At 39.1% G+C, this 72,089-nt stretch overlaps 4 protein-coding genes across 4 annotated transcripts; 1 reads left to right on the top strand and 3 right to left on the bottom strand.

Annotated features, from left to right (window-relative positions):
- The first annotated feature begins 33,691 nt into the window (after positions 1-33,691).
- On the top strand, positions 33,692-34,490 carry LOC127074733 (uncharacterized). The gene has a single exon (XM_051016082.1). The coding sequence runs from the start codon at positions 33,778-33,780 to the stop codon at positions 34,246-34,248; it is 471 nt and encodes a 156-aa protein (XP_050872039.1). The 5' UTR covers positions 33,692-33,777; the 3' UTR covers positions 34,249-34,490.
- Positions 34,491-34,511: 21 nt separating this feature from the next.
- On the bottom strand, positions 34,512-36,484 carry LOC127074724 (annexin D8). Its single transcript, XM_051016071.1, has 6 exons — positions 36,369-36,484; positions 35,975-36,120; positions 35,612-35,830; positions 35,313-35,525; positions 35,107-35,196; positions 34,512-35,007 (listed from the first exon to the last, which is right to left on the bottom strand). The coding sequence occupies exons 1-6, from the start codon at positions 36,439-36,441 to the stop codon at positions 34,807-34,809; spliced, it is 942 nt and encodes a 313-aa protein (XP_050872028.1). The 5' UTR covers positions 36,442-36,484; the 3' UTR covers positions 34,512-34,806.
- A 5,763-nt stretch (positions 36,485-42,247) lies between these two features.
- LOC127110797 (uncharacterized) lies at positions 42,248-47,848 on the bottom strand. Its single transcript, XM_051046163.1, has 2 exons — positions 43,778-47,848; positions 42,248-42,910 (listed from the first exon to the last, which is right to left on the bottom strand). The coding sequence occupies exons 1-2, from the start codon at positions 47,846-47,848 to the stop codon at positions 42,248-42,250; spliced, it is 4,734 nt and encodes a 1,577-aa protein (XP_050902120.1).
- A 16,687-nt stretch (positions 47,849-64,535) lies between these two features.
- On the bottom strand, positions 64,536-67,074 carry LOC127074717 (uncharacterized). Its single transcript, XM_051016059.1, has 6 exons — positions 66,764-67,074; positions 66,497-66,649; positions 65,839-65,932; positions 65,668-65,750; positions 65,370-65,523; positions 64,536-65,260 (listed from the first exon to the last, which is right to left on the bottom strand). The coding sequence occupies exons 1-6, from the start codon at positions 66,944-66,946 to the stop codon at positions 65,025-65,027; spliced, it is 903 nt and encodes a 300-aa protein (XP_050872016.1). The 5' UTR covers positions 66,947-67,074; the 3' UTR covers positions 64,536-65,024.
- Between the last annotated feature and the right edge of the window lie 5,015 nt (positions 67,075-72,089).

Here is a 72,089-nt window from a genome sequence, read left to right as displayed (position 1 = left end):
CTCGACCAACTAGAAAATCTTCCAACAGGATTTTCTAAATCAAATGGTGAGGGTCATTTGTTTTGAGTAAAATAGTGGAAGAATATTTAATTAAAGGCCTAATTAAATATGTTATTTTACTGATACTTATATTTTCATATTTTTCATGTAGATTACCATGACAACAAACACCTCTAACATTTTGCGATCAATCCTTGATAAGGAAAAAAAATTGGGACAAATTATCTGGATTGGCACCGAAATCTGAGGATTGTCCTCAAGCATGATAAAAAGTTGTATGTCTTGGAGAAACTTGTTCCTGAAGAGGAACCTCCTAGTTCTGCACCTAAGGCAGAAAGAGATACTTATAAGAAGCATGTCGATGATGCCAATGAATTTGCTTGCCTCATGCTAACTACCATGAACTCGGAGTTGCAAAAGCAACATGAGAACATGGTAGCATTCGATATGATTAGACACCTAAAGATGTGAAATTTTGGTATCAGATATGAGATGTCGAAGGTAATGTCACGACACTAATATCTGAGTAAAACAAATAGGATAAAGATAAAGAATAGTAATGCAAGAGACACAAGCAATTGTTAACCCAGTTTGGTGCAACTCACCTACGTCTGGGGGCTACCAAGCCAGGAAGGAAATCCACTAAATAGAATCAGTTCAAAGACTCTCAGTACACTCCACAAGTTACAGTCTTTTTCACCTAATCTCTACCCGTATGATTTCTACCTAAGAACTCTTAGATATGAGATCCCACTCACTCCCCCTCAATCACACCAGTGATATTAAACAACAATTACTTATGAAAAGAAGACACTCTTCAAAGACACACACTTGATCTTACTTAGCAGCTTCAATCAAGTAGACAAACACTTGATCTTGCTTAACAGCTTCAATCAAGTAGACACACACTCATGCTTACAAGCTTAGAGTGACAAATTACAACTCACAAATCAGGCCAATTCAATCATCTATGGATGAATTGAATGACTTACAAGTCACACGACTACACAAGAGACAAACCCTTATTCTCTCTCAATATTTCGCTTTGTATTGGTTGTGTATCAAATCAGGTTTTTCCATGTCCTATTTAGAGAAGCATTCAGCTGGGCTTGAACATCTTGAAAAACCCTAAAACTATTTTCCAATTAAATCTTCTCATGATAGTTGGTTAGATCTCTTTGGAAAATAAGTAAATCTGGTTGTAATTAATGATTGAATGCGTTTGCAAATCAGATCTTCAATCCTACATAGATTGCCATTAAATGCGCAATCACATAACACATAACATTCACACTGAATGTTCTGTGTACAGATGTCATGACATCGGGTCTGACATCCTGAAACAATCCTGCATAATTCCATTTTAAATATCCAGCAGGTACATAATATCAGATGTCATGACATCGTGTATGACATCCTGAAACAATCCTGCATAATTATGTTTTTAAACTCCAGCAGGTACAAGATATCTTATGTTAAGACATCACATGCAACATCTTGTGAACACTCTTTGTTTTACCAAAATTGCTGCCAACACTTAGAACCAACAAGATGCTCTATCAAGAGAAGGCAAGGCATGAAAGGTTTGAAGTTCCAAAATCCCTTTTCAAGGCAAGTTAGCTGAGGGAACCCATATAGGTCCCCACGTGCTCAAGATGATTGGGTACGTGGAGAACCTTGACAGGTTGGTTTTCCCCTCGGAAAGGAACTTGTGACTGATTTGGTCTTGCAATCGTTGCCAGAGAGCTTCAGTCAATTTTTCCTTAATTTCAACATGAATGATATGGACAAAACTCCTCCTGAACTACTAGGCATGTTAAGAAATGCTGAGCAAAATCTGAAGTCAAAAGGAAAGTCCATTCTAATGATCGAAAATGGAAAGAAACAGAACAAAAGGCCCACCAAGCAGGGTGGTAAAGGAAAAGGCAAGGAAGTTGCCAAACCCAAACCCACTGCTCCTGCTTGAAAGCCTAGTGGAGGCATAGCAAAGGATGACACTTGCTTCCAATGCGGTAAGACCGGACACTGGAAGAGAAATTGCCCAAAGTACCTGGAAGATAAGAAGAATTGAGTAAAGACTTCAACTTCAGGTATTTTTGTTATTGAAATTAATCTATCTACTTCTGCATCATGGGTATTAGATACTAGACGCGGTTCTCACATTTGTACCAATGTGCAAGGGCTAAAAAGGAGTAGAGATTTGGAAAAAGGTGAAGTTGACCTACGAGTTGGCAATTGAGCAAAGGTTGCTGCTTTAGCCGTAGGAACTTATTTATTGACTTTACCTAGTGGTTTAATAATTCAGTTAGAGAACTGTTATTATGTACTTGCAATTAGCAGGAATATTATTTTTGTTTCTTGTTTGGACAAGTTTGGTTTTTCATTCATAATAAAGAACAATTGTTGCTCCATTTATTTGAATGATATATTCTATGCTAATGCACAAATGTACAATGGATTATATGTACTTGATCTTGAAATGCCTATTTATAACATTAATACTAAAATGATCAAACCTAATGAGTTAAATCTGACTTACCTTTGGCATTGTCGATTAGGCCACATAAATGAGAAACACATTTCAAAACTCCATAAAGATGGACTCTTGGACTCTTTTGATTATGAATCATATGAGACATGTAGATCTTGTTTAATTAGAAATATGACAAAGTCTCCATTCACAGGAAAAGGTGAAAGACCTAATGATCTTTTAGCCCTCATACATACTGATGTATGTGGACCACTAAACATACTAGCCAGAGGAGGTTTTCAGTACTTCATCATATTTTACTGATGATTTCAGTAGATATGGTTATGTATATTTAATGAAACACAAATCAGATTCCTTTGAAAAGTTCAAGGAATTCAAGAATGAAGTACAAAACCAAGTAAGTAAGAATATTAAAACTCTTCAATCAGATCGAGGTGGTGAATATTTAAGACTAGAGTTTAATGACCATCTGAAAAAGTGTGGGATTCTATCCCAACTTACTCCTCCTAGAACACCCTAATGGAACGGTATATCTGAGAGAAGAAATCGAACCTTATTAGACATGGTCTGATCCATGATGAGTCACGTCGATCTTCCAAACTCCTTTTAGGGGCATGCACTATTGACCGCAGATTACACATTTAATCGTGTTCCATCCAAAAAGGTTGAGAAGACACCATAAGAGATATGGAGTGGTAAGAAACCACATATGTATTATATGAATATTTGGGGAAGTTTATGTGAAACGACAAATTTCAACTAAGATTGAGCCTAAATCGGACAAATGCTTATTTGTGGGATATCCTAAAGAAACAAGAGGGAATTACTTCTACAATCCTTCTGAGGGAAAAGTGTTTGTCGCTCGAACTAGAGTCTTCCTAGAAACAGATTTTATTTCCAAAGGAATCAGTGGTAGGAAAGTAGAGCTTGAAGAAATTCAAGAATTACAAAGCATTGATACACCTATGGAGGAATTAGAGCAGGAAACACAAGTAGTTGTGGAAGAGCAACCTACTCAAGTAGAACAAGACCAACGTAGGTCAAGCAGGATACGTCACCTACCTGAGACATATGGATATCTCATAACTAATCAAGGTGGTGTATTACTCATGGATCAAGATGAGTTTGTGACCTACCAAGAGGCCATAACTGGTCCTAAGTCTGATAGGTGGCTAGAAGCCATGAAATCTAAAATGGATTCCATGTACACAAACCAGGTTTGGACCTTGGTAGAGCCTCTTGTAGGAGTTAACCCTATAGGATGCAAGTGGGTCTTCAAAAAGAAGACTGACATGGATGGTAAGGTACATACCTATACGACAAGACTGATTGCAAAAGGATATAAACAAATTCATGTGGTTGACTATGATGAAACCTTTTCACCAGTTTCTATGCTTAAATTTGTTTGGTTTTTACTTGCTATCGATGCATATCATGATTATGAAATATGACAAATGGATGTCAAAACTGCTTTCCTTAATGGGAATCTTCTTGAGGATGTGTACATGATACAACCTAAAGGATTTGACATACTAGAAGAAGCCCAAAAGATATGCAAGTTACAGAGATCAATCTATAGATTTAAGCAAGCTTCCAGAAGCTGGAATCTTCATTTTGATAAAACAGTAAAACAATATGGATTCATCAAGAATGAAGATGAGCCTTGTGTCTAAAAGAAGGTTAGTAAAAGCATGATCTTCTTCTTGGTATTATATGTAGATGACATATTACTCATTGGAAACGATGTCCCTACCCTGCAACAAGTAAAGACTTGGTTTGGGAAATGCTTTTCTATGAAGAACCTAGGTGAAGTAGCCTAAATATTAGGAATAAGGATCTATAGAGATAGATCACAAAAACTTCTTAGCCTAAGTCAGAGTACATACATAGACAAAGTGTTGAGACGCTTTTAATATGCATGATTCCAAGAAAGGATTCATACTTATGCAACATGGTCTGCGTCTATCAAAAACACAATCCCCTTCAACTAAGGAAGAAAGGGATCGCATGAATAAGATTCCATATGCATTTTCAATAGGATCTATCATGTATGCCATGTTATGTTCCTAACCAGATGTCTCGTATGCTTTAAGTGCAACGAGTAGGTACCAATCTGATCCCAGTGATGCTCATTGGGTAGCTGACAAGAATATCCTTAAGTATTTAAGAAGGACTGAGGACTCATTCTTGATATATGGAGGTCAGGAAGAGCTTGTTTTAATTGGATACACCGATGCTAGCTTTCAGACAGATAAAGATGACTTTAGATCGCAATATGGTTATGTGTTATGCTTAAACGGTGGCATTGTGAGCTGGAAAAGTTCAAAGCAAGATACAATTGTTGATTCTATAATCGAGGTCGAGTATATTGCTGCCTCAAGTGCAGCAAAGGAAGTTGTTTGGATCAAAAAGTTTATCAGTGAACTTGGCATAGTTCCTAGCATTGTGGATCCCATTGATCTCTATTGTGATAACAATGGTGCTATCGCACAAGCTAAGGAGCCTAGATCTCACCAACGATCCAAACACATACTTAGGTGTTATCACCTCATTCGAGAGATAATAGATAGACAAGATGTGAAAATATACAGAGTACCTACACTTGACAATATTGTTGACCCACTGACAAACCCTCTTGCGTAGCTGAAGCATGATGGTCATACTAGATTTATGGGTATTAGGGGTATGCTTGATTGGCTCTAGTGCTAGTGGGAGATTGTTGATGTAAGCCCTAGAGGCCAATACTTTTGTTTAATCAAGTCCCTAGAATAGATTTTTCTTTATTATGTTTGTTTAATAAAGTCCCTAGAATAGCTAGTTCGTTTAATGTATCAAGTGTTACTTGATCATGAGATCCCATTAAACATAAGGACATTATTCTTAAAGTATTCATAATCGAGCTTTATTTTGAAGTGGGATAATATTAAAGCATTAAGACTATTATGTATATAAAGTGATGATCATATCTCATGAATCATGGATAAGGAGTTATCAAGTCTTAAACATAGGTATGAATATTAGGAGTAATATTTATACTGGATTGACCCGCCATGAGAATACTACATAAAATATTATGCAAAGTGTCATAAGTTATTCTCATGGTGATAGTGGTGTATACCATCCTTCGACCTGAAATCACTATGGACCCTAGATGTGAAGTCGAGTGTTTTATTGCTGATCAAACATTGTCTGTAACTGGATGACCATAAAGACAGTTAATTGGTACTCCACGAAGCATGTTGAGGGACATGAGTGACCTTGATGGAATTTTCCCATCCTGCATAACAGGATAAATGTATAAGGGCCCAATATTGAACTGGACAAGGATGACATGGTTTATGCCTTGTGTTCAATATAGACATAAGGGTAACAAAGATAATTGTACACACAAGTACTATCACAAAAAATAATTTGTCAGATCACATGACATTTTCGTGTCTTGGATAGCAGTGATGTGTTGCTAGATACTGCTAACTATAATAACTTAAAAGTAATGCACTGTAATATCAATTTGAGAATGTAATTAAATAAACTTCTTAAATATTATATTAAAAAGTAAAAAATATATTTATTTTAGAAACCTATATTTTATTTTATTTTCAAATATGACCGTTATTGTAGGATTGATTGGATAGTTTTTTTTTTAAATTATCTATTTGTCATTTTGTTGCTCATCCTTAATATTGATCGACTATAGTTGAAAAAATGTTTACCAATGTTAAGAAAGTGGGAGTCAAACTTGTTGAAATTTAATGATGCTTGATTAGTAGTGACAACAACTTTGTCTAATTTCAAAATGTTTAACAACGTTATCATGTACTACGTGTTGGCCCTCTTCAAAAGTATTATCAATCACTTGAAAATTGAAAGGGGTCAAATTCACTTAGGAGACACCAATCCTCTCCTAACATGTTGGAGGGGAAAAAGAAGAGATTATGGAGATTCGGATGCTGAAATGTCATGTCTACATTTTAATAAAAGATTGTCTGCATTTTAATAAGTTCGAGTATGGCCACAATCTTTTATCAACCACTTGTATTATCCGGGAAAGTGTGTATTGGTTAATAAACTTTGATTTTCTCTAACAAAATAAGATGAAGTTCAACAATATATATATATATATATATATATATATATATATATATATATATATATATATATATATATATATATATATATATAATATATATATATATATATATATATATATGTTTGGTCCTATTGAGGAGATCCGGATTTGCAGGTCAAAAGCATGGCATTTGGATTGCTTATTAGATGATTGGGGCAATATAAATAGCAGTGAAGTTCAATTAAAAGCGACCAAGTTTAATTAAACTATTCAACAAGTACAAATAGTAAAGTGGGATAAGTCGAATCAAACTATAGTAAAAGTTTATTTGAATTAAAATCATTTCAGTTTAGTCAGGATGTCCTTAATCGAACCAAAATCATTGGTTTGATATACCATTTAAATTTTTTGAACCGTACTGAATCATTAAAAGACATTTGTTTTTCAAATCGAATCATTTATTAAAGAATTGAACCATTACATTATTTTTCGAATTTTTTGAAAAAAAATTATAATTTATTTTTAATATTTTTTATTTTCAGTGCGGCTCGATTTTAGTTTCGATTCGGTTCGATTATATCTTCGATACGGTTCTAGAACTGTTTTGTAAAATATGGTTTGATTCCCTAATCAAACTTAACAAAACTTAAAATATTCGATTATTTTAACGTTCTATTCGGCTCGACAATTCAATTTAATTTATGGTTATTTTGAACAGCTCTAAACACATGCATGATTCAAAAAACATGTTAGTATTTTTAAACAGTGTTACGTTGACAGCGGGATAAATATATCAAGGAACTATACGAATTGTTATGCGGAAGAAAAAATTGTGTCTTTAAATAATATTTTTAATTTTAATATTTTATTATGATTTCTGTTTGAATTCCTTCAAGTAGGCTGTGACTCGTTAGCATTTAGATCCATTAAGAATGCTTTGGTGTTTAAAATATAAAATGTGACATTAATCAATTTGAAAACTCATAATATTATTTTAATTTTATTATTTTTATTTCTTTACTTTTTTTGATTCAACCCTAATTTTATTAGTGGCAATAAAACCTTTTATCATTGATGCTTTCATCGTATCCTCAATGTCTCATAAACCTTTAAAACTTCACCCCAAAAGATTTTTGATAAATTTCTTCAAGTAAAAGACTATCATCTTGATGAGCTTATCATCTACAACCACTAACCTTGAAACAACTATGGAATCCAACAACCAAACCATCTATATACAGTCGGATCATTTAAAAACCAACTACGAAGCCATTTTCATGCAATTGAGTCAATTGGACTACAACAATGATGAGTGTATGGCAGCTAAATTTACAGCACTTTGATTCCTCATGACTCAATAGATTTATGTCATGGTAACATCTTCATCATAGAACATAATTTCTCCAGGAATATCTTCCTCACCCTTAACCCTTATAGCTTTGAAGACATTGTCACTACAACCACTTAGTCCCCTATCACTACATTATGCTCACTCAACTTTCACAACTTTCTTAACCGCCACTCTTCACCGTTACCGTCTCAACAAACTCATATATTTCCATTTTTTACAAAATCATAATACTCCACGCCCTTTTTTTTTACGGAACCGATCCATTATGGTGGTTATTTCAAACAAAACAATTATCCACAACTGCTTTTTATATGAAAAAGGATGTTCTAGGATGATATAAATAAATATTTTAAAACTATTGATTAACTTATTGGAACTCTTTCTCTATAGCCCTCAAATTATCCCTTGACGAAAATCCCCAAGTCCAATTATTAAACTTAGACAACATGAAATTGTTTATGAATATAATCAATTTTTAAAAGTTGCGGAATCGTGTATTAGGATTTCCACCGGATACAATTTTAAATTGTTTTATTTATGGTCTTAGCCCTAAAATTTGAAATGAGTTTTCAATCCAAGGTGCATACTCAATTTCAAAAGATGTAAGATTATCCAAACTAATGGAAGCCAAGATCAAGGATGTTGAACCAAAATTGTCCAATCTTAAACATCCCACTCAATTCTCCTCTAAGATTAACCAACTTTTGATGGGCATTGTGAGTTTTTGGCTATGACTTTTGGTCTTGCTAAAGCTCCTAGTATTTTTCAATCCTCTAAGAATGATTTTTTCCACCCATATATATTTACCGTTGATATTGATCTAGTGTCACCTCCTACTGCTGATCCAAACGCATTTGGAGTAGTCCCAGTTAATTTGTCATTACTGTCTATGTATCTAGATCATGCTGCCAGACATATCTGAGACAGAGAGGTAACATTAGTTAGATTCAGTATTTTGCTTATGTTAATTTTAATTGACAAATTTCTGACATTGATTATTTTTGACAAATTTTAAGACCATGAGACGCGACAATTTGACGAGATAGTGATATACTCTGAATGGTTGGCCTGCGGATCGCGTCTCACTGCTCCTCATCTTCCCAAACGCGTCATGTTGAAGTTCGGCTACACTCAGACCATACTTAGACATCCTACTGTCTTTTCTCTTCCTGCCTTGACACATAGACAGATAAAGGATATGGTTAATGATTATAAGAGTCATCTGGTACCGGAGGATGCACGAGCTACCATAGCTGAGAGAGACTGGAGCTACGTTGAAGGGTATATCAGATGGTTCTTTAGGGGGTCACATCCGTACATGGTGCATGCCGCTCCAGAGAACCGCTGAGACCAAATCCTCTAGAAATACTAGAGGAAGAGCAGACACAACTAGATCATGATGAGGATGTCTTTCTTAGATGTCATCGTATTATGGATATTGTGTAGGTTGACATTGACCGAGGTATCTTCCCTTATGGGTCTGATGTGAGGTCAGTCCTATATGTCATCATTACGGAGGCACAAGGGGCATTGATGTATCGGAGACAACGTCGGGGTTGGGGGATTGACGGTCGAGGAGGTAGACGAGGAAGATGAGGTAGAGGAGGTAGAGGTAAGGTAGTCAGACATACATAGTAATGTCTTAGTATATAGTAGTAATAATATGGTCTGTATTTTATTTTGACAGTCTTACTACTTTATTGATCTCGATTGTATGACATTTTTTATATTTATTGGTATTTTGTTTATGTATGGCATTTTGGACTATCTGGATTTATGTACGTAGAATTTTGGTTTTCGACTGTATGGAGTGGCTTAAATCTTCATTTGAATACAGATAAATAAAATATAACATGAAAGACTAAGTTCTGAGGCGTTACGAATAAGGATGGTGATGGACAGGGTTTGAGCAGGGTATTATAGTATTCATCCCCATATCGCAGATGGAAAAAATCTATGTACTCGAGCCTATACCCGCTTGGGCACCAACTTTAACACCCGCACATGTGTCATGTGGGTATGTAAGTACTCGTGCCCAAACCTGTTACCTGTATTTCTAATAAAAGTAAATAAATCTATTATAACGTAATATATCATTTTAAGTTTGTAAGAACATTAAAAAGCTTTTAAAAAATATTTTGTCGAATTATGAAATAAACAAACATATATATTAAATATTTAATTGTTTAATATTGAAGTAGTTTTTAAAATTGATAGAAATAAATTTTTATAAAATAAAATAAATTAAAATATATAAATATACATAGTGTGTCGGTATGAGGCGAGTTGGGTACTAAGGTGCCCATACTCACACTCACCCACTTATTTTAGTGGGTAATTACCCGAGCTCATATCCGTACCCATTTTTGCGGGTTTTTATCCTACCCCTTATGAGTATTTTTGTGGGTGCCCACTAGAGATGGGTCAAATTGTCATCCCTAGTTACAGAGATGTATCTCTGAAATATTCACGGAGATGCATTTTCGGTCCAATTCAAGTGTATAATGATTTCTAAGTGGGATGTATTAAATGTTTCAAATTGTTACGGAGATGCATCTTCGAAATATTTCAACGTTCATTTAGAATTTGGTGCGTTTAGATATACATCTCCAGAAACTATGGGCATTTAAATTTTTTTGCGTGGTGGTTAAGAAACATAAAGGGTGCATTAAGAAATCCTCTTAATTAAAGTCTGAGTATCTGAAACTTGATTGTGTGGATAAAAGTGTGGGCTTTAACCCTTGGTCCATAATGGGTAGGGACTAGGGTTATATATCATGTGGCTAGGTCCCCATGTAATCCCAAAATCAGAAAAAATAATTGACGGTTCCATAACTTGTCCCATTGAGAGTTGTGAACAAGAGTGTGAGGTACAGAGAAAGATCTGGTCACTCATCCTTTCAGGATTCTGAATCAGGGTGACAAGAACGACAACCCTTATTCTCAAATCATGTCTTCAACATGTAAGTGTTAATGTTCTAATTTCATATAATTGATCAGTGGATTTTTCCACTTACATTTGGTATCAGAGCTTAGTCATATGAGTTTGGACTTAATTATTTGTCGTTAATATGTGATTATGAATTAAGGATTCAAATTATTTTGATCCAATCCTAAACAATTGATGAAATCAATTTCAACCAATCCTAAACAATTGTTGAAATCAATTTCAACGTGATGTTCAAATTAATTTTTACAAACCAATTAATTTTATTTATATAAAAACCTTAATTAACATTACAAGTTGCGATACATTTGTTAAGGTGTCGTAAATATTGGTTTGATTTGTGAAATGAATTGTTTGTAATGCGATATTGTACATATTGGTTTGTTTTTTATTTGTGAAATTCAATGTTTTAAAAATCGGACCGAATCGGTCGGTCCAACCGATTAGACCGGGAATCGGAGATGAATCTGGTTTGGTCAATCTTTCAAAATCGTTAGTGGGTCAAAATCGGAGTAAAACCGGAAAAACCAGATTGAATCGTCCAAAATCATTCGAACCGGAGTCGGTTTTGTAAAACCGCCCGGTTAAAAAAAAACATCAAATTAACCATTTTTTAAATTTCTTTTAAAAAAATTTAATATTTCAATATCAAAACTTAACGTACATTTTCCAATCACAAAAAAAGAATTCGATGTTCTTTTTTACAACCATACAAATTTCTAAATTTTGTCACTCAATTATAGTTTTTCTTTCAACCACATTTCATCATCATCACGTTGTCTCTTTTAAATAGAGTGATATCCAACATAATATTGATTGTCGTTCAAGTCAATATTATTTGTTGTTGTCAATTAAAACTTGTTTGTCGTAGTTCAACTCAAATTCATTTTTTTTGTTTAATAAAGTATAATGTATTATTTATTTTTAGTATTCTATCTTATTTAATTTATGTATTCTTAATTATTTGAAATTTATTTTAGTTATTATATTATGTTATTTTACTATTGATTTGAATTAGTTTAACTTATTTTATTGTAATTTTTTAATTTGCTCAAATTATTTTGAAATGAAGTATAGAACTATGTTATGTTATTATATATATAATTTAATTGATATACACTGACAGTGTAAAAGGATTTTACACCGTCAGTTAATCATATATGTTGGATATTAAAACAAGTTTGACTTTTATTTTAAAATCTATAAAATAATATAAACGGGTGATAGTGATGAATCGACAGTGTAAAATTTTTTACACTGACAGTGTGTAATAATTAATCTCTCATATATATTATCGATATTGTTGTATTAACTTTATAATAGATTTTTAAAATATTTATTTTATTAAGTTGTGAACGTATGATTATGTGAGATATTTAGAAAATTTAATTTCATATTATTAATGTATTTAATAAACGGTTCGACCGTATATTTAATTAGTTGAACCAATTAAACCTTAAAAATCGCAAATTTCACCGGTTCGATCTCCGATCTGATTTTTAAAAAATAAGTGAAATTGATTGTTAGTAATGCGATACTATACATATCGATTTATTAGATTTGTGAAATCATTTTTTTTATAATATACCTCTGTTGCGGTACAGTACATATTAATTTATTAATTATTTAACAAACCGCCTAGCAATTAAGTGACTACTATAAACCACCTAGCAATTAAGTGTTATTATAATCCACCCAAAATTGCTAGCTAACAAATGTTAGATATACCTTTGTATAACAAAAAAATCACTATAATATATATATATATATATATATATATATATATATATATATATATATATATATATATATATATATATATATATATATATATATATATATATATATATATATATATATATGTGTGTGATTCATTGATAATACTAACTCTTATAATATATTAATAAACCTATGTTTATTATATGGTTCATGGATCACTTAAAATTAATCACATAATTATATTGAATAAATAGTACTATTTTAGAAATTTTATTAAATCAATATTAATTTGTATGATTTTGTGATGCATTGAATCTGTCAAATATTTTGAGATACTATATAATATCCCTTCTATTTTAAGTTGACATTGTTGAAAGACAAATATTTATTGGAAATACTATATTGTAAAGAAATTTGATTCATATGCAAGAACTTCTATAAATTATTGTGTGTGATTATCACCAAAGAGAGATCGTTCTTTTTAATTTATAAAAGCCTCCTTGTAGTTGAGGAATGATTTTCAGTCATTACTATGATTGACTTTCAAAAGGAGGACAATTGTATGTAAAGATTGTAGTTAATTAAAGATGTAACTATTGAAGATGATTTGGTCTAAGAGATTTATTTATCCAAACGAGATAAATTTCTAAACCTAATGTATGCACAAAGAGTAATTATTCTTAAAATTTGTCGATGAAGTTGTTGGAACTGCTTTAGTTTAGAGAATTTATCTACCCAAAGGAGATAGATTTTCGAACATAATATATGCTTAATGAGTAACTCATATGAGGTTATGGTCTTGGTTTTACCCTGGGTTTGTGCATTCCATCCAAAGGGGATTGTGTGATAATGATGGTCTCTTCGTGATAACTTATCCTCATCAAAGATATATCCTACCTTTATTATTTGTTCTAATGCATTCATGTTTTGTCTCAACAGTGACCTTCTCTATAGACAATTGTTCTGCTTCTATTGAGATCCTGAACGGGTCTAATTTTTAAAAATGGAAGAAAAACTTAGTTTTCATTAGGGATTGTTGATCTTGACATGGCAGTGCGTGAAACCAAATATGTGATCAGTGATCAGAGTACACCTGAAGAGAAATATAAATTAGCTAAGTGGAAGAGGAGTGACCGACTTAGCTTGTGTGTTATTAAGAGGATCATTTCTAAACATTTGATAAGTTGATTTCCTGAGAAAAAGAATGTTAAAGAATATCTTACTGCTATTGGAGAGAGGTTTCAGGTATCTGATAATGTTGAATCTAGATGTTTAATGAAACAACTCACAAACATGAAATATGATAACAATGAGGGTGTTGGGGAGTTCATTCTTAGAATGGTTCATGTGCAAATCAAATTTAAAACCCATAACATTAACCTGAATGAGAACTTCATTGTGTCTCATGCCTTAAATTGCCTACCTGCTGAGTTCGCTCAAATCAAAACGCCCTATAATATATTTGGTGATAAGTGGACCATCAATAACCTTTTTATCAAGTGAGTAGCTGAAAAAGAAAAACTCAAGAAGGAAATAAGTGATTTATCCCTTTTGACTATTCATGTTAAACCCCATTCTGGTAAGAATTCTTGGAAAAATAAGAAAAATACTCACAGTGCTTCTCATAGACATCCCGAGTTTAGGAAACCAGGTAATGGTCAACACATAACATAGGAGGTCCTAAGCCAGATGCTTTTAAGAAATCCTCTTGGTACTTTTGGTGTAAGGAAAAAGGGCATATGAAAATCGATTTCTATGCTTTTAAAGCTTGGTTAGACAACAAGAACAAATATGGAGGTAATCATTTAGCTTTTGTCTGTCTTAACTCTAACTTAGTTTATGTTCCCAATAATTTTTGGTGGGTTGATAGTGGTTCTACAACCCATATTGGTGTGCCCTTATAGGGGTTCGGAAACTAACAGAGACCAAACTTGAGGGAAAGCAAGCTCAGTGTAGGAAATGATCTTGAAGTCAATGTGGAGCTAGTGTGTGATGTCTTCTTAGTTCTAGGAACTGGTTTTGAACTTGTTTTGAAAGATACATTTTATGTGACTTCTTTTAGGAGGGATTTGATTTTAGTATCTTGTTTGGATAGACTTGGATTTCAGTTTACCTTTCACGATGGAAAAATAAATTTGATGTTAAATTCTCAAGTTGTTGGTAATGGTGTCTTGTTGGATGGTTTATATAAGTTGTCTTTGGATTGTGATGATATTTCCTCATCCTTGAATATTGAGAGCTTCATTGCTAAAAGGTCTAAAATTAGAGAAAAATCCTTCTTGTTATGGCACATGCGTTTAGGCCATGTCTCTAAATAAAGAGTTGAAAGGTTAATTAGAGATGATATTTTACCTTCCTTAGATTTCAATGATTTGGGGACTTGTGTGGATTATATTAGAGGAAAAATTACTAAGACCAATAAGAAATGTTAAACTAGAAGTTCATACCATTTGGAAATTATTCATACAAATATTAGCGGCCCCCTTTCTCCTATTATATATGGTAATAAATCTTTTTTCAATTTCATTGATGATTTTTCCCCGTTTGACTATCTTTATTTGATTAAGGAAAAATCACAAGCACTTGAAAAGTTTAAAACCTTTAAAACTAAAGTTGAAAAGCAACTAGAAAGGGTGACAAATGTGGTACATTCTGACCGTGATGGAGAGTATTATGGTAGATGTGATTCTATTAGGCAACACATGGGGTCTTTTGCAAAATACTTACAGGGTTGTGGAATTATTCCATAATACACCATGCCTAATACTCCTGAACAAAATGGTGTAGCCAAAAGGCAAAACTGTACTCTTAAGGATATGATGAGAAGCGTGATGAGTAGGTATAACTTACCGAAATTTTTATGGGATGTTTGGGGTTACCCCGTAGAGGTTAAAATATATAATTCCTTTTAGACAAAGCTTAACCCCAAAACTAGTCATTATTTTTTCATTGGATATCCAAATCGAGCTAAAGGATACATATTCTTTTGTCTTAGTAGAGATAATAAAATTCTGGAGTCCATGCATGAAAAATTCCTTGAGCTTGATATTGCTGAGTCTGTCATTCCATCTGATAATATTGATTATGTTATGCCTAACATTGTTACTTTGTCGCTGCCTAATTTTGATAACACTAGCTCATCCACTACTCATGTAAGTTTTGCTCCAAATGAAAATGTGGTAGAACCACTTATTGAAAAATGTATTTGATCCTCCTGTTGTGGCTAAGGTTGCACAACCGGCTAAGCCAGTTCAACAAACTCATGTTAGAAGGTCAGTAAGACAAAATCGACCTATTATCCCTGATGATTTGGTATTGTTATTGATCCTTAAAATTATCTAAAAGCCATTACTTGTTCTCAATCTAGCATGTGGACAGATGCAATGCATGATGAAATGAAATCCATGGTAAATAATGTTGTTTGGTAACTGATGGAGTTACCAAGAAACTGTAAGGATGTTGGATGCAAGTGGATATTCAAAACAAAGAAGGACTCAAAAGGTAAAATTGATAGGTTCAAGGCAAGAGTTATGACTAAGGGCTTCACACAAAAAGAGGGGGTTGATTTTAATGAAACTTTTATCTTGTTTCCACTAAAAAGTCTTTTAGAATCGTTATGGCCCTTATAGCACATGTTGACTTGGAAATGCATCATATGGATGTTAAGATTGCTTTTTTGAATGGTGATATTAATAAGGAGGTGTACATGCAGCCACCTGAGGGTTTTGTGACAAGTGGTAATGAGCATTTGGTTTGTAAATTAAGAAAAACTATTTATGGTTTGAAACAGGCTTCCAGACAATGGTACTTGAAATTTGATTAGGTGGTGACTTCATTGGGTTTTGAAGAAAATAAAGTTGATCAGTGCATTTATCTTAAGGTCAGTGGGAGCAAATTCATCTTTCTTGTGATGTATGTTGATGATATTTTGCTTCCCAGTAGTGATCTTGGTCTACTTCATGAGACCAAACTTATGCTAACTAAGTTCTTTAATATGAAAGGACTCGGTGAATCATCCTTTATGCTAGGAATTGAAATACACATAGATAGGTCACATGGTGTACTTGACTTATCCCAGATGGCTTATATCGATAGAGTCTTAGAGAGGTGTAATATGCAGAGTCGTAAGCTAGGGGATGTTCCAGTTACTAAAGGAGATAAATTCAGTAAAGATCAATGTCCTAAAAATGAGATTAAGCGGGCAGAGGTTAAGGGAAAACCCTTTTGACAGTGCATTGGGCAACTTAATGTATGCTCGCGTATGCACTAGGCATGACATTACTTGCATAGTTGGCATCTTGGGACGATACCAGTCTAATGCTGGGAATGATCATTGGATTACTGCTAAGAAATTGATGAGATATTTGCATATAACTAAAGAGTATATGCTTGTTTTTAGAAGAGGTGACAACTTGAAAATAGTTGGGTATACTGACTTTGATCTTGTTGGATGTGTTGATGATAGGAAATCTTCTTCTTGTTACATTTTTATGTTGGCAGGAGGTGTGATATCCTGGAAGAGTAAAATGAAAACTCTGGTCGCCTCTTATACTATGCCGGAAAATTTTATTGCTTGTTATGCTACTTCCACTCATGTTGTTTGGTTGAGAAATTTTGTAAGTGAACTTCATATTATTAATTCCATTTCCAGACCACTAAAACTTTATTATGATAACAATACATATGTATTCTACTCTAAGAATAATAAAACTTATAGCGGTTCTAAGCATTTGGAATTGAAGTATTTAACAGTTAGAGATCTTGTAAAGAAAAATGACATTATTATTGAGTACATTGGTGCCTTTTTCATGCTTCTTGATCCCTTAACCAAGGGACTTAGTCCCATTGTGTTCAAAAACCATGTTGAGAACATGAACATTGTGAGTTCTTTTGATGTACTTGGTTAGTAGGAGTTTGTTCTTTATGTCATTTTCTTATCACATTGTATTTTATTTGGACACTTTAAGTGTTGGGTTGTCAAGTATTTTTTTATTTTGAGCAATTGGTAATGCAATAAATATTATCATTATTATTTCACATTATTTATTTATATGTCAATTGGGAATCAATGTCATTGGAACCATAGTGTTTGTGGTCGACACTAGTTTAGAGTTCGATGTATGATTATAATTTTTAGTTTGACATCTTCGGGACCACTATACCGGTGGTCGATGTCATATTGGAGTCACTGTATGACTTTGAGCTTGGCGTTGTCAGGACCATTGTATCGGTGGTCGACGCCACATTGGAGATGGGACATTATGGTTTGTAAAACCATGCAATTTCTTTGACTTTAATGCATTTTAGAGAAATTGTTAAGGACTGACAAAAAAAATAACACTTTGGCTGTTGAATCACAATGACATGCTATTCTCTTGCCACATTCCACATTGATGACTAGTTGAGGGAGTTCGTAGTACTTGTAATCATGGAAGGTTATATGTCGATGAAGAATATAATAATCGCCATGATTCGATATTGTTTGGCTTTTTTTCTGGCGGAGTCATATTCAGATATTGCACCTAAAATCATGCATTTTCTTAAAATCTGGTCACATTTTAAGAAATTAGCCATTAATTTGAGAGTTGTTTTCAAATATATATTTTTTAAAAATTAAAACCACATAATCGATTTTACCCAAGTGGGAGAATGTTAGATTTATCTGATATTTTATGGGTTGCAATCAATTATTATTTTGAATTGTGAAAACGGGTTAATCATGATTCTGATGAGGGTGCATAAGTAGGCTCCTTTATTATTTAAGTGGTCCTTTTAATTAAAGTCTGAGTATCTGAAACCTGATTGGTGTGTGTAAAAATGTGGGCTTTAACCATTGACTCATAATGGACAGTGACTGGAGTTATATATTTTGTGGCTAGGTTTCCTCTATAATCATGGAATCAGAAAAAGAACTGACAGTTTCATAACTTTCTTCATTGAGAGTTAAGAACGAGAGTGAGATGCAGAGGAAGATCCAATCACGTATCCTTTCAGAATTCTAAATCAAGGTGACAAGAATGACAATCCTTATTCTCAAATCATGTCTTCAACAAATAAGTGATATTACATGAAGCGATATTATAACAAAGACAAGGAATGTCAATCAGTAATATCCAAGTATCTTTCGGATCCGCTCATGCCATCAAAAATTTCATATTAAAGATGAACTTTTATATTCCAATGAAATAATCTAATTATCAAATGAGAGAGAGAGAGGTGAGATCGACTAGTCTCCATGAATAACACTCCACGCCCATTGTCGATCATTATAATGTTCAACCCACTATAGCAAAGATAACGACTTCATGAAAACCCTCAAATAAATACCCTCAATTGTACCCCGTACCCCTACAATTGTACCCACACCCCTACATTTAAATTTTTTTCACCAAAATATCCTCAAATAAATAGGGTATATTTTTCATTTCTAATTTTTTTTACCATTTTCGTTCAAGAGTTCCGGAGAAGAGAAATTTTTCGCTTTTTGGCATTGTAAACCGAAACACTCAGAGTAAGTCTTCCGATTCATGAAATGTATACCGAAACACTTCTCTAAAGAGTTCCGGTTTGTTGGCTTTATGGGCACTCAACAGGAAGTCTTTTAGAAAGTCTTCCGATTTGGATTGTTGTATACCGGAAGTCTTTCTTAAAGACTTCCGGTTTGGATGATCTAAACCGAAACTCTTTAAGAAAGTGTTCCGGAAGTCATCTTGTTTTTTTACTAACCGGAACTCTTCTTTGAAGTGTTCCGGTACGTTTTTTTTATTTATTTAAAAATTTTAATTATTTTTTTAAACTTTTTTTTGCAATGGTTCGAAGACGAGGTGCAGATGGTAGGATTCCAATCCGCACGTTAGACCGGGGTGCATCTTCATCTGCAGCTGAGCCGGCTGGATATCCATGAGGGCCGTACGATACGTCTCTTTTGGTGAAGTACGAGCATCATGTTGCTCGACATTTATGGTTCGGTGAGGTAAGTAAACAGGCTATATTTGAAAATGAATAATAGTTGAATGTTTTATATTTTGTTTTCTAATATGTGTTTTAATTGTTTTTAGGAAAGAGGTCCAAAGAAAGAGTTGAAGGTTGCTGGACATGGACTGAAGTTGACTTCTAGGGTTCCATTGGCTCTTCCACCACAGATGGAGAGTTGGGTATCTAGATCCGGTTTATCTTCACTGCAGAGAACCAGTCTGAACAAGATAGACACAAATCTTGTCTCTGCATTTGTGGAAAGATGGCATCTAGAGACATCTTCATTTCACATGCCATTTGGTGAAATGAGCATTACTTTAGATGATGTCTCATGTCTACTTCACTTGCCCATCAGGGGTATCTTCTGGAGTCCTCAGGATGTGACTGAAGAGGTAGCTGTTGAACTTGCTGTTGACTACCTAGGAGTGTCACAGGGTCAGGCACAGTCACATGTTCGTAGCTGCAGGGGGTCGTATTACAAGTTGGAGTGGTTATACGATTTATTCGTACATCATATAGCTGCTTCCAGCTGGACATATGCGACCAGAGCATATCTATTGATGTTGGTGGGTTCCACCATATTTGCTGATAAGACCTTTACACTTGTAGAGGCACGATACCTCCTCCTGTTTACGGACTTGGATAGATGTTCAGGATATAGTTGGGGAGCAGTTGCACTAGTTACCCTCTACAGATATCTTGGAGATGCGTCCATGTACAATTGCAACAGCTCGGTGGATATCCTACTCTCCTACAGGTATATAATTTAATTTTGTTTATTAAGTGTTGGATTCATTTTATAAAATATGTTAACTTAATTTATTTTATTTATTATGTTTGTATTTTGTAATAGTGCTAGATTCACGAATACTTTCCAACAGTTGGAAAAAGAGGGGAGAATTGGAAACCTGCTGATAACTGTGGTCTTCCCCGAGCGATGAGATGGTCATATAGGCAAGGAGTCCTGAAGGTTGATGATTTATGACCTATTTTTAATGAGCTGACACCTGTCGACGTCATATGGCGTCCATTTGAGGATCATAGAGCATGGCGTCTATTTGATGAGATATGTCTTTACAGGGGCTGTTTGAAGTGGGGTGAAACAGTTGTTCCATACATGCCTGACAGATGTTTATGTCAGTTTGGGTATAGGAAGTATGTTCCATCCCCACCTCTGGATTGTATGATGGCGACGGATATTGATGTTGATTGGATCAGTTACCATCAGAGTGTTATCGCTGTGATCGGTCCATCTACAGTGGCCACCACTCCATCTGAGGTAGAAGATGGTTATCTGGAGTGGTATTATTGTGTTTCCCATCCACGGTTGGTCCCTCCCCATCGTGACGATCCTAGAGATGTACCAGATCCTGTATATGACGCAGGGCCATCTGATCCTGATTGGGCTTGTGTATCTACATTGATTCATCGCTATCTGAGACAGGTTAATGCCGAAGAGGATGATCCACAGTTTGCTGATTTATTTGAAGCTTTGCATATTTCTCGTTCACATTGATTTATGTATTAAGTTTTATAACTGAATATAATAGACATAATATAAAATTCATGTTTTGATTACATATTTATGTTTGGACACAATAAAGTCATTGTTGGGTATGCTAGTTCACATACCCTACTCTTTAATGCCCTTTTCCTAATAACATCTAATGACCTAAATCGTCTCCACAACTCATCCATTGCAGAAGTCATATCCACCTCTTATCCATCATCTTCACCTACCTCTAACTCAACTTCCATAGTTAGTTTCCTCCAATGAACATGAACAACATCAATGAGTATCGGTATACCACCTAGTGTGTATCTTCCTAACTCACAAGCACAAGGTAACCCATAAGATGTTCTAAGAGTACAACCACATATTTTCCTGTTAGTTCCAACATAATCAACTCTCAATAACTCTTCAGCAATACGTCTCAAAGCAGCTCGAGATACGGAACCACGCAAATAACCATAAAAGGGACTTACGTGCGCGTGCTCAACTTCGTAAAAACTCTTTTGAAAAGAAGCTCTAATGTTTCCCAATTGTAACCTCAAGTTGTTATTCATGGCTTCCCAACATTTGACCATGTCATCTATACTGTTTCCTAACATCTACTTTAACTTCCAATGAGCAGATTCAACCCTAAAAATATTGAAAATAACACATAAAAAATACATAGAAATAATATCAGATATAAAAATAACACATACAAAATTATAAGACGTACCGATTAGTCGTTGTGTTACCCAAATGTAGCACTCGATTAATCCACGCTCCAACAAATCTATGCCTATGTGGAGTCAACCATGTGTCTTTCACATAATTAATAAATTCACTATAATCAACACATGCTTGCTCAAGTTGATGCAACCGTTGACCATACTCAACCTCATCACTAGCCCAAACAACTTCCATCCATAATGTGTCTATCGTCTTTTGCAGGTCATTCACCACATGTTGTTTGCATTTGGCACCAACGTTTTTGTTAATGTGAAATCTACATAGCAAATTAATCGACCTGGGAAACACAATTTCAATTGCTTTCATCAAAGCAAGATCTCTATCTGTCAAAATCACTTGTGGGCACATGTCTTTCTTCACAAACAACTCTTTTAATTTCTCCAATACCCATAAAAAATTCTCTGTTTGCTCAGACTCCATATACGCAAATCCAACAGCAAAAGTCAACTCGGTCGATGTCATGCCAACAATTTCAAACAAAGGTTGTCTATATTTGTTTGTCTTGTAGGTGCTATCCATAACTAACACAATCGGAAAAATATTCAACAACTTCACTGAATCAGGATGTGCCCAAAATATCTCTCTCACCACTTCCGAGTCATCCTTTTTTCTACTCCAATAGACATAGCCTGCATCCTCAATAAGCTTAAACAAATGTTGTATCTCACTCCTAGGACCTCTTATCTCTTTTTGTATCACACTCTTATGCTTGTATACTTGCGTAATCCGAGTGACATTCTCAGGATATCGGTCTTGCAAGGAAAGCAATATGTGTCTAGGTGGTACATGTCTCTTTGCCAAATCAGCGACATGTTGCTTCTCATATGTGGTCAACCTACCAATAAACGAATGACCTTCTAATCTATCAGGTAAACCATGATTATATAACCCACATTTTACATCAATCTTCCAACCAGATCCATTTTTCGCCGGAGTCGACCTGATTTTAAATGGGCATCCACATTTCTTGGACGCACTTTGGGTACCACTATCACTAATCTTGTGTTTCCCACCTTTATCACAACCAAATATTATTTTGTTACTTCTCCCTCTCTTCCCGGTTTCAGTATCTGAACGACTGATAATAACAGTTACTTTATTATCGATTCCAACCTCTTTAATCCATCTGATAATCTCTTCTTGTGTACCAAATCTTTCCGTCGTCATAAACGCATCAGTAGTATCTATACATATTTGGGGAAGATTTTCCTTTCCTGTAAAATAAAAAACAAATTAAAAAAAATTATAAAAAAAAATAAATAAAAAAAAAGCGAACCGGAAGACTTCATGAAAGACTTCCGAAACACATATAATACAAACCAGAACACTTCTCCAAAGAGTTCCGGTATGTGTAAATTTGTTCACCGGAACTCTTTCAAGAAGTGTTCCGATTTTGTAAATTTTTTTTGATTGAACCTGAACTCTTTCATGAAGTCTTCCGGTTCATTGTTTTGTGTGTTCCGGAAGTCATTCTTGAAGTCTTCCGGTTTGGAAAAAATACATACCGGAAGTCTTTTTGCAGGAGTTTCGATGCGAGGGGTGTGAAAGTGTAATTTCTGAAATTTTCAACTGAATGGTGAAAATGAAATGATAAATTGGTTAAAACCGATTAAGGATAAAATGGAAATTTTTAAAATTTTGTAGGGGTATGAGGCTAACTGTAGGGGTACAAGGTAAAATTTTCCGACTTCATTTCTCTTACTGAAAATTTACAAAGATGATAAAGACATGATCCACTTCTGCACAAATTTTCAGCTAAAGAAATATCGGGCCAAGGGGCAGGCCAGCTAAGGGCCTTAAATTCTTTTTACCAATCAGTGTACATTAATGCTTCATTATCTTTATGTTTCTTTCTTATAAAATAGCAATAAACAAATTGAATATAACTATTGCTATGTGCATGTGACTTTTAATATATCATTACATATTTTACTTAAATACTCCCTTTCTAACGGTTTACAAGAAAGAAAGAAAAAACATATACGTATTTGTCTTGTTGCAAATTATATAAAAAAAACATCAATTTAATTTTATTTAAGTATTTTAATCTCAAAATGCATTTTTTCAATATAAAATTAAATGTAAATTATATTTAATGTATTTTCTCTCTCATTTTTTATATAAATAACTAATTAAAATTATTTTTACACATTTCCATACAACAAATTTTGAAAAAGACACAAAAAAAATTAAATTTTCTTAATAAATATGAAAATTTGTATTAATATGCTGCCGTAACTTAAAATTTTTAACAGCATAAAAAAAAGAAAAAAACTGAGCCATTTAATAAACAATCTTGTTTTTGTCCCTATTTCGTAAAAAAAAGAAATTTACTATCATTTATTCATCATCATTAAGAGTATATATTATTAATTTTATAAAAATTAAATATATTTAATGAATAATACTCACTTGACTCAAAATAATAAATTAAGAGATAAATATAATAAAGTTTATGGAAAAAAAATACATTTAAGAAAGAGCGCACCCTCTTTTCCTATTCATCATTGATACTAGTTACCCTCCTTAATAGTAGGATTTTTTTTTGTCTACTCTATTATTATTTTTTCTAAGAAACTTTTTTAATATATTAAAGGGAGTACCGTAAAAAATGGAGGTTCCTTTTTTAAGTCTAGCCTAATGGAGGAAAGTGAAAGAATGTCATTAGCTGGAGAGGAAAGTGAATTGAATTCTAAAAAAGAACAACAACAAATGGAGGGACATAACTAAAATTTGATGAGTGACAATGCTGACACTCTAATAAGAAAATATTATTCATGACAAACCATATAATAAGAATGTTATCAAAAGTATCATTGCCCAAACATATAAAACACATCATTATCTTTGAAGATTATCAGGTTAGGTTTTTCTTTTTCTTAAGAGAAGAAGCATGCCACATATCTTTCAAAAAAAGAAATCTATCAAAAGAGTAATTGTTTCATAATTTCTTCTTAACATTAATTAATTAAAACATTGAACTCTAAAAAGGATCCATTTTAAAATAATTGTCTTTTTAACATATAAATCCAAAAATAGTTAGCATTTTATAATATTATATTAATTATTATTTCATTTTTTCAAATATTTGGTAATATCTGTAGGAGTTTCATTAGATTCTTTTAAAAATATATATATGATATTAGACTCTTTTTATAGTTTTTTAATTGATTTTTATCAGTGAGATTTAGTGTGGATTGTAGAAAACTTTCCGCAGGAAATCCATTACGTATATATGCATTTTAGGCATTTTTACTGAATTTTTTAAAAATCATAACTTAATTTTATGCAATTTTTTATAACATTTTTTAAATATTTGATAGAAATATATATTAAAATTTTTTAAAATTCTAATATTAGACATTTTGTTAATAATTTTTTAATTATTTGATTTTTACCGGAAAAATTTGTCATAGACCATAAAAACATTTCTACAAGAATATGTCAAACTTAATAACATATATTTTCGATTGAAAACTATTATCATATAGATAAATTTTAGATCAATAAAAAATTATTTGATATGTTAAAGAGAATGATAACAACTAACGAGTTTTCGTGAAGTTTTCTAAGACGTTCATTTTTATATATCTTTTTAACATTTTAAACGATTTTTTATTGATATTAAATTTTATAGATATAATAGATATGATAATAATTTTCAATCCAACAGTGAATTTTATTATACGAATATGCAGTAAAAAGTTATCGGAGGTGTTACATTATTAAGTTTAACACTTTAATGTCTTTTGAATTTTCAATCCAAAGGTGAATTTTATTATACGAATATGCAGTAAAGAATTATCGGAGGTGATATATATATATATATATATATATATATATATATATATATATATATATATATATATATATATATATGTGTGTATTTTAAATATTTTTATCAAATTTGTAAACGGTCGGTATCATTTTTATGCATTTTTAATGCAATATTTAAAAAATTGGTAAAAACACAGTAGATTTTTAGTATTAGTTTTGAATTTATTTTTGAGTAAAATTTTTGTAAAAAATTAAAAAAGGTAAAAATTGAGAGATATTTTTTATATTATTAAAATACGTGAAGTGTCGAATATAATTTTGGGGCGCTAGGTAGGTTCTTCTGACTTTGTAAGGTTTTAGATGTTGATGAGTAATAAACAAAAGATGATTTGTCTTGCCAAACCCCACTCATATCTGACATCCCTTAAAATGTTTAGTTTTTACTATATTACTCATGCATATTAAAAATTATTTTACTGTTCATTTGCAACATTTCGAATTTTTTCAAAAGCTCTCATTCTTATCGGATTTTTTTAATCAATTACCGAATTTTACAAATATACAATTTTTCCGGCATTTTAAGTTTTTTTATCGATCTTTTCGTAAAAACATGCATTTTTATCAGGCTTTTTGAAATGTGTGATAAAAACTCAAATTTCTTAGGCATTTTATAAGAATTTTTGTAATGACCGGTAAAAACTCATGTTTCTCATGCATTTTTACCGGATATTTTAAAAATGCCAAAAAAAAAGCATGCATTTTTAACTTTTATTTTGAAAATTTCGGTAAAATTGTATCCATGCATACCAAATCTTTTTTTAAACAATACCGCTAGAAATAAATCTTGAGTTGGTGACCGAAGTTTTCAAAAAGTCTAGAAAATCCATGTTGATTTTGGGGTTTTTTAAGAATCGGGTAGTTAATATTTATGTGTTTTTTGCAGTGAGGACCAGAGGATCAGACGAGACTATTGCTTTTAGGCAACATGATAGAGCTGCAACGAGGGCTCGTGCGAGGTCTAATGACGTCGTGTATTCGTATATCCGAACGGGAAGAGTAGCTTTGACCAGTTCTAACAAAAGGCAGGTGGTAGAGCAAGCTCACACACCTCGCAATATCCGACGTAGAAAAGCTAGAATTGATGGAGGGGACAAAAATCTTGCTGATGAGCATGAGGTTACAATTGTTGACAATGTCCAGACAATAGGTGAGGATGACAGGAAAATGGCGGTCAGGATAGAGGTGACCCATCATACTGAAACAAAGGCCTTGGTTGATATGGAGGTGACTTCTCAAACTGATACAAAGGTGACTGCTCAAGCGGATACAAAGGCTATTACTCATCTCTGTTCCATCTCCCTCTACCAAATATTTTCCTCACTAATCATCTCCTTAACCAAGAGCTTGTATGTATTACTGCTATACGAGACATGGGGTTTACTAGGACGCAGGTGATAAATGAGTTTAAGTTTAATAAGGATGCTCATTTTTGCCTATCTTGGCTCCATGATAGGTATTCGGAGCAACTGCATCAGTCTAAGTATGAGGCAACCGCTAGGTATACATGCTACATCTTGTAGGATGTACCATTTTATCAGATAAGTCTCGTGTATATATTGATGCAGGGCACATTTCTCTATTTAGTAACCTTGACCATCTCACTTGGACATGGGTGTGTGTGCATTGATTGTGCTATATTATGCACTAAGAGATGTAACTGTCTTTGAGACGAGGCAACTTTCTCGTTATATGAGCCTATTTCAGGTATAAAACCTTCACCGGTTCTTATTAACTTAGTTCTAATTTATGACATGTGTTGATATGACTATATTCTTGTGCAATGTTGGATATACAAGTGTTTCTCGTTCATTTGTGACATACGGGTTACTTCTACCACTGCTGGATCTGCACGGGCCAAGAGATGGAAGGCCATACATGCACACCCAGGAGGTTTTCTGGAGTACATGAAGAAGATTTATGTGCTTACTATAGACGATATCATCTAGACACCATACACGGACCATAAAGTGCATCGGAAGTTTGATGAGACTTCCCTTTTCTTTTACCTGCGATATGAGACCTTAGTTGATATACACTTACGTGAGAGGTGTTTGCACTAGTTTAGGTATGTCTAGGACGTCCCACGACCAGTCCATGTTGTGCGAGCTAAGGGCATTGATTGATGGTTTATGGGTAACATTGGCAGCTCTACCCATGCCATTACAAATCATGCAATAGAGGCATAGTTCCCTGGGCAGTGTGTGGATTGTTACTTAGAGTGGTACCTTACTGTACCACAACCTTGCATCATCCCACAAGTTAAGCATGCAGATGATGTTGGACCTTCTTATGCTAGGGGGCCTTCTAATGGCGTGTAATCGCCTCCACCACCTCCACCAGATGTGGATGACTAGTAGAGTTTGTAGATGATAGCAGTCACTTTGGATAACATCATGTGTTTGATAAACCCAGTGGTGAGATTTATGCTTTGGCATCACGGACATCACACATAGCCTGTGGGAGACTAATGTAGATTTTATTATTTTTGTATTATTTGTATTATTACTCAGACGTTTGAACTGTAAAATTTATTAGATAACACTTTATCATTGCGGGATTAACATAACTTAACACTTGACAATTAACATAACTTAACACATGAAAATTAACATAACTTAACACATGCAATTAAATAACTTAATAAAAACAATAATAAATAATAAATCTTAGACACTACTAGATGATTCAGGATATTTCAACATCTTGATTATATCGTTCACATATCTAGAAATTGTCGCATCAAACTCAATTGGTCCCTTTGTTTGCCTACAGTGATATATTCTCCATATAACCTTAAAGTCTTCATCAGTCTTCAGCTCAATGTTGTTGTATTTAACATTTCATTCAATATCAATTCATGGTGCACAAAACTCTATCTTAACCACATTTTTGTTATCGGTGTGGGGTAACAGATTATCCAATAAGGATCTCAAATCAGTGATACTGGTGGTGTCCTCAGGCACCCAAAAATCAACAGGAGGTTTCACACGGTTGAAGAACACAACTACCATAAACGAATATTAAGACATTCTGAGATATTTTTTTAACAATATATGATCTCTATTTATACAACTTTGAATTTATTATGGACCAATCACAACTGTCGATGCAATCACAACTTTACAAAACTATAGGCAAAATCTCAACCATTAAAGTTTAACCTACCCGACTTTTGTAGCCCATCTAAAAGTCTAGCACATGCATGAGCTTTATAAAAAAACCCAGTGATTTTACACTATTGAATTTTTCAATATTTTGGAAAAAAATCCGGTCCTCCTTTGAAGTTTTTTAAATTTTAGTCCCCCATTTTAAAAATTAGCTTTTTGTTCCCTAAACTTTACTTCCCTTGAGATTTCCATGGTGCCCCTCCACTTTTGAACACTTAGCATGCTAATTATGACATGGCAATGCCACTGTGGATCCATGTATTTTTTTTTTGAATATTTTAATGACATTTACTTATATTTTATTTTACAAAATATTTTTAATTTATGTAAATCATTTTATTTTAATTTTAAACAATATAAAGTCAACATATTGTAAACTAGATGACACAATTTATTTTTGAACCATAATTCCCTTTTGCTTTCTCTCTCTAAAGAAGAACACAAACTTTAACTCCTTTTTGAACACCGATTCAAACATCAAACATGATGCTCATAGTTGCAACATTTTGTACCCAGGGTTCGCGAATATGACTAATGGACAAGTGAAATTCTGTTTAAGGTATGTTTTCTTGTCCCCTTTTGAGTGTTACCATGTCCCAGTTATTTTATTTTTTTGTTGTTGTATGTTTATTTGTGGTCCACTATCCATTTCATTCATGTGAACTTGTTGTGGTCCCATATCTGTTTTCTTGTTTACGTGTATTATTCTAATGTTGTGGTCCACCATGTTTGTTTAATGTTTTGTTGTAGTCCCACTGAATGTTAACTTATTCCATATGTATTCAATTAATTTCCAGGTCAAGTCAAACTAATAAAGTTAGGTTAAGAATACACCACATGGGGAGGTTAGTTTCTAAACCTATTAAGTGGTATGTTGGTGGAGAGGTAACTGAGATGAATTGGCAGTGAGATTTGGATGTCATGTCATACATGGATGTGTAGAGACTGATTAAAAGTGAGAGTTATGTAGACATAAAGTGTTTGTGGTATTGGAACCGTGTCTTCAGCTTTTCACATGGTCTTAGGCCATTGAATAATGATAAGGATGTGTTGCAGTTTGCCAAAGATGTTGCAAGACACGAGGTGATAGATGTATATGTGGAGCACAAAGTATTTAACCCTCTTGTGATTGTTGGTGACAGTTCGTCATTGCATACATTTAGTCGAAGAATCAGAGCAAAACAAGTGAAAGTCGAGCGAATTTGAGTAAGAATGACCAAAGAATGAAGGAAAAATAGCTAAGTATCCAAATTGTGGACTTAGTAAAAATTTGAGTGAAAAATGAGCAAAAAAGAGTGAAGCTTCGGAAATTATCACATCCACCTTCGCGCAGAATCACGCACACGATAGGGCATTAAAAGCTGAATCGTGCGTGCGATGCAGGGTATCTTGCATGCGATGGTTACTTTTCCGGGCCTTTTTCTGACGCTTTCTGGTCCATTCTGATGCCTTCAAAAGAGGTTTTTCTAGCACATTTACAAGAGTTGAACTTTTGGGAGATTGAAGCACGAATTAGAGAGCAACTGGTGATTTTTTTAGCATTTGAAGCCATTGGAGGACATCTCTTCAAGGGACTTCTTATGTTATCATTGTTTATCAATTGTGGTATTTTTAATTACAATATGAATAACTAAATTCTTCTAGGTTAGGTTGTGTTATGATGAACATGTTTCTCAATTGTTGGATTCTATGTTGATTTGGACACTGTATGAACCTATTGATCTATAATTTTATTCAATTGCTTCTTATTCATAATGTTTTTTTTTATGTGAGATGATCTTTTAATTTGATTTTGGACACATAGTAAATAATTGTCATTAGTCTATGAGTTGGACCTAGGGAAATTGATGTACTTACGCTGGTTGAATAGACATAGGAGATCAATAGTAGTGGCATAGAGAATTAACGTTTTATACATCGCCTAACACCGCTTACATCGACGGACTAGGAATAGAAAGCTCTAGGTAGTGGTTAGTGAGTTATTTCGTGAGGGATCGACAATAACAATTTTGTTAATTCGCCGTGAGGTTATAGTGATTAGATAATTCATAAATGGCATCGAACATCAACAAGAGAGGAATAAGGGATTCTACAACATAACATGATCGCTTTTGTGATGTTGTTTGTTCGTTTATTTACTTTCCACACTAAAACCTGAAAAACCCCAAATTTTACTAGTTTTTTTTTTCAAATTTCACATATTTTATCTTGCTTGGAGGCAGTCCCCGTGGATTCAATATTTTTATTACTTTGACAGTATCGGTATACTTGCTGAGAAGTCATCAATTATGGATCCAAGTGAATTAGATAACTACATTGATGAGGATGATGTACAATGTATTGGTTTTAGTAAGCCTGGTGTTGAAGTGAATGGGCCTAATGTTGATTTGAGTGATGAAGACGTTGAAGTGAGTGAGGGCAATGCTGAAGTTAATAATGAAAAAACTGAAGTTAGTGAGGGTAACGTTGAACTTAGTGAGGGTAATGTTGAAGTTAATAATGAACAAGCTGAAGTTAATGAGCCTAATGTTGAATTCAATAATGAAAAAGTTGAACTGAAAGATGATGATTATGTTGAAAGTGAGTATATTGAAATAGTAAAAATAATGAAGTTAATGGGGGCCAATGAAGATTCTGAGGAGATGGGTTAGACCAAAGTACTACCCCTGAAACTTTAGGTAAGGCTAGTAGTTCATTTCAAAATCAAGTTAAGCTATGGTGTGTTTTATGTAAATCAATAAGTTATGGTATCAATGTTACAAGTTGATACACAATATTGTAATTTTATTTTATTATCAAGTCAAGTTACACAGTATTGTATCTTTCAAAATAGAACTGTTACGACACATAACCTAAACATGTTGGATATTTTAAAGGAGTAAGACAACTTGGTAAGGAAACAAAAATGGAGAATTAAAAATGGGAAACAAAATCCGTGCTTGATTTCAAGTTGGAAGACGAAGACGGCTAGGGTTCACGACTGCAAATTTGTGTTTTTGGGTTTCCATTAATAAATACCATAATAACAATTTAATTAAAATTATTATTTAATTTGGAATTGTTTTTTTATACTAAAATTAAATAATGTGAAATAAAATATTTATTAAATATGACATGGAGGTAATATATATGTGTCAAGTCATTAATAAGACCGTAAGAGAATTATGAAAATCTCAAAGAAAGTAAATTTAGAAACTAAAATTCTTATTTTTAAAATGGAAAACTAAATTTTAAAAAACTCTAAAATAAAAGGATAAAAATGTATTTAAGCCAATAAAATTTTTTATAGGTGTTTTCAAGGAGGTGACAATAACATATTCCTTAGAATAATACACTTTAAACATGGCCCATGAAGTTTTGTGAGTCCATATACGCTTCAAAGTCACAATGATTTTTATAGTTTAAAAATGAAAACTTTACTTTATAACCCTATATTTATCAATGTACCCCTACATTTTATAAAAAATATCAATTTTATTCTTATACATTTTTAATTAATTAATTATTTTATTTTTAAATGTTTATTAAAATTTATTTTGCGTAGCGGAAGAGTTTGCAAAAGAATTCTGGTAATATTTTTCAAATATTTTTTAACTTTTTTTGTGTGTATCAGAAGACTTTGCAAAAGAGTTTCAATATACAAAAATTGACTACTGAAACTCTTTTGTATAAAAATGCTTGAAAAATGACTACTGGAAGTCTTTTGCAAAGTCTTCTGATACACAAAAATTAACTATCGGAACTCTTTTGCAAAGTTTTCCGATACACAAAAAAATATTTAAAAAATGCTTGAAAAATGACTGTCGAAACTCTTTTGCAAAGTCTTCCGGTTCATTGACAACTAGAACTCTTTTGCAAAGTCTTCAGATTATACACAAAAAATTTAAAAAATACTTGAAAAATGATTACCCGAACTCTTTTGCAAAGTCTTCTGATATATAAAAAAATATTTTTAAAAAATATTTGTAAATGACTATATGAACTCTTTTGTAAAATCTTCTAATACACAAAAATAAAATTTAAAAAATATTTGAAAATGACTATATGAACTCTTTTTTAAAATCTTCTAATATACAAAAATAAAATTTAAAAAATATTTTAAAAATAAAATAATAAATTAATTAAAAATATATATAAATAAAATTAGTATTTTTTTTATAAAATATAAGTAACGGATATGAGGTAAAACTTTCTTTGAAAATTAGTTCTTCAAATGTCCTATTTTGGTTTTCTAGGACGCATTCAAACCAAATGGCATGATATGAATAAGTTTTTTTATGTTAGTAAAGATTTAAAATTTAAAATTAAAAACAAATTAACAATTAATAGTATTAATAATTAATAAAAAATACAAAAATACATTAATTAAGATGTCCTCAAACCCCATCTATGACAAATTTCTAACACGATGTTGGAGTTATTACACTTATTCTAAATTGACATAGATCATTTAAAAATTGCATATGATAATTTAAATAATGCTCGACAAAATCTTCCACAAACAGTATATGTTTGTTGTATCCGACATATTATGCAAAAGCTTATAAAAAAGATAAATAAATATAAAAGTTTGGAAAAATTTGAAAGTAATAATTTCGTTCTTGTTATTAAAAATAATAATCTCATTCTTGTTATTATATACACAATTTTACGCATATTGATTTTCTTTTTCTCATTTTAAAGGGAATTTATTTTGTTTGCGGTCTTGATGCAACATTCTTTAATTTCCCATTCTTTTTCTCATTCTTGCGGAATTTATTTTGTTTACGCATACTTTATTTCGAAATTCATATTTGGAGATGAAATATTTTGAATATTACACTTTTCATTCCAACAATAGTGTAAGAATAAAAGAAGGGTGTGAGTAGTAATTCTAGTTTTAATCCATCTTAAAATTGATCTTCAGCCCAAAATCACTTTTTCATTTCTTCTCCTTCTCCACTCTGAACCAGAAACCTCTGCATAACGAAAACTCAACAATGTCACGAAACTCCCTAAGATTCGTCAAATTGATTCGCTCTCTCTCCACCGAACCATCTCGCCCCCAAAAAATCGAACGCATAGCAGATGAGCTTTTCAACCTCAACAGATTCGAACGGCACGACTTCACCGTCCTATGGAGACTCAAAATGGGCCTAGACCGTTACGGTGCTCCAGTCGCCGGAGGCCTTGGTCCATTGGGTTCGACCGCGTCCGGCCCCGCCGCTGCAGATGCAACCGCCGCTCCTGCGGAGAAGACGGCTTTTGATATAAAGCTTGAGAAGTATGATGCTGCTGCGAAGATTAAGATAATTAAGGAGGTTAGGTCTTTTACTGATTTAGGATTGAAGGAAGCTAAGGAATTGGTTGAGAAATTTCCTTGTGTTTTGAAGAAGGGGGTTACTAAGGAAGAGGCTAGTTCTATTATTGATAAGCTTAAGGAATTGGGTGCCACGGTTGTACTTGAGTGATTTTCTTTTTCGATCTTTGTTTTTGGTTATGGTAGAATCACCTGTTCTTTGAGATTCTTGTTTTATGAGAAAATGGCTGATTTTTATTTCATGGAATTTTGTGTCTGTTAGGTGTTTGATGAAATGTGCAATAGTTGTTGCAAGTTATTTTTATCATATATTCTTATGGAAGATACTTCTGGATTGGGAAAGTGTTGATGTTAGTAATAAATGGTATGTATGAGTGTTAAATTTCTTTTGAAGCTACTAGTTAGTCTAGCTGATGTTTCATCTTTTTGTAAGTTTAGAAAGTAAACTTCCCCTCAACTATGTTAACACTTCTCACATGTATAGGAATTTATTTCATTATAACATACTTTGAGAAAGACATTCATATATTAAAGCATTTTTGATAAAATGCTGAGTACATGAATTAACTGTGCTATATGTAGATAAGCTACATTATTGTGGTTGCAAAAGTAAGCAAGTTTATGGGTTCATATAACTATCTTATATTTTTCTCAATTTTAAAGAGATACTAAATTTATTCTAGGGAAATTCTGCTAAGCTCTGTTGAACTTATTCCTTTCCCAACAAATGTAGGAGAAAAGTCTTGTAATTTCCCCATGTCTTCCTATCCACAGAATCATGAATGCTGATATTGTTTCTCTTTAAAAAGTGGTCTTTGATTTCCTTTAAATCCTTCTCTGCACGTGTGACGATAACACGATTCAAAGCATCATCTTCATTCACCAAATCATTCAAGGCATTACATAGCACCTAAGTCAATTTAACATATACATGATTAATCAAAACTATAGAACAGAGAAATTCTAAAGTAGGGAAGGGTTACTACATTATTTTCATGTTTTTTGTTACCTTGGCCAAATATCTTTGGGGATCATTGATGCAACGAACAATAGTACGCAGCGCTCCAATGTATTCATCAGTTGTACTAGCTAATAAACCCTACAATTGTAATATAGTTTCTTTGATAAATTTTTGCAACAAATACTGATAGATAGTGATGTGTGTTTCTATCTTTATATTCTGTTTGGGGAAAATAGAATAGAAACTCATCTTACCTTGTTTATTGTTGTGCCAAATAAGTCCTTAAAAATATTGAATGTCACACTTAGCTGTTTCTTACTTCTCGTGCTTAAAATTCTAATCATTTCGTCATCGTTGAAAGCTTTCCTTTCAATCAATTGATGAAGTATATTTGCTTCAGAATGTGCCACATTCTCATCAAACTCTTCTCCGTCGTACTTGTAAGTGCTTATAACTGCAACTAACAACTGCATGAAAGTTTGAAAGTTTAAAACTACAGCTTAGAATATGAATCATCTATCTAGTCTTCATTCAATGCCTAAGAATAACATACTTTGCGAATATCGCCAATAGTTTGCGAAGCAACATCTTCTTCCAGGGAATGCTTGTAAAGAGATTGATATGATCGCTTTACTGCCAAAAGCTCTTCAGAATTTTTAGTACAAGCGATCTCAATTATTACTTTGTAATCTGGTGTTGCCTTCTTTAATGCCTCATTAATCAGTGTGGCTTCTCTTTCAGCTGGATCCATTGTCCAAAGGCAAATGGCTCTCTGATTTCAATGATATGCATATTTGCAATTAGAATGTTCATTCAAAACATATAGCTACAATATTGTATTGTTATTGAGTTTGAAACCTATTTCAATCAATATAGAATATTACTATATTAGTGTTATGACTTGTAATATTTTTACCTCAAAGTTTCCTGAAAGTTCAGATTTGAGTAGTTCGATAAGATCTTGATGATAGACTTCTTGATAAGCTAGTCTCACAAGTTTACGTTGAGCTGCATTTCGGTTTGCTAGTATGGATATAAGCACTGTCTCGTTTGTCCCGAATCCTGCACACAATAAAAACCATGAATGCATTGTAACTTATCTGAAATGATAAAACGTTGTCGAGATGTTTGATGGCTGAAAACACGAATTCAAACCCACAATACCTCTGTCTCTACATTCAGTATGTGAGTTTTGTTACTTAAAACTAGTGTGATTGAAAAGTTATATTGCTACAGTCAGTTATGAAACATGAGTATGTAAAATTTCATAAGAAACATCAAATCTTATACACAACAAAATTTAAGACAACCTTTGCATGCATTCATGATAGTTTCAGCGTCTTCAATTGGAGAAAAATCTTTTGCATCGATTAGAGAAGCCATTTTGTTTTGTTTCTTTGCTTAAGTTTCACGATTTGTTTTTTTTTGTGTGTGGATAAAAGAGATGTCTTTCATTTTCAATTTATAGAATAGGAAGCTTAAAAATAACTGAGTTTTAGTAATTAACATCCTAATAACTGACTATGTTGTTTTAAAAACTTCTTTTTCAATAAATAAAAATAACTGAAAATGTTTTTATAAAAATGGTTTTTTAACCTATAAAAAGAATCATAACTGTATGTTTAGCTTAACGTCTAACAACTATTTCTCACGTTCCAAAGCACTTGCAACAAAAAATAAATAAAACAGACGCTAGAAATAGTGATTTTAAAATTTGTGCAATTTCGCTGCACAAATAAATATATGCTCGATATTTAACGTATTCAGGCATAGCATATGAAAAGTAACATCAAAGTAGAGTCCACCTAATTTATATTTGCTATTTAGATCTAAAGCAAATCAACATCATAATAAGTTTAGTAAAAAAGTTGAGTATAATAATAATTTTACGCGGTCATCTAATATAATCATAACCGTTTTTTAAAATAACTATCATATGCCTGTCCATTTACTTTTACAATTCTTAGATACAAAAGTTAAATTATCATAAATTCATAAGATGATAGTATCCAACTTCTTTTTTTTTCAAAGACTCAACTCACAATGAAGAACACTTAAAATAATAAACTAGCAAGTTACCGTCACAGGTAAATTTATTTAATGATATAAAATATATTTAAATATACCTATAAATTTGAAATGAAAAAAAATTGAAGAATTTTTCTTTTCACATTTAAAAATAAAGAATTCTTCTCTCAAATAAAGACACTTGTTGATTAAAATAGATATTATCCTGACAGTGACCCGTGAAATAGAAAATTAGTGGTATGCACAATTATTGAGTGATATTTAATTTGATACAATATAAAATATTTTTATATACATATTTTAATTTATGACGTGTTACTTAATTGTAAAATAAACGATGACATATAGACTCAATTTTATTAAATAATCATATAAGAAAAGAGATATGTGTGATGGAGACAGAAAAAAAATCACATTTGAAAATAAAAAATTTATCTCTCAAATAAAGATCATTATTAATTAAAATAAAATAGATATTATCCTGATAATGATACGTGAAATAAAAAGTTAATTGTATGCCATGTTATTTAGTGTTATCCAATTTGATACACTAAAAGATGTATTTAAATATACATATCAATTTCAAATGAGTTATTTAATTATGAAACAAACAATAATAATATAAATTATGAATATTATATATATATATATATATATATATATATATATATATATATATATATATATATATATTATAAAATAATTATGTTTTTATATTAGATAAATTTTGTGTTTTAAAAAACTCAACATTTTTATGTGATCTTCTTCATTAAATCAAAAAGAGATTTAAACTTTTTTATTTATACTTAAAAAAATAAAATAAGAAAAAGATAATGAAAAGAGAAAAAAATAAAATAAAAGTGAGAAAGTGTGAAAAAAAGAAATGTGAGAAAATTTTGAAATTTGAATTAAGAGAAGAAAATGAAGAGTGAGAAATTTAAAAGTAAAAAGTGACAGATATATGTCTGTTTGCTAGTACAATTTTTAAAAAAGAAAATGATAAATTAAGAAGTTTGGTGATAGTTTATTTTAATGGATAGATAGTTGAGGTTGAGTTTGATGACTGACATGTGTTAGTGTGAGATTATAAACATGTATATCTGATCTCACCTGATCAGGAGGGCCTTCCAAGGTCTTGGTGAATGGGCCGGAGAATGAAATGAGAGGGGGGTGTACCTGCAAGGTGCTCCAACGCTTAAGTCAGAAAAGGTACAGAATGAGGTTATCAGAGTGTGAGTTAGAATACCTGCCCCTTCGCCATGAAAGGGGTATTTATATTGAGCCCCCAGCGCTGGGCCAAGGCTCCTAATGGGCTGGATTAGCTAGGCCCAAGGAGGAGCTGCCAGGGGACGCGTAAGAAGCGTTAAGACCTAGACCAAGGTCTGCCCCCTGGTCCAACTGCCCCTATCCCTAAGGAGACAATATAGGGGAGTTGGGTGACGTGGTGAGTGAGATGCCGTTATGGCTCTGCCCGACACAACTTAGGTGTCCGCGACGTGGGTTGACGATGAGTGGATGGAGATCATATGAGGAGGACCCGCTCGTTGTCCGACACGTATTTAAGGGGCCGGGGAGACATTCTTCGGGCGGACGGTCGTTCACCTGACGTGTCCTCGTGGTCGCTTGGACACGGTCGTTTGGACGTGGGCTTGGCGAGCATTGGGCCGTGCCGTGCCTAGTGTCATGGCCCAGTCCAGAACAGGAGCCCCCCAAGTCGAGTCTCTGAGCCAGAGAGATGACTTATGTTTCAACTAAGGGTTCCCCGAGACGATGGGGAAGCTTGATCGTTAGACAGGTGAGGTTGTAACAGACCTATTCATGACTGACATTTTCTCCGGGAATGTCGGGGATGGAGGTGATCGGTTGGTCTGCACCTTCCTTGTAGTAAACGTGGGTATGACGCGGGGAGGTGGCGTCTTGGTGAGTCGAGGAGACGGATAGGTGCTCGGGTCGTTTCAGTTTCTTATCTTTGATAGACGTGTCTCAGGATTAGTGGCGTCGCTTCGTTTCGCGCGCAAAGACGGCGTAGGCAGGCTAGGCAATGATGACCTAGCGTGTTGGTCTACGTGCCAAGCCCTATAAAAAGGGGTTGAGTAACTTCATTTCCACCTTTTTTTCTCGCTCATACGTTCACCGGAGTTCTCCACCTTCTCTCTCGTTTGCTTGCTCAACCGTCTGGACCGCCGTCTCCGCCCGTCCTCCTATCTGAACCACCGTCTTCTGCTCGGACACCACCGTACCCCTTTCGACTTAACTATGTCAGGTATGATTTTCCACTGCGACCCATTCTTTTTCCTTGTTGTTTTCTGTCAAACGCATGCTATTTTTGTAGAAATGTGGTTAGGTTTAACTTGGGAACAGTGTAGTGGACTGTAGGTGTATATTAGATGGTAGAAAATAGGGTTGGGATCCTACTGTACCGGGCATAAACTTCATATGCTGGGCAATACTTGCATAGGCTGTATGAAGTTTATGCCCGGTCTCCATAGAATGCGCGCGCCACCGAGTTGAGCGCGGTTAGTGTCCGTCGCCGCTACGCCCTTTCACTTGACCTGCGGTGGAAGGGTGGATTTGATATGACGTCGAATTCACTCTTTCTGTCTGCGTTTCAGGTGCTACCGGGCGCTTACGACCGAGGAAGGAAGATTCTGGGTCCTCCACCGAAGACGCGACAATCGCTCGTCTCCCTGTCGGGGATGGGAGTGTCCGAGATGGTACCGAACACGCCTCCTCTTCCGGGCAGGTCGACTTCTCATGGGTTGCGGACGAGCCCTTGGAGGAGGAATCAGACTTCTGTGACGAGGCCATCACTGCTCACGCTATGGTCGAGACCATAAGCCGGGAGGATCCACCAAACTGGTATTGCTGCGCCCCCAAGGAAGAAGACCGCATTTGTCATCATTTCCCGGGGAAGCAGTTCACCATGTATGAATTTGCTTTTCGTGAGGCGGGGATTAGACTGCCCTTCAACTCCTTCCAGATGTCGGTCTTCAAGTGGCTCCGGCTGGCGCCGTCCCAACTACATCCTAATGTTCTCGCATTTATGCGGGCATTCGAGTTAGTTTGCCAGTTCCTCGGCATTGGTTGCACCCGGGCTCTCTTCTTCCACGTTTTCCATCTCCAGAGGTCCGGTTCCCGTGGTCGCCACAGTTGGGTTTCTTTCAAGCAGCCCGTGCGTCTGTTCAAGACGTACGAGGATTCTGTTCGCCATTTCAAAAGCCGGTGGTACGTGGTGATGCCGATTACCCGGGATGCCCTTCACTCTCTCTACTACTATCAACGGGAACCCAACGGGGAGGAGACGCTGATGTCGAAGATACCGCTGAGGTGGCAGCGTGATCATTTCGATCTCTCCACGGCGCATTACCGGGTCAAGTACGCGATGCTCGGCGAGGAGGATAGGCTCGCGTACAAGAAGCTGGTCGATCACGTGCAGAGCTTCAGCTTGGCGTTCTGGGCGAATCGACAGGGCGTGCCCTACCTGGATGAGGCCGGGGAGCTAATCACCGAGACGCGTTATATCAATACGAAGGCTCTGCTCGAGTGTGATACCGAGGAGGAAGCTCTGGCGTTATTGAGTAGGCAGACTTTGTTTAGCTTTTTATTTCTGTTTATGACTTCGGTCGCTAATGTTTGTGTGTAATTTATTTGCAGGTGCCATGCCCAATGCTCGTGATCGGGTGCTGAAGCTAGCGAATCAGGTCGGCGCTCCTGACCGGGTGCCCAAGAAGAAGAAGAAAACTGTGGCCCGTGTCTCGGAGACTGCTGGCGATGCCGGGGTCGGTCCCTCGCAGGCGGCGAGCGTGATTCCTTCCTCTCCTCCTCGGTCTAACCCGATCAACATTCCTGATAGCAGTCCGTCGCCAGCGGCTTCCCCCCTCCATAAACGGAAGCGTCCGGCTGGGCCTCTCACCAGGTCGTCTCCAGGAAGTCCGAATGGACCGGGCAGCTATCTTCTACCTCCCTGCTATGTGGAACGGTCGTTCTTCAAGGCCGAGGAGTCGATTGTTGTGCCTGCGCCTGAGGCCAAGGCTATTCTGGACCAGGACGCTGCTGCCCGGAGAAAAGATCTGGCCAGGGATATTGCTGCTGTCATCCGGGTGATGGAGACGGCCATGGTTATGACCGACGCTTCGGTCTCCACCGCCTCGCTGGAGGATGCCCTTTTGCAGGTTCGGACGGAGAAGGAAAGACTATCTAAAGATCTGTCGGACTACAAAGAAGAGCATCAGCTGCAGGAAGGGCTGAGCCAGAAGTTGGAGGAGGTGGAAAGGGAGAGGGACCAGTTGAAGGCCGCTAAGGCGAGGTTGGAAGAGCAGGTGGTCGACCATCAGAAGCTGAGCGAGGACAACGCTGGCCTACGGGCTCAGGTTGAGTCTCTCGAGGGAAAGGTCCGTCCTCTGGCAGATGAGACCGAGGAGGAACGCGCCCTCGGTTCGCGCGGTGAGCTGCTAGGGCATATTCGGACTCTCAACCAAGATCTCGTGGCCTGCTTCAAAGAGGGTTTCGACAATGCTGTCGAGCAGCTCGGGCTTCTGAACCCTGAGTTGGTGACAGAAGGGTCGGCCTATAACTGCTGCGTCCGGGATGGTGAGATTATCTGCCCGTTTGAAGCGGAGGAGGAGCTGGGGGGAGAAGAAGAAGAAGAGGATGAAGAGGTGCTCCGAGCGGAGTCTTAGTTTATATGTTTTAGTTATCATGGCCTGCGTGCCTTATGTATTTTGGCCTTCGGGCGTTGTAATATGGCCTTCGGGCGTACTTGGCTTCGGCCGCTTTTATCGTTTCTAATGTATGAATATTTTCGTTATCATTCATTGTGCTCGTTTGTGTTTGATACTTGTTTGTATGAATTCGTACTCTGCTCGACTTTGTTAATCTCCTCGGTTTAGGGAACCGACGAAGTGTCGGGCTTTGTGCCCGTGGGTATCGAAGCCCGGGTCCGTTGTTCGAACCCTGGTCCCGAGGCTTGGGTCCTCCCATCGCGAGCTGGGTGCCCTGCCAGTCTTGGTACTTCGACGTTGAGTCTTGGTCAAGATCCCAACCGTCGGGGAGGGTTGTGTTTGTTATGTGACCCCGGATCGTTCCCGGGTCTCGTGGTTCCTCCCTGGGGTTTTGGGGACGAAGAGCGTGGCCGTACCTGCCACGTCTCCCCGTGGTGTACTTAGCTGTAATATTGTCTAAGTTTTTCTGCGTTCCATGGTCGAGCGAGTTGTTCTCCTTGTAGGTTTTCTAGGTAATAGGCCCCGTTGCTCGTTTTGTCGCGGACGCGGTAAGGGCCTTCCCAGTTGGCCGCCAGTTTGCCCTCTCTCGGGTTTTTCTGGTTTCTTCTGAGGACCAGGGTGCCGACCTGGAACTCTCTTTTTATGACTTTCGCGTCATGGCGTAGTGCTATTTTTTGTTTGAGGGTTGTTTCCCTGAGAGCTGCTTCGGAACGTATCTCCTCGACTAGGTCGAGCTCGGCTCTAAGGGTCTCATCGTTCATTTCCTCGTCTAGGGGCTCCTCTGTCCTCCTCGTTGGCGTCCGTATCTCCACCGGGATGACTGCCTCGGTGCCGTAAGTTAGTCGGAACGGGGTTTCCCCGGTGGTAGAATGTGGTGTCGTGCGGTAGGCCCATAGGACGCTATGTAGCTCCTCGACCCATGCCCTCTTTGCCTCGCCGAGTCTGCGTTTGAGGCCGCGTAAGATTACCCTGTTGGCCGCCTCTGCTTGCCCGTTCGTCTGCGGATGCTCGACAGACGTGAAATGCTGCGTGGTGCCCAGGCTGGCGACGAAGTCCTGGAATCCTCCGTCCGTGAATTGTGTCCCGTTGTCTGTGACAAGTGCCTGGGGTATACCGAACCGAGCGAGGATATTGCGTTTGAAGAACCGGAGAATGTTCTGCGCGGTTATTTTAGCCAGTGCCTCCGCCTCGATCCATTTGGTGAAGTAATCCACCCCGACGATGAGGTATTTATTCTGATATGATCCGGTGACGAAGGGCCCGAGGATGTCCATGCCCCACCACGCGAAGGGCCATGGGGAAGACAGCGATTTGAGGTCGTTCGGGGGTGCGAGGTGCATGTCGGCATGTCGTTGGCATTTGTCACATCTTTTGACGTGCTCTTTCGAATCGTTTTGCATGGTCGGCCAGTAGTAGCCTGCTCGAAGGGCTTTTCGTGCGAGCGATCGTCCGCCGAGGTGCTGAGCGTTAATTCCCCGGTGTATCTCTCCAAGTATGTCGGGGACTTTCTCTTCCTCGACGCATTTGAGTAGTGGGATGGAGAATCCTCTCCGGTAGAGTTTGCCTTCGAGGAGTACGTACGAGCATGCGCGTCGTTTGACAGTGGTCGCCTCTTTCGGGTCAGCCGGGAGTTCGTCTCGTGTGAGGTAATTGTAGATGGGTGTCATCCAACAGTGGGCATCTCCAATAGCGTTGACCTCGAGTGGAGGCGGTAGTTTGTTGATGCTGGGCCGAGGGAGGATTTCTTGGATTACTGATTTATTTCCACCCTTTTTCCTCGTGCTGGCTAGTTTGGAGAGAACGTCTGCCCGTGTGTTGTGCTCGCGGGGTATGTGTTGAACTTCCCATTTTTCAAATCTATCAAGTTTTTCTTTGACGAGGGACAAGTACTCGAGGAGGTTGTCGTTCTTGGTTTGGTATTCTCCTCGCACTTGTGAGGCCACGAGCTGGGAGTCGGTGGATATTTTTACCTCTTTTGCTCCTAGGTCCTCGGCTAACCTCAGGCCTGCGAGGAAGGCTTCGTATTCGGCTTGGTTGTTTGATGTTGGGAACGCTAGCGCTAATGATACCTCTATCAGGATCCCTTCTTCATTTTCGAGGATGATCCCGGCCCCGCTGCCTGATGTGCTAGAGGCGCCATCGACGAAGATCGTCCATTTGTGGGCGCTTTCTGCTGGAGTCGGGCAGTGGGTCATCTCCGTGACGAAGTCGGCCAGTGCCTGAGCTTTCAAGGCTTTTCTACTTTCGTATTGTATGTCGAATTCGGAGAGTTCTAGTGACCACTTGAGCATCCTCCCGGCCATATCCGGGCGCCCGAGCAGCTGTTTGATTGGCTGGTCGGTCCTCACCTTTATCGTGTGTGCGAGGAAGTAATATCGTAGTCTCCTCGCTGTGTTGATGAGGGCCAGGGCGACCTTTTCGATTTGCTGATATCGGAGCTCGGGACCTTGGAGTGCTTTACTCGTAAAATAGATGGGTTTTTGTCCTTCGTCGGTTTCTCTTATTAGAACGGCGCTGACGGCCTCGGTTGCCACGGATAGGTATAAGTATAGGGTTTCCTTTGCTGATGGCCGTGATAAGACCGGGGGTTGGGACAGAACCTTCTTTAGATGGAGTAGCGCTTGCTCGCATTCATCGGTCCAGTCGAAGGTAGCCTCTTTGCGAAGGAGTCTGAAGAATGGCAACGCGTGCTGGGCGGACTTGGCGATGAAACGGGAGAGTGAGGCGAGCACTCCATTGAGTGACTGGATCGATTTTTTGGTTTTCGGGGTCGGAAACTCCGAGAATGCCCGGCATTTGTCGGGGTTGGCCTCGATCCCTCTTTCGGTGAGATAGAAACCGAGGAACTTGCCTGCCCGGACTCCGAACGTGCATTTCTCGGGGTTGAACCTCATTTTACACTGTCTCGCCTGCTCGAATACCTTCGTAAGGTGTCGAGCATGGGTTATCTCCTCGTGTGATTTGACGATCATGTCGTCCATGTACACTTCGAGCATGTCCCCTATTTCGTCCTTGAAGACTTTGTTCATCATGCGTTGGTATGTAGCGCCAGCGTTCTTGAGCCCGAACGGCATCACGTTGTAATAGTAATTGCCCGTTGGGGTCATGAACGCTGTGTGTTTCTTGTCTGCGGGCGACATAGGGATCTGGTTGTATCCACTATATGCGTCCATGAAGGACAAGAGTTTAAAACCTGCAGAGTTGTCAACGAGCGAGTCTATATTAGGGAGGGGGAAAGCATCTTTCGGGCAAGCCCTATTAAGATCAGTATAATCAACACACATACGCCATTTTCCATTATTTTTCTTAACGAGGACTACATTAGAGAGCCAGGTTGTGTACTGGGCTTCAGAAATAAAATTTGCCTCTAAGAGGTCTTTTACAGCTCGCTCGGCAGCCTCTGCCTTTTCGGGCGATTGCTTGCGTCTACGCTGTGCTATGGGCTTGGCTGCCCGGTCTACAGCTAGCTTATGACACGCGATCTCGGGGTCCAGCCCGGGCATTTCTGCGGCATTCCACGCGAAGAGGTCGGAGTTCTCTTTGAGGCATGCTACCAGCTCTTCTCTTGTTTCCTCGGGTAGTCCCTTACCTATCTTCACCGTCCTTTCCGGATCGTCCCCAAGAGGAATGAGTTCGAACTCCCCGTCGGGGATTGGTCGGACCGGGTGTTCGAGAGAGCGTTCCTTGGGGAACCTCCCCTCTTCGGTCTCGTCCAGCCCGATGCGACAGTCGAGGTCGATGGCGTTGACTCCTCGGGCAGGATCCTCGGTCTTGAGTTTTTTGTTGTTGCAGTTGCTCTTCGTGCTGACTACGGCCTGTCCTTTTACTGCGGCGTCGTAGCATCGTCGGGCTGCTTCGATGTCACCATGGATGGTGACCACACGTCCCAATTTGGTGTAGTATTTCATCTTCAGGTGGACGGTGGATGGGACCGCGGTGAGTTCGGCCAGTGTCGGGCGTCCAAAGATGCAATTGTAGAGAGACGGACAGTCTACGACCAGGAATTGGGTTTTGACTTCCCTGGCCGTTTCTTGTTCGCCGAAGGTGACGAGGAGTTCGACATATCCCCACGGTCTGGTTGTTGCTCCGTTGAATCCTTGGAGATCTGATCCGACGTAGGGGGCTAAGTTGGTCTTGTCTAGCTTCAGAGTCTTGAAGAGGTGGACGTACATGATATCCACTGAGCTGCCTTGGTCGACCAGGATGCGTCGTACGTCGAATTGGGCCATCTTTGCCCTTATCAATAGTGGGATGCCCGAGTTCGGGGATCCGCCCGGGAGCTCCTCCAGGAAGAAGGATATCGGGTTGGATTTTCCCCGGTATTTTGTCAATGTCGCTTTCTGCTCGGGGGCAGTCAGTAGGAGTTCGTCGAACTTACGTTTGACGGAGAGGGCCGCGGATTCCCCGTTAGTTCCTCCTCCTGATATCACCAGTGTGGTAGGGAAGTCTTCCCAGGGGCTGAGTGCAGTGATCTTGCCCTCGGGCAATGGTTCGGGGAGGAAGAAATCTTCCGGTCGTGACACGCAGAGGGCCACTTGATGGGGAGAGTTGCCAGGGGGTGTGTCTTCCCGGGGTCTCTTCTTCTCTGGCTCGTCGTGTCTGGGAGCTTCGTTCTTCCTCGTATACTGCTTCAGGTGCCCCTCTTGGATTAAAATTTCTATCGCATCCTTCAGGTGGACGCAGTCTTCGGTCACGTGCCCGTGACTTCTGTGGAACCGGCAGTACTTTGATTTGTCGGTGTGGGGCTTTGGTGCAGACGGTTTTGGGAACCTGACCCTGCCCTGCTTAAATTCAGAGTTGATACATTCTGCGAGGATGCGCTCTCGAGGAGCCGTCAGTAAGGTGTACTCGCTATATCTGCCCGCGGGGCCTCTTCCTTCCCGGAGCTCGCGAGGTCTTTCTTCTCTTCGTTTGTCTCCGTTGCGACGGGAAATGCTCGTGTCCTCGCGTTTTGAGTGCTCGGTCTCCCCAGCGTTACGTCCGCTGCGGGCATTGTGTGCCACCTGCTTTTCCTCGTATCTGATGTAGGCTTGGGCTTTATGCAGGAGCTCGTTTAAGGTGCGGGGAGGCTCGATCCCTACGGCTCTGCTAAGTTCACTGCCGGGCAAGAGACCTCTCTCGAGGAGATACTTCTTCATGTGCTCGGTGGTATCTACCTCGACAGCTTCCTGGTTGAATCGCTCGATGTATGAGCGCAGTGTTTCATTCTTCTTCTGCACTATGGCTTCAAGGGTCGCCTCCGTCTTGGGGTGACGACGGGAAGCTGTAAAGTGCCTGGTGAACATGGACCTCATGACTCTCCATGACGTGATGGACTCAGGGGCCAAGCTTTTGTACCAAGCCATGGCCCCTTTCCTGAGGGTCGTTGAGAACAGTCGGCATTTGAGGTGCCCGGTTATATCATTGCGGTAGTCGAGCATCGCGTTGACGTTGTCGACGTGATCGTCGGGATCTGTAGTCCCGTCGTACACAGCTAGATTTGGTGGTTTCTCCATGCCTTTGGGGAGCGGGGCTTCCATTATTGCCCGAGATAGGGGGCAATGCGAATCTTCCTCGTCGCTCCTTAAGGGAGACAGTTCGTTGTTGTCGGGGCTGTGCCCGCGCCTTGGTGATGTTCTCGCTCGACCACCGTCACGACGGGCGCGTGCCCTGCTGGCGTGGGGTTCGGGAGAGCGACGTCCTCGCTTCTTCGTTGGCTCCGAACGTTGTTGTATCCTACTCACCGGCTGGGGCCGGGCCTCTTGTCGTTCGGCTTCGAGGGCCATGATTCGTTCGTGCTGCTGGTGGAGCATAGAACCGGCCTGATTGAGGGCATTCACCATGGCAATCATTACGGCGTCTCCTTCAACGGGAACGGGAATGGGATGAAATGTCTCTGCCCCTAAATTGTGGGCGTGAGAGGCATCTCCGTTGTTTTGGGGCTCTGGAGACGGGGTGGATGGATGACCGTCCCGAACGTCCGCTTCATGGGATGGCGGGCCGTCGTCCATATTGTAGTTGACGAGGGGACGGCTGTGATCGCTATGTTGTTCTCCGGCCATGTTGGAAGGACAGAAACAAATGAGCTTTTGATCCTCGTTTGATGAAGATGGGGATAGCTAGTTCCCACAGACGGCGCCACTGATCTCACCTGATCAGGAGGGCCTTCCAAGGTCTTGGTGAATGGGCCGGAGAATGAAATGAGAGGGGGGTGTACCTGCAAGGTGCTCCAACGCTTAAGTCAGAAAAGGTACAGAATGAGGTTATCAGAGTGTGAGTTAGAATACCTGCCCCTTCGCCATGAAAGGGGTATTTATATTGAGCCCCCAGCGCTGGGCCAAGGCTCCTAATGGGCTGGATTAGCTAGGCCCAAGGAGGAGCTGCCAGGGGACGCGTAAGAAGCGTTAAGACCTAGACCAAGGTCTGCCCCCTGGTCCAACTGCCCCTATCCCTAAGGAGACAATATAGGGGAGTTGGGTGACGTGGTGAGTGAGATGCCGTTATGGCTCTGCCCGACACAACTTAGGTGTCCGCGACGTGGGTTGACGATGAGTGGATGGAGATCATATGAGGAGGACCCGCTCGTTGTCCGACACGTATTTAAGGGGCCGGGGAGACATTCTTCGGGCGGACGGTCGTTCACCTGACGTGTCCTCGTGGTCGCTTGGACACGGTCGTTTGAAATTTGAATTAAGAGAAGAAAATGAAGAGTGAGAAATTTAAAAGTAAAAAGTGACAGATATATGTCTGTTTGCTAGTACAATTTTTAAAAAAGAAAATGATAAATTAAGAAGTTTGGTGATAGTTTATTTTAATGGATAGATAGTTGAGGTTGAGTTTGATGACTGACATGTGTTAGTGTGAGATTATAAACATGTATATCTTTAACTAGTTTTTAATTTTTTGCATTCAAATCACTTTTGGTCACGATAATTTAGTGTTTTAAACAACTGATCTCCTATTACAAAGTCAATTATTCTGATCTTTTAATTTTGATAGTCATTGAATTTTTGTGGTCCCATATGCAATTTTGTTTATGTGTCAGCTTAACTTTCGATTCATTCATTGTCTTTTTGTTTTTTTTCATTTCTTTTTTTTGAAACAAATGTCAGAATACATGTGAGTTCCTGAGTTTATATTTTTGGTTGTTTTCCTATCTGCTTTGTAGGGAATCAGTAGTATCCACCATATTCTAAGTGGATATAATCCAACTACCTAGGTGCTTGAGGTCACTACACCAACTGTTGAAGAGAAAACTGGTTCAAATTTTGTAGTAATTTAAAAGAATTCAACGCAATTCAGGTGTTTCTAATGTGATGTTTATTAGATGTTAAGGTTACTGCCAAAGTCTTTTTGTTCTAAAATTTGTTAGAATTAGTTCATATTTTCAGAAACTTAAAGTCAAAATTTGTTAAAGGGTATTTTAGTATTTCTCCTAAAGTCCCACTTGTATTTAAGCAAGTGAATGGTGTGAATAAACTATACATTTATTCCTTTTGCAGTGTGTGTGTGCATTTTTCTGTGTAACCGTTTTGAGTAGTGGAACTATGTTATTATTCTCTCTTCTCTCTCTTGTTCATTGTTCATCTTTATCACCTTGTGCATCAACAATTGGTATCTAGAGCTCCGATTCAGATCCATCGGGAAACATCACAGAACACACGAGTGAAACAATGAGGCGTTGTGTGATTGATTTCTGTTCGAAGAATTTGTGTTGAATTTCTGATAAGAATCATTACAGAATTACATATCTTGATTCTGCGGGATTAAGAAACACTATGTTTAGGTGAGATCTGAGTGTTTCGCAGAAGGTTGAAGATGAACGAAAACGGTAATTTGAGTGCCAAACTTCCAATGTTTGATGGCAAGAAATGGAATCGTTGGATGATTCAGATGCATGTGTTGCTTGGAGCTCAAGATGTTCTTGATCTCATCAACGACGATTACGTTCAGGTTACACTTCCAAAAAATGCAACATATGCTTAGAGAAATGCTCAACATGATCTAAGGAAGTAAGATCAGAAGGATCTATTCTACATCCATCAGTGTGTGGATGTGAACGTGTTTGACACAATCATTAATTCGAAAATGGTGAAAGCTGCGCGGGACACACTGGTGTGGTGCTACGACAGTGTTGCATCGGTGAAGAAGGTGAAGCTTCAGTCTCTATGTAAGCAGTGTGAGAATCTCAGCATGAAGAACAATGAGAAGGTATTTGAATACATTTCTAGAGTAATTCTGATCACAAATAAGATGAAGTCGTGTGGAGAAACTCTCTCTGAAGAAAGTATCATTGAGAAGGTACTTAGATCTCTTACTCCTCAGTTTGATTACATCGTTGTAGCAATTGAACATTCTAAGGATCTGAGCACCATGAGAGTAGAAGAGCTGCAAACCAGTCTAGAGGCACAAGAGTTGCGTCTGACTAAAAGAATCTCTGAGAGAGAGAGAGAGGTTGAGTAGGCTCTGAAAGCTTCTTTTGTCAATAAAGACTAGAAGCAGTCTTGGTCAAAAGCCAAGAAAAGACATGGTAGGTCTTAGAAGTCAGAAACCTCAACTTCTGGGAGTCAGAAGGGAAAGGAGAAGTATGACAAGAGAAAAGTTCAATGTTATTGTTGTAAGAAGTTTGGCCACTTCGCTGCAAATTATTGGTCAAACAAGGAAAGGAAGTCAGAAGAAGCAAACATAGACAGAGGAGATTCTGATGATGAACCTGTGCTATTGATGACTTATGAATCTGATGATGATGAACCTGTGCGATTGATAATTTTTTATTCTGAAGGAGACTTTGAATATGAGTCGAGTCTGATTCTGAAGTCAGAATCAGAAGATGAGTCAGAATATGAAGGTTCTAAAGACGAGTCAAAATTTAAAGGTTCTGAAGAAGAGTCAGAATCCGAGGGTTCTAACGTTAAAGTTGAGTCAAGTGATGATTTTGAAGCTGAAGGAGAAGTTGCCTCTAAAGAGGATTCTGCCTTTGAAGTTGAGTCAGAATCAGAAAATAAGTCTAAAGGTGACTCTGAAGATGAAGACGACTCTAAAGGCGAGTCTGACTCGGAAGGTGAATTTGATTCTGATCCAGATTCCGATGATGTTCCAGAATCTGGAGGTAATCTAATCTCTGGAAATGTAGCTTCTAGAGGTGGAGCTTCTGAAGGAAGAACTTCTGAAGATATTGATTCTGATTCTGAAGATATTGATTCTGATTCTGAAGATGAGTCAGAGCCTGAAAATGATTCTGAGAGTGAGTTATAATCAGAAGGCGGGATTGATTTTGAGGAAGACTTTGGTTCTGATCAAGATTCTGATGGTGATTCAGATTCTGGTGGTAGTCCATATTATGAGAATATTCCAGATTCTGAAGGTGGTCATGCTTCTGAAGTCGGTACTTCTAGAGTTCCAACATCTGATACTGTTCCATAATAAGAAGGTTCTGAACAAGTTCAGAGGCCACATAGAATCAGAAACATTTCGAGAAGGTTTGCAGAATTTGACATGATGTAAGATACTTAAGTAGATTCTTAAGGGGAAGTTATTCAGTGTGCCATATTAGTAGACTCTGAACCCGTGAGTACGGAAGAAGCTCTCAAGCAAAAAGTTTGGCTGAAGGTCATGAAAGAAGAACTTGATGCCCTAGAGAAAAACAAGACCTGGAAGCTGACAGAGCTTCCAAAGAACAAGAAAGTCATCAGCATGAGATGAGTTTATAAGGTGAAGCTAAAGTCAGATGGATCAATTGGCAAACACAGAGCAAGGTTAGTTGTGAGAGGTTTTCTGCAGAAACATGGGTTAGATTACTTTGAAGTGTTTGTGCCTATAGCAAGACATGAAATAATCAGGGTGGTGATTGCAATAACTGCTAACAGTAATTGGCCTCTGATGCATTTGGACGTGAAACATGAATTTCTGAACGGTCCACTAGAATAAGAGGTTTATGTGTCATATTCTCATGGATTTGAGAAAAATAATCAGGAAGGGATGTTGTACAAATTACACAAAGCTTTGTATGGACTAAAGCAAGCCCCTAGAGCTTGTAATCTGAAAATTGATTCATTTTTCAAGAAGCAGTGATTTAAAAAATGTGAGATGGAGTATGGTGTCTATGTTTAGCATACTTCTGAAGGCAATATGATTCTGATGTGTGTGTATATTGATGACATATTGCTAACAGGAAGTTGTGAACATGGGATATCTAAGTTCAAGAAGGAGTTAATGAATGAGTTTGAGATGATTGATCTAGGAATTATAGTTTATTTTTTAGGGATGAAGATTATGTACTCTGAGAAAGGCATAATTTTACATCAAATGAAATATGAACTTGAACTTCTGAAGAGGTTTGAGCTGTTGAATTGTAAAGTTGTTGTCACACTTGTCGATACAAATCAGAAATTGGATTCTAATTCTAATGGTGATGATGTTGATGCGATAACGTTCAAGAAGTTGGTAGGATCTTTAAGGTATTTGTGTAATACCATACCTGATATTTGCTATGCGGTTGGAATAATGAATAGGTTTATGATATGAGTAAACCAAAGTGATCTCATTACCAAGCTACTGTAAGAATTTTGAGGTATATAAAGGGAACTTTGAAGTATGAAGTTTTATTTCCTGGTGCTGAAACTGGCTCAGAATTTCTGAGTAACTCAGATTTTGATTGGTGTGGAGACAGAGTTGACAGAAGAAGTACTTCTGGATACTTGTTTAAGTTTATAAGAAGTCATATATCTTGGTGTTCTAAGAAGCAACCAGTTGTTGTCTTGTCAACCTGTGAAGCAGAATATATTGCAGGTGTTGTACCGCATGTCAAGCTGTGTGGCTTATGAATTTACTGCAGGATCTGAAGATCAAGGTAAACAAGCCTCTGAAGTTGATGATCGATAACAAGTCTGCAATCAATTTTGCCAAGAACCCAATGTTGTATGTGAGAAGCAAGCATATTGAGACTAAGTATCATTTTCTGAGAAATCAAATTCATAATGGAATGCTAGAAGTTGTGCACTGTAGCACCCAGAAGCAACTGATAAATATTCTGACGAAGGCGATCAAGACCGACCAATTTCTCCGGTTGAGGGATGAAATTGGTGTTGTTAGTTTTGATTAAGCTGAATATGAATTAAGGGATGATGTTAGAATTAATTCATATTTTCATAAACATGTAGACAAAGTTTGTTAGATGATATCTTAATATTTTTCATAAAGTCTCACTTGTATTTAAGCAAGTGAGTGGTATGAACAAACTGTACATTTTATTTCTTTTGCAGCGTATGTGTGCATTTTTCAATTTAACCGCTTTGAATAGTGGAAATTTGTTATTATTCTTTTTTCCCTCTCTTATTGATTATTCATCCATCAAAGTTAATGTTAGAGTGATATGATATGAAAGATCCGTGTTCTAGAAATAGGAAAAAAATAGCTAATAATCCAAGATGATACAACAGTTATTCTACAGGTGGTAGAATAGAAATGTTGTTTTTCAGATAAATTGCTGTAAAATCTACACCAATGTATTGTTTGACACGGGTCTTTCCAAGATGATACAGCCCTTAAGCTCTTCATTGTCTTTCTGAAATATTGTTTGACACAGTGTATTCATGTGCTTATGGAAACAAAATCTCGTGTACTGGAGAAGCCCAGCGTATATGCAATGAGGTTATACTTCACACAATTAGTGCTTTGATATTTGGTAATGTATTTTGGGAATGGGATTAGGAATTTTCACTTTTTACTTTTTTTTTCTTTCCGTTTTTATAAAAATATTGAATTGTTTTACTATGAATTGATTGATATGGATCCAATTTAAACCGCTCACAAGAGAATCAAAAATGCATTTAAGTTTAATTTTGATCTCACCTGATCAGGAGGGCCTTCCAAGGTCTTGGTGAATGGGCCGGAGAATGAAATGAGAGGGGGGTGTACCTGCAAGGTGCTCCAACGCTTAAGTCAGAAAAGGTACAGAATGAGGTTATCAGAGTGTGAGTTAGAATACCTGCCCCTTCGCCATGAAAGGGGTATTTATATTGAGCCCCCAGCGCTGGGCCAAGGCTCCTAATGGGCTGGATTAGCTAGGCCCAAGGAGGAGCTGCCAGGGGACGCGTAAGAAGCGTTAAGACCTAGACCAAGGTCTGCCCCCTGGTCCAACTGCCCCTATCCCTAAGGAGACAATATAGGGGAGTTGGGTGACGTGGTGAGTGAGATGCCGTTATGGCTCTGCCCGACACAACTTAGGTGTCCGCGACGTGGGTTGACGATGAGTGGATGGAGATCATATGAGGAGGACCCGCTCGTTGTCCGACACGTATTTAAGGGGCCGGGGAGACATTCTTCGGGCGGACGGTCGTTCACCTGACGTGTCCTCGTGGTCGCTTGGACACGGTCGTTTGGACGTGGGCTTGGCGAGCATTGGGCCGTGCCGTGCCTAGTGTCATGGCCCAGTCCAGAACAGGAGCCCCCCAAGTCGAGTCTCTGAGCCAGAGAGATGACTTATGTTTCAACTAAGGGTTCCCCGAGACGATGGGGAAGCTTGATCGTTAGACAGGTGAGGTTGTAACAGACCTATTCATGACTAACATTTTCTCCGGGAATGTCGGGGATGGAGGTGATCGGTTGGTCTGCACCTTCCTTGTAGTAAACGTGGGTATGACGCGGGGAGGTGGCGTCTTGGTGAGTCGAGGAGACGGATAGGTGCTCGGGTCGTTTCAGTTTCTTATCTTTGATAGACGTGTCTCAGGATTAGTGGCGTCGCTTCGTTTCGCGCGCAAAGACGGCGTAGGCAGGCTAGGCAATGATGACCTAGCGTGTTGGTCTACGTGCCAAGCCCTATAAAAAGGGGTTGAGTAACTTCATTTCCACCTTTTTTTTCTCGCTCATACGTTCACCGGAGTTCTCCACCTTCTCTCTCGTTTGCTTGCTCAACCGTCTGGACCGCCGTCTCCGCCCGTCCTCCTATCTGAACCACCGTCTTCTGCTCGGACACCACCGTACCCCTTTCGACTTAACTATGTCAGGTATGATTTTCCACTGCGACCCATTCTTTTTCCTTGTTGTTTTCTGTCAAACGCATGCTATTTTTGTAGAAATGTGGTTAGGTTTAACTTGGGAACAGTGTAGTGGACTGTAGGTGTATATTAGATGGTAGAAAATAGGGTTGGGATCCTACTGTACCGGGCATAAACTTCATATGCTGGGCAATACTTGCATAGGCTGTATGAAGTTTATGCCCGGTCTCCATAGAATGCGCGCGCCACCGAGTTGAGCGCGGTTAGTGTCCGTCGCCGCTACGCCCTTTCACTTGACCTGCGGTGGAAGGGTGGATTTGATATGACGTCGAATTCACTCTTTCTGTCTGCGTTTCAGGTGCTACCGGGCGCTTACGACCGAGGAAGGAAGATTCTGGGTCCTCCACCGAAGACGCGACAATCGCTCGTCTCCCTGTCGGGGATGGGAGTGTCCGAGATGGTACCGAACACGCCTCCTCTTCCGGGCAGGTCGACTTCTCATGGGTTGCGGACGAGCCCTTGGAGGAGGAATCAGACTTCTGTGACGAGGCCATCACTGCTCACGCTATGGTCGAGACCATAAGCCGGGAGGATCCACCAAACTGGTATTGCTGCGCCCCCAAGGAAGAAGACCGCATTTGTCATCATTTCCCGGGGAAGCAGTTCACCATGTATGAATTTGCTTTTCGTGAGGCGGGGATTAGACTGCCCTTCAACTCCTTCCAGATGTCGGTCTTCAAGTGGCTCCGGCTGGCGCCGTCCCAACTACATCCTAATGCTCTCGCATTTATGCGGGCATTCGAGTTAGTTTGCCAGTTCCTCGGCATTGGTTGCACCCGGGCTCTCTTCTTCCACGTTTTCCATCTCCAGAGGTCCGGTTCCCGTGGTCGCCACAGTTGGGTTTCTTTCAAGCAGCCCGTGCGTCTGTTCAAGACGTACGAGGATTCTGTTCGCCATTTCAAAAGCCGGTGGTACGTGGTGATGCCGATTACCCGGGCTGCCCTTCACTCTCTCTACTACTATCAACGGGAACCCAACGGGGAGGAGACGCTGATGTCGAAGATACCGCTGAGGTGGCAGCGTGATCATTTCGATCTCTCCACGGCGCATTACCGGGTCAAGTACGCGATGCTCGGCGAGGAGGATAGGCTCGCGTACAAGAAGCTGGTCGATTACGTGCAGAGCTTCAGCTTGGCGTTCTGGGCGAATCGACAGGGCGTGCCCTACCTGGATGAGGCCGGGGAGCTAATCACCGAGACGCGTTATATCAATACGAAGGCTCTGCTCGAGTGTGATACCGAGGAGGAAGCTCTGGCGTTATTGAGTAGGCAGACTTTGTTTAGCTTTTTATTTCTGTTTATGACTTCGGTCGCTAATGTTTATGTGTAATTTATTTGCAGGTGCCATGCCCAATGCTCGTGATCGGGTGCTGAAGCTAGCGAATCAGGTCGGCGCTCCTGACCGGGTGCCCAAGAAGAAGAAGAAAACTGTGGCCCGTGTCTCGGAGACTGCTGGCGATGCCGGGGTCGGTCCCTCGCAGGCGGCGAGCGTGATTCCTTCCTCTCCTCCTCGGTCTAACCCGATCAACATTCCTGATAGCAGTCCGTCGCCAGCGGCTTCCCCCCTCCATAAACGGAAGCGTCCGGCTGGGCCTCTCACCAGGTCGTCTCCAGGAAGTCCGAATGGACCGGGCAGCTATCTTCTACCTCCCTGCTATGTGGAACGGTCGTTCTTCAAGGCCGAGGAGTCGATTGTTGTGCCTGCGCCTGAGGCCAAGGCTATTCTGGACCAGGACGCTGCTGCCCGGAGAAAAGATCTGGCCAGGGATATTGCTGCTGTCATCCGGGTGATGGAGACGGCCATGGTTATGACCGACGCTTCGGTCTCCACCGCCTCGCTGGAGGATGCCCTTTTGCAGGTTCGGACGGAGAAGGAAAGACTATCTAAAGATCTGTCGGACTACAAAGAAGAGCATCAGCTGCAGGAAGGGCTGAGCCAGAAGTTGGAGGAGGTGGAAAGGGAGAGGGACCAGTTGAAGGCCGCTAAGGCGAGGTTGGAAGAGCAGGTGGTCGACCATCAGAAGCTGAGCGAGGACAACGCTGGCCTACGGGCTCAGGTTGAGTCTCTCGAGGGAAAGGTCCGTCCTCTGGCAGATGAGACCGAGGAGGAACGCGCCCTCGGTTCGCGCGGTGAGCTGCTAGGGCATATTCGGACTCTCAACCAAGATCTCGTGGCCTGCTTCAAAGAGGGTTTCGACAATGCTGTCGAGCAGCTCGGGCTTCTGAACCCTGAGTTGGTGACAGAAGGGTCGGCCTATAACTGCTGCGTCCGGGATGGTGAGATTATCTGCCCGTTTGAAGCGGAGGAGGAGCTGGGGGGAGAAGAAGAAGAAGAGGATGAAGAGGTGCTCCGAGCGGAGTCTTAGTTTATATGTTTTAGTTATCATGGCCTGCGTGCCTTATGTATTTTGGCCTTCGGGCGTTGTAATATGGCCTTCGGGCGTACTTGGCTTCGGCCGCTTTTATCGTTTCTAATGTATGAATATTTTCGTTATCATTCATTGTGCTCGTTTGTGTTTGATACTTGTTTGTATGAATTCGTACTCTGCTCGACTTTGTTAATCTCCTCGGTTTAGGGAACCGACGAAGTGTCGGGCTTTGTGCCCGTGGGTATCGAAGCCCGGGTCTGTTGTTCGAACCCTGGTCCCGAGGCTTGGGTCCTCCCATCGCGAGCTGGGTGCCCTGCCAGTCTTGGTACTTCGACGTTGAGTCTTGGTCAAGATCCCAACCGTCGGGGAGGGTTGTGTTTGTTATGTGACCCCGGATCGTTCCCGGGTCTCGTGGTTCCTCCCTGGGGTTTTGGGGACGAAGAGCGTGGCCGTACCTGCCACGTCTCCCCGTGGTGTACTTAGCTGTAATATTGTCTAAGTTTTTCTGCGTTCCATGGTCGAGCGAGTTGTTCTCCTTGTAGGTTTTCTAGGTAATAGGCCCCGTTGCTCGTTTTGTCGCGGACGCGGTAAGGGCCTTCCCAGTTGGCCGCCAGTTTGCCCTCTCTCGGGTTTTTCTGGTTTCTTCTGAGGACCAGGGTGCCGACCTGGAACTCTCTTTTTATGACTTTCGCGTCATGGCGTAGTGCTATTTTTTGTTTGAGGGTTGTTTCCCTGAGAGCTGCTTCGGAACGTATCTCCTCGACTAGGTCGAGCTCGGCTCTAAGGGTCTCATCGTTCATTTCCTCGTCTAGGGGCTCCTCTGTCCTCCTCGTTGGCGTCCGTATCTCCACCGGGATGACTGCCTCGGTGCCGTAAGTTAGTCGGAACGGGGTTTCCCCGGTGGTAGAATGTGGTGTCGTGCGGTAGGCCCATAGGACGCTATGTAGCTCCTCGACCCATGCCCTCTTTGCCTCGCCGAGTCTGCGTTTGAGGCCGCGTAAGATTACCCTGTTGGCCGCCTCTGCTTGCCCGTTCGTCTGCGGATGCTCGACAGACGTGAAATGCTGCGTGGTGCCCAGGCTGGCGACGAAGTCCTGGAATCCTCCGTCCGTGAATTGTGTCCCGTTGTCTGTGACAAGTGCCTGGGGTATACCGAACCGAGCGAGGATATTGCGTTTGAAGAACCGGAGAATGTTCTGCGCGGTTATTTTAGCCAGTGCCTCCGCCTCGATCCATTTGGTGAAGTAATCCACCCCGACGATGAGGTATTTATTCTGATATGATCCGGTGACGAAGGGCCCGAGGATGTCCATGCCCCACCACGCGAAGGGCCATGGGGAAGACAGCGATTTGAGGTCGTTCGGGGGTGCGAGGTGCATGTCGGCATGTCGTTGGCATTTGTCACATCTTTTGACGTGCTCTTTCGAATCGTTTTGCATGGTCGGCCAGTAGTAGCCTGCTCGAAGGGCTTTTCGTGCGAGCGATCGTCCGCCGAGGTGCTGAGCGTTAATTCCCCGGTGTATCTCTCCAAGTATGTCGGGGACTTTCTCTTCCTCGACGCATTTGAGTAGTGGGATGGAGAATCCTCTCCGGTAGAGTTTGCCTTCGAGGAGTACGTACGAGCATGCGCGTCGTTTGACAGTGGTCGCCTCTTTCGGGTCAGCCGGGAGTTCGTCTCGTGTGAGGTAATTGTAGATGGGTGTCATCCAACAGTGGGCATCTCCAATAGCGTTGACCTCGAGTGGAGGCGGTAGTTTGTTGATGCTGGGCCGAGGGAGGATTTCTTGGATTACTGATTTATTTCCACCCTTTTTCCTCGTGCTGGCTAGTTTGGAGAGAACGTCTGCCCGTGTGTTGTGCTCGCGGGGTATGTGTTGAACTTCCCATTTTTCAAATCTATCAAGTTTTTCTTTGACGAGGGACAAGTACTCGAGGAGGTTGTCGTTCTTGGTTTGGTATTCTCCTCGCACTTGTGAGGCCACGAGCTGGGAGTCGGTGGATATTTTTACCTCTTTTGCTCCTAGGTCCTCGGCTAACCTCAGGCCTGCGAGGAAGGCTTCGTATTCGGCTTGGTTGTTTGATGTTGGGAACGCTAGCGCTAATGATACCTCTATCAGGATCCCTTCTTCATTTTCGAGGATGATCCCGGCCCCGCTGCCTGATGTGCTAGAGGCGCCATCGACGAAGATCGTCCATTTGTGGGCGCTTTCTGCTGGAGTCGGGCAGTGGGTCATCTCCGCGACGAAGTCGGCCAGTGCCTGAGCTTTCAAGGCTTTTCTACTTTCGTATTGTATGTCGAATTCGGAGAGTTCTAGTGACCACTTGAGCATCCTCCCGGCCATATCCGGGCGCCCGAGCAGCTGTTTGATTGGCTGGTCGGTCCTCACCTTTATCGTGTGTGCGAGGAAGTAATATCGTAGTCTCCTCGCTGTGTTGATGAGGGCCAGGGCGACCTTTTCGATTTGCTGATATCGGAGCTCGGGACCTTGGAGTGCTTTACTCGTAAAATAGATGGGTTTTTGTCCTTCGTCGGTTTCTCTTATTAGAACGGCGCTGACGGCCTCGGTTGCCACGGATAGGTATAAGTATAGGGTTTCCTTTGCTGATGGCCGTGATAAGACCGGGGGTTGGGACAGAACCTTCTTTAGATGGAGTAGCGCTTGCTCGCATTCATCGGTCCAGTCGAAGGTAGCCTCTTTGCGAAGGAGTCTGAAGAATGGCAACGCGTGCTGGGCGGACTTGGCGATGAAACGGGAGAGTGAGGCGAGCACTCCATTGAGTGACTGGATCGATTTTTTGGTTTTCGGGGTCGGAAACTCCGAGAATGCCCGGCATTTGTCGGGGTTGGCCTCGATCCCTCTTTCGGTGAGATAGAAACCGAGGAACTTGCCTGCCCGGACTCCGAACGTGCATTTCTCGGGGTTGAACCTCATTTTACACTGTCTCGCCTGCTCGAATACCTTCGTAAGGTGTCGAGCATGGGTTATCTCCTCGTGTGATTTGACGATCATGTCGTCCATGTACACTTCGAGCATGTCCCCTATTTCGTCCTTGAAGACTTTGTTCATCATGCGTTGGTATGTAGCGCCAGCGTTCTTGAGCCCGAACGGCATCACGTTGTAATAGTAATTGCCCGTTGGGGTCATGAACGCTGTGTGTTTCTTGTCTGCGGGCGACATAGGGATCTGGTTGTATCCACTATATGCGTCCATGAAGGACAAGAGTTTAAAACCTGCAGAGTTGTCAACGAGCGAGTCTATATTAGGGAGGGGGAAAGCATCTTTCGGGCAAGCCCTATTAAGATCAGTATAATCAACACACATACGCCATTTTCCATTATTTTTCTTAACGAGGACTACATTAGAGAGCCAGGTTGTGTACTGGGCTTCAGAAATAAAATTTGCCTCTAAGAGGTCTTTTACAGCTCGCTCGGCAGCCTCTGCCTTTTCGGGCGATTGCTTGCGTCTACGCTGTGCTATGGGCTTGGCTGCCCGGTCTACAGCTAGCTTATGACACGCGATCTCGGGGTCCAGCCCGGGCATTTCTGCGGCATTCCACGCGAAGAGGTCGGAGTTCTCTTTGAGGCATGCTACCAGCTCTTCTCTTGTTTCCTCGGGTAGTCCCTTACCTATCTTCACCGTCCTTTCCGGATCGTCCCCAAGAGGAATGAGTTCGAACTCCCCGTCGGGGATTGGTCGGACCGGGTGTTCGAGAGAGCGTTCCTTGGGGAACCTCCCCTCTTCGGTCTCGTCCAGCCCGATGCGACAGTCGAGGTCGATGGCGTTGACTCCTCGGGCAGGATCCTCGGTCTTGAGTTTTTTGTTGTTGCAGTTGCTCTTCGTGCTGACTACGGCCTGTCCTTTTACTGCGGCGTCGTAGCATCGTCGGGCTGCTTCGATGTCACCATGGATGGTGACCACACGTCCTAATTTGGTGTAGTATTTCATCTTCAGGTGGACGGTGGATGGGACCGCGGTGAGTTCGGCCAGTGTCGGGCGTCCAAAGATGCAATTGTAGAGAGACGGACAGTCTACGACCAGGAATTGGGTTTTGACTTCCCTGGCCGTTTCTTGTTCGCCGAAGGTGACGAGGAGTTCGACATATCCCCACGGTCTGGTTGTTGCTCCGTTGAATCCTTGGAGATCTGATCCGACGTAGGGGGCTAAGTTGGTCTTGTCTAGCTTCAGAGTCTTGAAGAGGTGGACGTACATGATATCCACTGAGCTGCCTTGGTCGACCAGGATGCGTCGTACGTCGAATTGGGCCATCTTTGCCCTTATCAATAGTGGGATGCCCGAGTTCGGGGATCCGCCCGGGAGCTCCTCCAGGAAGAAGGATATCGGGTTGGATTTTCCCCGGTATTTTGTCAATGTCGCTTTCTGCTCGGGGGCAGTCAGTAGGAGTTCGTCGAACTTACGTTTGACGGAGAGGGCCGCGGATTCCCCGTTAGTTCCTCCTCCTGATATCACCAGTGTGGTAGGGAAGTCTTCCCAGGGGCTGAGTGCAGTGATCTTGCCCTCGGGCAATGGTTCGGGGAGGAAGAAATCTTCCGGTCGTGACACGCAGAGGGCCACTTGATGGGGAGAGTTGCCAGGGGGTGTGTCTTCCCGGGGTCTCTTCTTCTCTGGCTCGTCGTGTCTGGGAGCTTCGTTCTTCCTCGTATACTGCTTCAGGTGCCCCTCTTGGATTAAAATTTCTATCGCATCCTTCAGGTGGACGCAGTCTTCGGTCACGTGCCCGTGACTTCTGTGGAACCGGCAGTACTTTGATTTGTCGGTGTGGGGCTTTGGTGCAGACGGTTTTGGGAACCTGACCCTGCCCTGCTTAAATTCAGAGTTGATACATTCTGCGAGGATGCGCTCTCGAGGAGCCGTCAGTAAGGTGTACTCGCTATATCTGCCCGCGGGGCCTCTTCCTTCCCGGAGCTCGCGAGGTCTTTCTTCTCTTCGTTTGTCTCCGTTGCGACGGGAAATGCTCGTGTCCTCGCGTTTTGAGTGCTCGGTCTCCCCAGCGTTACGTCCGCTGCGGGCATTGTGTGCCACCTGCTTTTCCTCGTATCTGATGTAGGCTTGGGCTTTATGCAGGAGCTCGTTTAAGGTGCGGGGAGGCTCGATCCCTACGGCTCTGCTAAGTTCACTGCCGGGCAAGAGACCTCTCTCGAGGAGATACTTCTTCATGTGCTCGGTGGTATCTACCTCGACAGCTTCCTGGTTGAATCGCTCGATGTATGAGCGCAGTGTTTCATTCTTCTTCTGCACTATGGCTTCAAGGGTCGCCTCCGTCTTGGGGTGACGACGGGAAGCTGTAAAGTGCCTGGTGAACATGGACCTCATGACTCTCCATGACGTGATGGACTCAGGGGCCAAGCTTTTGTACCAAGCCATGGCCCCTTTCCTGAGGGTCGTTGAGAACAGTCGGCATTTGAGGTGCCCGGTTATATCATTGCGGTAGTCGAGCATCGCGTTGACGTTGTCGACGTGATCGTCGGGATCTGTAGTCCCGTCGTACACAGCTAGATTTGGTGGTTTCTCCATGCCTTTGGGGAGCGGGGCTTCCATTATTGCCCGAGATAGGGGGCAATGCGAATCTTCCTCGTCGCTCCTTAAGGGAGACAGTTCGTTGTTGTCGGGGCTGTGCCCGCGCCTTGGTGATGTTCTCGCTCGACCACCGTCACGACGGGCGCGTGCCCTGCTGGCGTGGGGTTCGGGAGAGCGACGTCCTCGCTTCTTCGTTGGCTCCGAACGTTGTTGTATCCTACTCACCGGCTGGGGCCGGGCCTCTTGTCGTTCGGCTTCGAGGGCCATGATTCGTTCGTGCTGCTGGTGGAGCATAGAACCGGCCTGATTGAGGGCATTCACCATGGCAATCATTACGGCGTCTCCTTCAACGGGAACGGGAATGGGATGAAATGTCTCTGCCCCTAAATTGTGGGCGTGAGAGGCATCTCCGTTGTTTTGGGGCTCTGGAGACGGGGTGGATGGATGACCGTCCCGAACGTCCGCTTCATGGGATGGCGGGCCGTCGTCCATATTGTAGTTGACGAGGGGACGGCTGTGATCGCTATGTTGTTCTCCGGCCATGTTGGAAGGACAGAAACAAATGAGCTTTTGATCCTCGTTTGATGAAGATGGGGATAGCTAGTTCCCACAGACGGCGCCACTGATCTCACCTGATCAGGAGGGCCTTCCAAGGTCTTGGTGAATGGGCCGGAGAATGAAATGAGAGGGGGGTGTACCTGCAAGGTGCTCCAACGCTTAAGTCAGAAAAGGTACAGAATGAGGTTATCAGAGTGTGAGTTAGAATACCTGCCCCTTCGCCATGAAAGGGGTATTTATATTGAGCCCCCAGCGCTGGGCCAAGGCTCCTAATGGGCTGGATTAGCTAGGCCCAAGGAGGAGCTGCCAGGGGACGCGTAAGAAGCGTTAAGACCTAGACCAAGGTCTGCCCCCTGGTCCAACTGCCCCTATCCCTAAGGAGACAATATAGGGGAGTTGGGTGACGTGGTGAGTGAGATGCCGTTATGGCTCTGCCCGACACAACTTAGGTGTCCGCGACGTGGGTTGACGATGAGTGGATGGAGATCATATGAGGAGGACCCGCTCGTTGTCCGACACGTATTTAAGGGGCCGGGGAGACATTCTTCGGGCGGACGGTCGTTCACCTGACGTGTCCTCGTGGTCGCTTGGACACGGTCGTTTGGACGTGGGCTTGGCGAGCATTGGGCCGTGCCGTGCCTAGTGTCATGGCCCAGTCCAGAACAAATTTTTTTATTAATATCAATGTTGGTGTAGAAATATCGTGTTTGGGCCTCATAAATTAATATCCTCTCTAAGTCAGAAAAAATTTATTTTTTAAATTTATTGAAAAATCAATATAATTGAATTATATATAGTTCAAATATATTAATTCTTCAATGAATTTATGAGTGTGTTTGTTTGATTAAAATTATAAATTCAGAAATATAATTCAGGATTTTTATTCCTATAAAAGTGTTTGACAAATAAATAAAGTTTTTAGAAATATTTGTAAATTTTACTTTAATTAAATTTTAAAAATTAAAAGTTAAAAATGACTGTGTTAAAATAATATGAAAGGGAGAAGTTATGATTGATTATTTTATATTCTCTTGTAAGATTCTTATTTTTTGACATGGAAATAAAAATTAAAAAAATTTATGAATAAATCATATTCTAAGAAATAAAAAGTACCCATAAATAATTTAATAAGATTTGAAATAAACAAAAGAATATATGAATTTCAATGTTATATTCCTAAAAACACCCCATAAAAAAATAAGTTTTTTTAATATTAAAGACCAGAGGAATATTACACCAAACAAATCTAAATTTTATTATTATCTCATGTAGTTTTGCAGGATACATTGCATCTAGTTGTAACTTGTAAGGTATGGTAATCATTGCTGAATAGTACACTAACTCTATTCATATGGCCATTTGATTGATACACAAGTTGGTCTGTTAAGTGCGTAAGTTTGCACTCGAGTCACATCATGTAGAATCTTATCATTTTCACTTCTCACTTTCTCCCATACTAAACTACCACACCTAAATTTCTTCTGAAATTATTATATCCTCCAATAAACTTCTCCACCATCATATTCAGATTGCCTGTAGTGAAAATAGACTATTTGATCACGTTTAGAGGTCAGTGAATCAAGTTCAACATCAAAACTTGAGTCATTCGACTTCGACCTCGGACATACGAGACTAGTAACCAATATTATTGAGTGCGGGTTTGACACTTATTATCAGTAACATTCTTACATGCTATGTTATTCGACATGAATATGACAGGTTACCAAGGAATTTCTTGACCATCCCATGCGAAGAACTTGCCATTGTCTTGGCTCTTCACATTGTTAATAATGTGTAACAGCTTTTGGACTGAGAACTCTTTGCTGAAGAGCTTTTCTTTAGGAACATTTTTCTGAAATGGCTTAGAAAGATCTGTGTCAACTGTACCAGGATGCAATAGAATACATATGATTGGATCCTTCTTCCTTGCAAATTCCAACGACACATTCTTCGACACTGTTAGAACATATGCGGAAGAAAAACCACTTGTGTCAGTATATAAGTTCAAATAAGTCAATTCAAATCCATCTAACAGGACGGTGATCATGAAAAAAGAGACTCATACATTGGTTAAGAGCAGTCTTCGAAGATCGATACGAATGCCAACCCCCGATACGATTGTCGCCAATAGATGCAACCCTTGCACTCAAACTAGCCACAACTGCACCATTTCTTTCGGTCCCAATGCCGCCTCCAGCTTTTAGAAGAGGCCACATGTGCTGGTTTAGAATTTCACAGAATCAAATGCTGGCTCAAATTATTGAAAACACATTCATATAAAGAGCGCATACTCACTCACTTCTAAAATTATGATAAAGAGATAAACAAAGAAAAAAATGTTACAAAATTTAGATTGATGTTACCTTGATAACCAAGATAGGACCGACGGCATTAACCTCATACGCAAGCATTAAAGATGACTTCTCCAATTTGCTCAATGTGGTTTCTATATTGTATTGAAAACAAAAATAATCATCTACCACATATTTGTCAGAAACATAAAACATGGTAATAATCATCTACCGCATATTTACCTGGTTGCAATACTCGAGGTATTGAAAGAATCCCAGATGCATTAATGAGAAGGTTTATATGCCCGTAAGTCTCTTTTATCGACAATGCAGATGCCTGAAATATTATGAAATATACAAAGCTTAACAAATGAATAAGTTTTTCGATTTCTTCAAATCTATCGGTGAATGTCTTAATGCTTAGACATGAGTACACCATCCTATAGCTAATCATGTTGTCTGTAAATTGTAAATGGAGCAACAATGCCATAACCTAACATCAGTCTTGATAGAAAAGGCCACTGCATTTGTTAACTCTCCCTTGACAAAAGTTCCCATTTTAGAATGGACAAGTGGGTTAACTTAATCAGAGTCAGTTTTTGTTATCAAATAGCAGCTAGAGTCGAATTTGAACAAACATATGTTGTTTTCTGATATGCATTTAGTAAATATTGTTAGAACAGTAACGCGGATACAGAGTAGCTATAGTTCCCTTTGTTTATGTCATGTCTTGTGAATTGTATATAGATTCCAGTATTATGGGCCATAATCATTTCAACAATATGAACTATATTCTCATTAATCTATAATCATCTCAATAATCCATAATTATCTCAACAATCTGAGTCATATTTAACAAATGTATTGTCAAATCCAAAGGCAAAATAACAAAATGCACAACCTCAATAGAACTTTCAACAGTCAAATCCAAAGGCAAAATTTGAAGACGATCATCAAATCTATCCTTCAATTGAAGAAGCCCAGTTGATGAATTAGGATTACGGCAAGTAGCAACAACATGTCCTTTATCATTGTTCTCTAACAATTGTTTCACCTATACAATGCCAAATAAACACACCCCATGAAGAAAAGTAAACATTTTTGACAATGTGACAAGTGCCAAGAATGGAAGAAAACATTGATTTTTTTGAGGGAGAAAAAATCTTACGAATTCAAGGCCGATTCCTCTGGAAGCTCCTTGAACTAAGGAAACCCCGTTCGCTTGAGAAGATGATGAAGAAAAGGCCCTTCTGGCTAGTGATAGAAGCCGAGGGGAGCGTGAAGCCATGGAAGTGTTGTGGGTTGGTGGTGGCAATTGCAATAGAGAATCATATGATAGAGAAAAGAACATGAAGCGTGGAATGATACTGACCAAGTAAGGAATTGAATTAACAAAGACACAAATAAAGTAATTGTAAGATGTTGTACGTGGAAGTGACAAACATAGAACACATATTTCACAATTGAATTTTGGTAGTTGCAACCGTTTAGGGGGTTACAAATCTTCTCTTTTAACTAGTGGGATACCTAGGGTGTACTCACTAAATATTTTTAAGGCTAATGCTAACATGTGCTCCAAGGGCACAAGTTAATGATACACTTATAGAAATATTTTCTTGGAGCGTGTGCATTTGATTTCTTGGAATTTAAAATTTTGTTTTATTTCACACAAACTTTTTAATAGTAGTAACCTTAACTTGTGCCCCAAGGGCACAAGTTAGCAAGACCCTATTTTTAAAATTGGGATAAAAATGTTATGAAGAAAAAAATACAAAAAATATTAATAAAAGTTAAGAATGATAAAAATAGAAAAAGTGTCTTATACATGGTGAATAATATAAATTGTTCCGCATTAAAAAAAATTATAATAAAGGTAAAAAGAGAATATTAAAAGGAAAGTTGGAAAAAATTTAAAAAATCTATGATTAATTAAAATAATGAAATGAAGTTGAGAAGCAATGAATGTTTGGATCCAAATGGGACAAAAGAGAACAACAAAATTAGGCTATGTAGTGTTGTAAAAAATATGGGTCTGGTAAGAGTGTCTTATATGGCACTATGAGATGTTAGTCGTCATTAAAAAGTACATAAAACGTTTCCTTTTAGTGCGGTTTGTAATTTCCAAAAGCGCATTGTATTCATCTACAACCAAAACCTTTCATTGTCCTTGCGCCGTTTTGTCATCATATGCTTCCAAAATCGAAAATGTCTTCACCAAAACATGCATCAGATAAAATTAGGTATGATATTTGTTTTAATTGTGTTGTAACATGAGTTCTAACGGCTTATTTATGCCGTAGATGGTTTGGTTAATGTGTTGCATGTAGAGTTAGATAGTTGTAATGTGTTTAGGGTAATTTTTTTGAATGTTGTGTGTTGTTACAGAGCATCTGTTGGATGCATTGCGTGTTAAAGCGAAAGAAAAAGAAGACATGGCTTCACAAAAGAAGGTGTTTAAGATTTTACGAAAAAATATCACGAATCAGAAACCAGTTGAAGTGGAAATGTCCATCTCAAGTGAAAATAGCAGGTACGATGTTCAGGTGCATGTTAAAGTTGTTATTGTAGTTATTTTAAGTATCAGATGCAAAATAAAGTAGTTTACTGATGATATTGCAGTTCTGAATACATATCTGAAGGGGATATTGAAGAAATGAAAAGGATTCGTGAAAGGGTGATATATGCGTTAGATGATTCAAACTTAGATAATCACAAGTCCGTCAGAAGAGAATGACAATAAGGACTAAAAAAAGACGAGTATTCATGGGAGAGGGTTGTGAGTTTTGGATAAAAAGTTAAGAAAAATGTTCTGGTGTGTTGGTGTATTCTCTATAGTTGAATGAAGCCACATGGTTGTATTTTTCAGATCAGTAAATATGTATGTGATAAAGAAGTATCTCTGGTGGAACCAGAAATCCATTGAGATGATTGATGCAGATACTAGAGATAGGTATTACGGGAAAATGTATTGTGAAAAAAGGAACAAAAAGGCGGTGAAGGTGGAGAAAGTCATTGGTAAAGGTTGGTACGCGAAAAAGAAGAGGCTTTGTAGAGGAGACAAGCTGGATTTTACGATTCGTGATCCTCCAGATCGTCTTTTTGTGTATATTTTAAATCATTGAAGAGTAGTTAATTGTTGTTTTCTGAAGACTATGGAAGATGTTTTGAAGTTATGTCTGATCAAAAAGGTTGTCGCATTAGTAGTAGTTGTTGATGAAAATGTTATCAAGTTCCCGCATAATTTTGTTATGTTGTTGATGGTTAGTGTGGTATAAGCAAAGTATTAGTAGTATTTTGTAACGAACTTGCAGTATTGTTTAGGTGGTTTTAATTTATGATTAGGTATTAGCTTTAATGTGTGGTATGGTTTAACAATATGATGATATGAACAATGTGTGATGTTAAAGTATGCTGAAGTAATATAAAATATGAACTAGTTGTAAAATCTCCATTTTGTTTGATTTTTGTGTTGTTTGGTAAAGATGTTAATCTACTTAATTTATTTGTTGGATTTTCTAAAGTTAAGAACGACTAAGTTACAGTCTTGGATGTGGTTTTATTCAAATGGCAGGCTCAATTAATAAATTGAATGGATGTGAAATTGAAAACGTAAAGGTTATGAGAAATGAGATTATTAAAGTAGGTGAAAGTACTATGGATATGTTGGCCGTAGGTATTGGTGTTAAATGAGAGGGTAATATGGTATGGTGTAAGAAACAAAGACGTTCCAAATAAAATCTGCAAAGGTGTTGTCAAATTAAAGGTGATTTGAAAATAATAACGACTGTAATTTTGAAAAAGTAAAGGAAAGGAATCAAATATTTTGTTTGTAAATTGAGATAGACATGTCCTGAGAAAGGCAACTGTCATATATTGTAGCCATGTGGGCCAAGTAGTAGGAAGTAAAAAATACTCTTAAAAAAGAGAACTGGAAGTGTATGAATGAGTCATTTGTAACATAAGTTTTATGGTAATGATAGTAAAATATGATGATAACAAAAGTTTGATTATGTTAATGGAGAATGTAATGAATTACTGTTTGTTTCGCAATAAATGTGAATGAAAATGCAAATTGATGGATTAGGTGGTTCCGTTGCATCTGGAAGTCAAAGGTAAATTGAAATAGTTTATTGTGAGAAATGTTAAAATAGACAGTAAAAAAATTTAGATTGGTTTGTGTATTTTTTGAAAGTTACAGTTTTCAGATTTAATAGTTTAATAGTTAGTAAAGTTTCAACAATTAGAAGTAGGGTTTTAGATGTTTGAAGTAGTTAATGTGAACCTACATGTGTTGGAAATCCACCACAACCTATGAAGAATTTCAATCAATCTTGATGAACAAGATTGTTATCAACCACACAATGACAATGAAAAGAAAAAAACGATTAAAAATAAAGAAAAAAAACGTTGGAGAAGAAGAATATTTTCTGCAGAGTTTTCTCTCTGCCCACAACCTGTGGAAAACTTCTTTATTCACTTTACAACTGCAAATTCTATGAATACAATGCTATGACTTATCTATTATAAGAATAGGGGTTACTCCCTCTATTTATACATTTAGGTTAACTTACTCCCTAAGCCAAATCCCAAAACTATAAAAGTCCAAAATAATTAACAATACTAAAAATAGGCATAAGTCGAAATCTTGTGTGAAGCAACATGCTTCAACACTTCGACACACTAATACAACTCGACACATCCTTGTCCTGTCGAGCAACCTACTTCGACACAAGGAATTACAATTCAACACACCACCTAATTCATTGTGTATAAGCTATCTACATTAAACATAACTCTTAGTCTTTTGAACATTTCGACCTGCACTCCCTTCGTCATGATGTCTGCAATCTGATTCTCAGTTCTGCAGTGTTCCACATTCATCTTCCCATTTGCTATCTGCTCTCGAAGATAATAGAACCTCATTTCGATGTACTTGCTTTGACCATGTGCTATCAGATTCTTCTCCAGATTGATAGCTGACATGTTGTCGATCTTCACGGTAATTGCTCCATGACTCTTCGTTGTTATCTCTTCGACCAGATTCCCCATCCAAGTTTCATGACATGCACAAAGAGAAGCATATATTCTTATTTGCACGATGATAATGCCACTACTGGCTCCTTTCTCAAACTCCAAGCAACTGGTGCACCACCTAACATAAACACATAGCCAGTTGTGGATTTTCGATCCTTAGCATCACTACACCAACTTAAGTCAGTGTATCCCACTAGTTTGCAGTCTTTTCCTTCATCAACTGCAGGAAAGAAAATTCCATAGTCGAGAGTTCCTTTCAGATACCTTAAAATCCTCTTCCCCGCTGCTAGATGTGATACCTTTGACTTCTGCATGAATATACTCATCATACCTATACTGTATGCTAAGTCAGGCATTGTGTGACAAAGATATTGAAGTGACCCAATAAGTCTTCTATATTGGGTTGGGTCAACATCATCTTCATCTGAATCTTTCGACAGTTGTAATCTGGGCTCAGCTGGAGTCGAAGTTAGGTTGCAATCTTGCATCTCAAATCTCTTGAGTATTTCTCCTACATACCTTCTTTGATGCGTCATCAAACCTCTACCACTCTTGTAGAATTCGATGCCAAGGAAATATGAAATGTCACCTAGATATGACATTTCAAATTCCTTGTTGAGATCACCTTTAAAGTCTTCGATCTCCTTCTTGTAGCTACCTGTTATCAACAAGTCATCGACATAGAGACATAGTATAAACAATTCACTCTTGCTTCTTCTTACATATAATCCATGTTCATATTTGCACTTCACAAATTCCTTCTCCCTTAGAAAGACATCTATCTTCTTTTTCCAAGCTCTTGGAGCTTGTTTTAGTCCGTACATGGCTTTATGCAGTCTGTACACCTTTCTTTCTTCGCATTGTTTCATAAATCCAGCTGGTTGTGCAACATAAACTTCTTCTTCTAAGGGGCCATTCATGAATTCACATTTCACATCCATCTGATACATCTACCAATTATTCATGTTTGCTAGACCAACAACCAACCTGATTGTTTTGATCCTAGCAACAGGTGCAAAAGCTTCGTCGAAGTCGATTTCTTTTTTCTGAAGAAATCCTTTCGCCACAAGTCTCGCCTTGTGTCAAGTCACTCCTCCTTTGGGATTCAACTTAACCTTGTATACCCACTTCATATTGATTTCCTCATTGTCTTGGGGCAATTCGACAAGTGACCGAGTGTTATTAACTTCGATTGACTTCAGTTCTTCGTTCATTGCTTTCACCCACTTCGAATTTTGCAAGAAAAACTAATTATATAGGTCTTTCAAGTTGTTGACTTTATTTAGTAAGATTCATTGCCATAGTGTTTGAGAGAAGTTCCTTTAGAAATAGATCATAGTATTTGAATTATTAATTTAGATGATGACAAATAGCTTTTGTTTTGAATTTGGTCTTATTGTTAATTGTATATTTGTATTATAAAACTGTATCAGTTTCTTTTACCAAATTTTATTCGTCAA

Source organism: Lathyrus oleraceus, chromosome 1 (genome assembly GCF_024323335.1).
Source record: "Lathyrus oleraceus cultivar Zhongwan6 chromosome 1, CAAS_Psat_ZW6_1.0, whole genome shotgun sequence".
Classification (NCBI taxonomy): Eukaryota; Viridiplantae; Streptophyta; class Magnoliopsida; order Fabales; family Fabaceae; genus Lathyrus; species Lathyrus oleraceus.
The sequence above is the reverse complement of the archived record's forward strand: the minus strand, read 5'-3'. Positions and strand labels throughout refer to the sequence as shown.

Excerpts from the sequence above, each read along its gene's own strand:
- LOC127074733 (XM_051016082.1), top strand. The coding sequence starts at position 33,778 with ATGTCACGAAACTCCCTAAGATTCGTCAAATTGATTCGCTCTCTCTCC.
- LOC127074724 (XM_051016071.1), bottom strand. The coding sequence starts at position 36,441 with ATGGCTTCTCTAATCGATGCAAAAGATTTTTCTCCAATTGAAGACGCT. Across the intron at positions 35,831-35,974 it reads AACTTTCAGGAAACTTTGAG|AGAGCCATTTGCCTTTGGAC; the intron begins GTAAAAATATTA and ends CATTGAAATCAG. Across the intron at positions 35,008-35,106 it reads CCCAAAGATATTTGGCCAAG|GTGCTATGTAATGCCTTGAA; the intron begins GTAACAAAAAAC and ends AAATTGACTTAG.
- LOC127110797 (XM_051046163.1), bottom strand. The coding sequence starts at position 47,848 with ATGGCCGGAGAACAACATAGCGATCACAGCCGTCCCCTCGTCAACTAC. Across the intron at positions 42,911-43,777 it reads AGGACCTAGGAGCAAAAGAG|GCACTTGTCACAGACAACGG; the intron begins GTAAAAATATCC and ends GGTATACCCCAG.
- LOC127074717 (XM_051016059.1), bottom strand. The coding sequence starts at position 66,946 with ATGTTCTTTTCTCTATCATATGATTCTCTATTGCAATTGCCACCACCA. Across the intron at positions 66,650-66,763 it reads GAGGAATCGGCCTTGAATTC|GTGAAACAATTGTTAGAGAA; the intron begins GTAAGATTTTTT and ends GGCATTGTATAG. Across the intron at positions 65,933-66,496 it reads CTGTTGAAAGTTCTATTGAG|GCATCTGCATTGTCGATAAA; the intron begins GTTGTGCATTTT and ends ATAATATTTCAG.